General features: G+C 43.4%; 1 protein-coding gene across 1 annotated transcript; it reads right to left on the bottom strand.

The window, feature by feature from the left end:
* Positions 1-12,665: 12,665 nt before the first annotated feature.
* On the bottom strand, positions 12,666-54,443 carry LOC110506980 (leucine-rich repeat-containing protein 4C-like). The gene is made up of 2 exons (XM_036964253.1): positions 53,401-54,443; positions 12,666-15,352 (listed from the first exon to the last, which is right to left on the bottom strand). Exon 2 carries the CDS (start codon positions 15,323-15,325, stop codon positions 13,460-13,462), a length of 1,866 nt encoding a protein of 621 aa, XP_036820148.1. The 5' UTR covers positions 15,326-15,352; positions 53,401-54,443; the 3' UTR covers positions 12,666-13,459.
* Between the last annotated feature and the right edge of the window lie 17,646 nt (positions 54,444-72,089).

The raw sequence follows: 72,089 nt of genomic DNA, 5'->3' as shown, positions 1-72,089 counted from the left end.
GAGAGCCATTTTCATCATAGTGCTTGATGATTTTTGCGACTGGACTTGTGGCTGAAATGTTCCGGATTGACTGACCTTCATGTCTTAAAGTAATGATTTACTGTCTATCGTTTTTCTTTGCGTATTTGAGCTGTTCTTGCCATAATATAGACTTGGTCTTTTACCAAATAGGGCTATCTTCTGAAAACCAACCCTACCTTACAACAGATTTGCTCAAAAGCATTAAGAAGGAAAGAAATTCCCCAAAATGTAAAATAACTTTTAACAAGGCACACCTGTTAATTGAAATGCATTCCAGGTGACTACCTCACGAAGCTGGTTGAGATAATGCCAAGAGTGTGCAAAGCTGTCATCAAGGCATAGTGTGGCTACTTTGAAGAATCTCAAATATGAAATATATTTAGATTTGTTTATCTTTTTTTTGCTTAGTACATGATTCCATGTGTGTCATTTCAAAGTTTTGATGTCTTCACTATTATTCAACAATGTAGAAAATAGTAAAAATAAAGAAAAACCCTTGAATAAGTAGGTGTGTCCCAACTTTGTTGGACATTTAAGCTTTCTAATGGGTATGACATCATCCTTGTGGGCATGGCAGGTAATGACAGTCAAAATAACATAATTGTGGGCGAGGCATAATGGTAAGTCAAAATGACAAAGCCTTCCCGAGGAAAACAATGTTAAAGTTCCCGAACAGTGAAAATCATGGTTTTCATCAAATTGGATAATATTTGAATGACATCAGTTCAAAGTAGGGTGACCCAAGCAAGAAAAGTGACTGTAGCTGGTTAATTGATCAAGTTTTCAGGTCACATTTCAGGTGAAGTTGTTTTATCAATTGGGGAGAACATTCAATGGGTCTTGCCAGGAAGCTAATCCATGAAGACAGATGCTGTACCTTCATTGACAGTGGCTCTTGCAAGCGCTGACCATAATATCAGAATTGGATGAGTCTGACACGGTAGCCAACATTTTGTGGGAATCGGGGAGAGGGGGGCCTAACGTTACATAATGTGGCTGCGTTGTCTTGTGAATGGTACATTTTCTGTAACACACCTGATAGTCACTATATGGTTGTTCTTCCATCACTAAGCCCCCTACGTTGAGTCTGAGACCTGCCAGAGCACAGCTAGCACGGAGGAATGTTATCCACAAAAGGAGTTGCTGTGTTTATTGTATTTGTAATTTACCTCTGAAAAGTCTATTCCACCATTCCATTGTGTTTGTGCTTTTGTCTTACAGTAGATGTAGCTTGTGTCATTGGGGCTCATCATGATGATTATTATCATTTCACATTCCATCCCCTTTCATCTTTCCACTATCATCAAGCAGTAATCATAGACATTTTAGAAAATTCAACATCTACTGTCTGCACAGCTTCCCAGGCAACTACCACAGCAGGAATGCTGTGATACAAAATCAACTTTCACAAGACAAAGAAGAGGGGATATGCTGTGAAGCCTGTGAAGACAGATTCAACATATGGTATGTCATTGTTATTCACTTCAAATCTGCGTCAATTGAGCATTTCAGGCTCACTAACTATTGAAATACAAAAAAGCACAGGACCAAATAGTGCATATTTAAAATGGAGTACTTCAAAAACACCAGAAAACACACTGTAGAATGTGTAGATCACTACATCAACGGATTGGTACTGTCATAACTCAGAACAGGAAATTACAGGAAATTAAATACACATTTCCCTTTTCAAAAAAACATTATAGGCTACTCAGACAGGATCTCCTCTTCAACGAAGGCACCCTTGATCCAGCGCCCTATGACAGGAAGCAATGTGATCTGTCCATCCCAGGACCCCTGTCTGCCCAGTGAGAGAGGCCTGGTCTGTCCATCACAGGACCCCTGTCTGCCCAGTGAGAGAGGCCTGGTCTGTCCATCCCAGGACCCCTGTCTGCCCAGTGAGAGAGGCCTGGTCTGTCCATCACAGGACCCCTGTCTGCCCAGTGAGAGAGGCCTGGTCTGTCCATCCCAGGACCCCTGTCTGCCCAGTGTGAGAGGCCTGATCTGTTCATCCTAGGACTCCTGTCTGCCCAGTGTGAGAGGCCTGATCTGTTCATCCTAGGACTCCAGTCTGCCCAGTGAGAGAGGCCTGATCTGTCCATCCCAGGACCCCTGTCTGCCCAGTGAGAGAGGCCTGATCTGTCCCTCCCAGGGCCCCTGTCTGCCCAGTGAGAGAGGCCTGGTCTGTCCATCCCAGGACCCCTGTCTGCCCAGTGAGAGAGGCCTGATCTGTCCATCACAGGACCCCTGTCTGCCCAGCGAGAGAGGCCCGGTCTGTTCATCCCAGGGCCCCTGTCTGCCCAGTGAGAGAGGCCTGGTCTGTCCATCCCAGGACCCCTGTCTGCCCAGTTAGAGAGGCCTGATCTGTCCATCCCAGGACCCCTGTCTGCCCAGTAAGAGAGGCCTGATCTGTCCATCCCAGGACCCCTGTCTGCCCAGTGAGAGAGGTCTGATCTGTTCATCACAGGACGCCGGTCTGCCCAGTGAGAGAGGCCTGATCTGTCCATCCCAGGACCCCTGTCTGCCCAGTGAGAGTGGCCTGATCTGTTCATCCCAGGACCCCTGTCTGCCCAGTGTGAGAGGTCTGATCTGTTCATCACAGGACGCCGGTCTGCCCAGTGAGAGAGGCCTGATCTGTACATCCCAGGACCCCTGTCTGCCCAGTGTGAGAGACTTGATCTGTTCATCCCAGGACCCCTGTCTGCCAAGTGAGAGAGGCCTGATCTGTCCATCACAGGACCCCTGTCTGCCCAGTGAGAGAGGCCTGATCTGTCCATCCCAGGACCCCTGTCTGCCCAGTGAGAGAGGCCTGGTCTGTCCATCCCAGGACCCCTGTCTGCCCAGTGAGAGAGGCCTGGTCTGTCCATCCCAGGACCCTGTCTGCCCAGTGAGAGAGGCCTGATCTGTCCATCCAGGACCTCTGTCTGCCCAGTGAGAGAGGCCTGGTCTGTCCATCTCAGGACCCCTGTCTGCCCAGTGAGAGAGGCCTGATCTGTCCATCCCAGGACCCCTGTCTGCCCAGTGAGAGAGGCCTGATCTGTCCCTCCCAGCACCCCTGTCTGCCCAGTGAGAGAGACCTGATCTGTTCATCCCACAGGACCCCTGTCTGCCCAGTGAGAGAGGCCTGATCTGTTCATCCTAGGACTCCTGTCTGCCCAGTGAGAGAGGCCTGGCAACGAGGCCATAGCTGGATTTGTCTCCCACTTCAATCTTGGGGGTGACTGAAGCCAAGTGGGTGACTGAAGCTAAGAGGGTGACTGAAGCCAAGTGGGTGACTGAAACCAAGTGGGTGACTGAAGCTAAGAGGGTGACTGAAGCCAAGTGGGTGACTGAAACCAAGTGGGTGACTGAAGCCAAGTGGGTGGCTGAAGCCAAGTGGGTGGCTGAAACCAAGTAGGTGACTGAAACCAAGTGTGTGACCGAAGCCAAGTGGGTGACTGAAACCAAATGTGTGACCGAAGCCAAGTGGGTGACTGAAACCAAGTGTGTGACTAAAACCAAGTGTGTGACTGAAACCTGCTTGATTGAAGTCGGGGTACATAGGTCCACCTCCTCTCTTGCTGTGGGATGGACAAAAATGACAAAATAAAATGACAAAATATCCTAAAGATCAGTATATCAAAAACAAAACACAAAATAATTATATTTTAAAAATGTATTTAATTCAAATAAAAAAATATTTAAAAAAGGAAGTATTTCTGTAATATTAAATGACAGAAATACATTTGCTAGTAAGTGGTCCATACAGCCACCACATTCTCAGTAACGGTTGCAGAAACGTCTGACTTGCTGTGACTGGGACATGTTGTTGTTTATCTACCTTAGTTGAATGCACTGACTACAGGTCACTTTGGATAAGAGTGTCTGCTAAAATGGAAATGCACACGAAAGCATTCAAAAGTTTGGGTTCACTTAGAATTGTCCTTGTTGTCAAAAGAAAAGCTAATTTTGTTGGTCCATTAAATACAGTGTAGACATTGTTACTGTTGTAAATGACTATTGTTGCTGGAAACGGCTGTTTTTTTATGGAATGTCTACATAGGTGTACAGAGGCCCATTATCAGCAACCATCACTCCTGTGTTCCAATGGCACGTTGTGTTAGCTAATCCAAGTTTATCATTTTAAAAGGCTAATTGATCATTAGAAAACCCTTTTGCAATTATATTAGCACAGCTGAAAACTGTTGTTCTGATTAAAGAAGCAATAAAACTGGCCTTCTTTAGACTGGTTGAGAATCTGGAGCATCAGTATTTGCGGGTGCATTTACAGGCTCAAAATGGACAGAAACAAAGACCTTTCTTCTAAAACTCATCAGTCTATTCTTGTTCTGAGAAACGAAGGCTATTCCATGCGAGAAATTGTCAAGAAACTGAAGATCTCGTACAACGCTGTGTACTACTCCCTTCACAGAACAGCGCAAACTGGCTCTAACCAGAGTAGAAAGAGGAGTGGGAGGCCCCGGTGCAAACTGAGCAAGAGGACAAGTACATTAGAGTGTCTAGTTTGAGAAATAGACGCCTCACAGGTCCTAAAATGATAAACACAATGTGCCATTGGAACACAGGACTGATGGTTGCTGATAATGTGCCATTGGAACACAGGACTGATGGTTGCTGATAATGTGCCATTGGAACACAGGACTGATGGTTGCTGATAATGGGCCATTGGAACACAGGAGTGATGGTTGCTGATAATGGGCCATTGGAACACAGGAGTGATGGTTGCTGATAATGGGCCATTGGAACACAGGAGTGATGGTTGCTGATAATGGGCCATTGAAACACAGGACTGATGGTTGCTGATAATGGGCCATTGGAACACAGGAGTGATGGTTGCTGATAATGGGCCATTGGAACACAGGACTGATGGTTGCTGATAATGGGCCATTGGAACACAGGACTGATGGTTGCTGATAATGGGCCATTGGAACACAGGACTGATGGTTGCTGATAATGTGCCATTGGAACACAGGACTGATGGTTGCTGATAATGGGCCATTGGAACACAGGAGTGATGGTTGCTGATAATGGGCCATTGGAACACAGGACTGATGGTTGCTGATAATGGGCCATTGGAACACAGGACTGATGGTTGCTGATAATGGGCCATTGGAACACAGGACTGATGGTTGCTGATAATGGGCCATTGGAACACAGGAGTGATGGTTGCTGATAATGGGCCATTGGAACACAGGACTGATGGTTGCTGATAATGTGCCATTGGAACACAGGAGTGATGGTTGCTGATAATGTGCCATTGGAACACAGGACTGATGGTTGCTGATAATGGGCCATTGGAACACAGGAGTGATGGTTGCTGATAATGGGCCATTGGAACACAGGACTGATGGTTGCTGATAATGGGCCATTGGAACACAGGAGTGATGGTTGCTGATAATGGGCCATTGGAACACAGGACTGATGGTTGCTGATAATGTGCCATTGGAACACAGGAGTGATGGTTGCTGATAATGGGCCATTGGAACACAGGACTGATGGTTGCTGATAATGGGCCATTGGAACACAGGAGTGATGGTTGCTGATAATGGGCCATTGGAACACAGGAGTGATGGTTGCTGATAATGGGCCATTGGAACACAGGACTGATGGTTGCTGATAATGGGCCATTGGAACACAGGAGTGATGGTTGCTGATAATGGGCCATTGGAACACAGGACTGATGGTTGCTGATAATGTGCCATTGGAACACAGGACTGATGGTTGCTGATAATGGGCCATTGGAACACAGGAGTGATGGTTGCTGATAATGGGCCATTGGAACACAGGACTGATGGTTGCTGATAATGGGCCATTGGAACACAGGACTGATGGTTGCTGATAATGGGCCATTGGAACACAGGACTGATGGTTGCTGATAATGGGCCATTGGAACACAGGACTGATGGTTGCTGATAATGGGCCATTGGAACACAGGAGTGATGGTTGCTGATAATGGGCCATTGGAACACAGGACTGATGGTTGCTGATAATGGGCCATTGGAACACAGGAGTGATGGTTGCTGATAATGGGCCATTGGAACACAGGACTAATGGTTGCTGATAATGGGCCATTGGAACACAGGACTAATGGTTGCTGATAATGGGCCATTGGAACACAGGAATGATGGATGCTGATAATGGGCCATTGGAACACAGGACTAATGGTTGCTGATAATGGGCCATTGGAACACAGGACTGATGGTTGCTGATAATGGGCCATTGGAACACAGGACTAATGGTTGCTGATAATGGGCCATTGGAACACAGGACTGATGGTTGCTGATAATGGGCCATTGGAACACAGGACTAATGGTTGCTGATAATGGGCCATTGGAACACAGGACTGATGGTTGCTGATAATGGGCCATTGGAACACAGGACTGATGGTTGCTGATAATGGGCCATTGGAACACAGGAGTGATGGTTGCTGATAATGGGCCATTGGAACACAGGACTGATGGTTGCTGATAATGGGCCATTGGAACACAGGACTGATGGTTGTTGATAATGGGCCATTGGAACACAGGACTGATGGTTGCTGATAATGGGCCATTGGAACACAGGACTGATGGTTGCTGATAATGGGCCATTGGAACACAGGACTAATGGTTGCTGATAATGGGCCTTTGTATGCCTATGTAGATATTCCATTAAAAATCAGCCGTTTCTTAACAATGTCTACACTGTATTTCTGATCAATTTGATGTCATTTTAATGGACAAAGAATTTGCTTTTCTTTTTAAAAAACATGGACATTTCTAATCGACCCCAAACTTTTGAACCGTAGTGTATGTAAAAATGAATATACTTAAATTAACTACAAAGCACACTGGGTGTTATTGTTGGCCTTGTTTGGGGCGGAGCGTATTAGAACAATACTCAGCATGCTTTGCAATTGTTTTTACATATACAGTCGTGGCCAAAAGTTTGGAGAATGACACAAATATACATTTTCACAAAGTTTGCTGCTTCAGTGTCTTTAGATATTTTTGTCAGATGTTACTATGGAATACTGAAGTATAATTACAAGCATTTCATAAGTGTCAAAGGCTTTTATTGATAATTACATGAAGTTGATGCAAAGAGTCAATATTTGCAGTGTTGACCCTTCTTTTTCAAGACCTCTGCAATCAGTCCTGGTATGCTGTCAATTAACTTCTGGGCCACATCCTGACTGATGGCAGCCCCATTCTTGCATAATCAATACTTGGAGTTTGTCAGAATTTGTGGGTTTTTGTACCATTCTTTACTCATGGCTGTGTTCTTAGGCAAAATTGTGAGTGAGCCCACTCCCTTGGCTGAGAAGAAACCCCACACATGAATGGTCTCAGGATGCTTTACTGTTGGCATGACACAGGACTGATGGTAGCGCTCACCTTGTCTTCTCCGGACAAGCTTTTTTCCGGATGTCCCAAACAATCAGAAAGGGGATTCATCAGAGAAAATTACTTTACCCCAGTCCTCAGCAGTCCAATCCCTGTACCTTTTGCAGAAAATCAGTCTGTCCCTGATGTTTTTCCTGGAGAGAAGTGGCTTCTTTGCTGTCCTTCTTGACACCAGGCCATCCTCCAAAGGTCTTTGCCTCACTGTGCATGCAGATGCACTCACACCTGCCTGCTGCCATTCCTGAGAAAACTCTGTACTGGTGGTGCACCGATCCCACAGCTGAATCAACTTTAGGAGACGGTCCTGGCGCTTGCTGGACTTTCTTGGGCGCCCTGAAGCCTTCTTCACAACAATTGAACCGCTCTCCTTGAAGTTCTTGATGATCCGATACATGGTTGATTTAGGTGCAATCTTACTGGCAGTAATATCCTTGCCTGTGAAACCCTTTTTGTGCAAAGCAATGATGACGGCACGTGTTTCCTTGCAGGTAACCATGGTTGACTGAGGAAGAACAAAGTTTCCAAGCACCACCCTCCTTTTGAAGTTTCCAGTCTGTTATTCAAACTCAATCAGCATGACAGAGTTGTCTCCAGCCTTGTCCTTGTCAACACTCACACCTGTGTTAACGAGAGAATCACTGACATGATGTCAGCTGGTCCTTTTGTAGCAGGGCTGAAATGCAGTGGAAATGTTTTTTGGGGATTCAGTTCATTTGCATAGGCAAAGAGGGACTTTGAAATGAATTGCAATTCATCTGATCACTCTTCATAACATTCTGGAGTATATGTAAATTGCCATCATACAAACTGAGGCAGCAGACTTGGTGAAAATGTAATATTTGTGTCATTCTAACAACTTTTGGCCACGACTGTATAATTACGTTCTCTGTAGTTGGTTGTGTTTCCTAGACTAAGTAATTCACTTTTACATGATATGACATCACGTTTTTACTTTGTATTGTTTTTTTCAGCATTCGGACGGGAGGTGAGTGTTACAAATGGTACATATCAGTGTGTCCTGCACACCGGATGGTGGCCGGGTGCCTATATTAGGCTTATGGCTCTAATATATTTGGGGGGTAAATTGATGTCTCACCATTATTTCTCACCTTCATTTCTCATGACTGTTCATGTCGATCAATATTCTGGCTATGCTGGTATATTGTAAATGATCAAATAAATGTGTGATCAATACATACAGTTGTGAACATGTTGTCATTGCTAATGCAGAGGCACCAGGTCCAGTACATTCTGTCATTGTCTAAGCTTCTAAGGTGACTCAAGTTTTACTCAGTCTTGTGCAGAAGTGTATCAGTCAACTGTATTGTGTAATTAGTTACACAACGACAGAAAATACAGTTGTGTTGTTGTTGTTTTCTCTGACATCCAACAGTCCATGATCAGCTCTGTTGACCATGAGAGCATTTAGCAGAGGAAATAGGTTGAGGCGTACCTTTTTCAGCTTGGAATGACATGGCCCATTGTCTAACTTGTCATCAATGACATGTGGTCCATTGTTTACCTTGTTACCTGGCAACGACCACACGGGTGTTTTAAAATAGCTGTCAGTCAAGGCAAGCTCATGAATGTAAGCTCCCCGCCCACTCAACCTGTTCTTTCAGGTTTTCTAATAGCTGGAGAGGAGATAAAAGGTACAATTTCTTCAGTTCGAAGCATTTTAAATGCCTAAAATTATTATGGTGGATGTTTTGGTCATTCAAAGGCTATTTTAACTTGGGAAATAAGATGACTGTGCAGGACCTTTTAAGGTTTTGAACAAGACTAAGAAAGGATATTCAGTGTCTTATCACCAAATGTGTTTCCCAGTGTTTTCCCGGAAAGCACATTTTCAGAAAGTATCCCACTTTACCAATACTCACCCTAATCAAAGCGGCTGTACATCAGACCTATAGTAATACTGTGTGATGCATAAATAGAACACAGTGGAGAAGTATTCTATAGTGTGGCAGAGTGAAGACATAGTCAGCCAATTACAGGAGAATGTGCCTCTCAGATGGAGAAGAATTAGCCAATGGAGGGAGTGAAAGCGTCTATATTTGGCAACACTGTCAAAAGAGCACTTCCTCTTTCTATTAATACGATCTGTATCCTTCCTGTGACCTCATAAAACAAGCTCCTCCGGTGCGAGGAATTATTCTTTCCAATTCATTTTTCTCTAATTAAATTCTGCATCAGCACGCTCCCACTATAAATCGACCAAATTCAAGGAGCTGCAAATTAAAAATTAGTGTTTGTGTGTGTGTGTGTGTGTGTGTGTGTGTGTGTGTGTGTGTGTGTGTGTGTGTGTGTGTGTGTGTGTGTGTGTGTGTGTGTGTGTGTGTGTGTTTGTGTGTGAATGTGTGTGTGTGTGTGTGTGAGAGAGAGGGAGGGAGAGTGAAGAGAGAAAGATAGAAAGAGAGAGAGAAGCTGATTTGCCTGTGTCAAGGCATATCATGGGTGTGTGTGTGTGTGTGTGTGTGTGTGTGTGTGTGTGTGTGGGTGTGTGTGACACATATTCAGCCCCTCTTGAAGGACAATGGAAGTTCAATAGAAAATGTTTGTCTTTCTGCATCACAGCCTTTAGCCGGGTGGTTTAACAATACACAACACGTACCCCGATGAAAGCTGTACTGCTGTGTTGATTTCTGACAATACAGAATCATTTCCCATCGAAGCGGCTGAATACCTCCCACAGTACAGTTTCCAGTCTGTTCCTAAATTCATGCACCTTGGTGGGAATGTGAGGTAGCAACAGTATACACTTTCCTTTACAGGTGCAGAATGGGATGAAAAGCACTGCACAAGATACTGGGAAAACAGCCATGTTTTATTGGTGTTTGGGTATGAACTACAATCTCTGGTATCAATAAATGTACGCTGTATTCCTTGAGAGGTATGGGAAGGAGGCTAACGGAGATATCCGTTTGACTCCTCAGTCTCTCACATTCTCTCTCTTTTACATTTGAATCCATAAGCACATGTAAAATTTTGATGTGAAAATCTTTTTTTTGTTTTTTTTTGCATGTTATTTTGAAAATACGTCTCGTATAAATGTACCACTTGAGGAGCATTGTCTCAGAAAATGAGAGAAGGGACAAAACCCCCAATACAGTAACCTCCCATAGATGGACAGTTGGCAGAACAACACACAGTAAACCAATCACCAGCTCCACATAGAAATGAATCTCTCACAGCCTTATTGGCTGTAGACTATACTGTCAAAGGTCAAGCATTCAGCCACCTAAAGCATTGAAAAGGAATTGAAAGCATTGAAAATGAATCACTAGAAGGGGAAAGAATGGTCAACCTTGGCTATAGATGATATGAACATCCCCTGCATGTGAGACTGGACTGGACCAGAACAGTGTCCATGTGCTGTTTGACGACCCCAAGCAACACGTTATATACAGACATCACCAGTGAATAGATCAGAATGGACTTGTCAGAGATACATGTTTTATGGATATGGATGCTTAAGTGCTGAATGAATGCTTCTGTATGTGCAATTTCTTTATGATGAACAACTGGCGTAATGCTCAGTACATACTAAACAACAGGCTCACATACCCATAACTCAAATGCCTATGACTTTCACACTGAGCACTAATGTCTGTATTGAGTCAATTCAGTCTATTTGGGATGCCAGTTGGAGATACTAACACAATAGTGATCTATGCCGTTTAGCAGACACTTTTACCCAGAGGGACTTGTTTACATTTTAGATATGGGTGGCACCAGCGAGAATCAAACTTAGAACCTTGGTGTGTTGCGAGCGCCATGCTCTAGTGCCTGAGCCACAGCACCACCTGATCATGAAAAGGTCATGTTTACCCATTCAGTTGTCGGGAGCATAATATGGAGTGTGAGACTTTCTTTATCTTCGTATTGTCATAAGCATGACACAAGCTGTCGTGGCCGCTTACTGTATGTCAGCTAATGACAGCTGGCTGTGCCCTGCTATGATGCAAAACCAAGTGTGTCCCCTAAGTAGCCACTCTGGTAAAGTGCTGCCTGTCGTACCAAACATTCCCTCCGTCAAACACAGTTGTGTTAACTTAGTGGATACAACTGCAGCATAACTCCCTGCCCCTGTAATTCACCCAGGCACTTTAGCCTGCAATCTAACAGTGGATTTTGGGGGGAATTCTATTGTAAAGTTAAGCGGCAGTTGTTAGCTCCGGGACAACAGCCCTGGCATATCTGCTCCTCCTCACGCTCCGCACAAGGTCCGTGTTTCCATGGCGACTGTCCGTCGGCTATTTCTGCGCTCCTCATTCCTTATCTGTTCTTCACTGCTATTGCGTCACATCTTCAATATCTGCCCCCACGGCCATCGTGGGCCAAAACCCCTCCCTCCTTTCCTCATTCCCTCCCTTCCTCCCTCCTTCACTCAACTACCAAATGAAATGCGCCGTGTAAACAGAGTAGAGAAAAGACAAGGCGGTGTTGTGATAAATGGACGATGAGAGTGGTGCCACCAAAAGGCCTTGGGTTGTGTTTTTTCCCTGACAAACATGGCCGAGAAGATCAGAGTAGGAGCCTCTCAGAAATCAGAAGACTAGCTCCTCCATTAGCTGCTGTGTAAAGGGATACGGGTTGGAGTTTTCAAGCTGCTTGCTGGATCAACTTCTCCTCTAGCTCATCTAGAAGCCTACCAATGGACTGCTGATGCAGTTCAATGAGCAATTACACCTCCCTGTTTACTACAGACTGACAGTACAGACGGTTAGCCTCCTGTGTTGGCCGACCAGGGTCACACTGAATTACATGCGAGCTTTATCTGCGCTAACAGACGGGCTATCAGCCCACGAGCGTCTGTGACCCTAGGGTGATACCAAGGTAACGCGACAGTGCTGCTGATCTAGATCATTAACACATTACTGTAGGGCCGTGGAGCCTCCCCTTCACTCTCCCACATCTTCTGCTGCACTGCCATTCCCCCCATGTCTAAAGAGAGACAAATGAGATATGTCGAGAGGAGAGACGAATGTGCCAGAGAAAGAGAGAGAGAGGAGAAGAGAGAGGAGAATGTAAGAGAGGAAGGAGAAAGGGGGAGGGAGAGTAGGATGAGAGGTGAAGGAGAGGGGTTGGAAGAATGAGAGCGAGAGAGAGAGAGAGAGAGAGAGGTGAGAAAAGAGAGAGGGGGGGTAGGAGGGGGAGAGTGATAGAGTGTAGATAGAGTGAAAGAGATACAGCGTGAGAGGAGGGAGAGAGAGAAGAGAGCGAGAGTGTGATGGGAGGGAGGGAGGGAGGGAGGGAGGGAGGGAGGGAGGGAGGGAGGAAGACCTTCATCTTAATTTAAGTGAAGGATGTATAGTTGTTGATTAGGAGCCGGGAAAATGCATGTTCAGTCATTTGGCCGTCTGGTTCCCGAGGCATGTTGGCCTCACTGCTCATTTCATTAACCGCCAAGTCATGGGGACATCTGTATCTCATCTAATTTGAGTGACAGGAAGGGTACAGTGTAATACGACGATCCTCCCTCTTCATCAGTTTTATGTAATGTAGCTGTGATAATATTCGAGGGCTGTGAATATATCCAAAGGAATAAGGAAACACCAGGGCATCTGGGATATTATAATGACCTTCAAACATTTTGATAAAAATTCTCAAACAAGGCAGTATTATATTTTCATCTGAAATGGCCCTATCGTCAAATGGAAGCTGTGTTAATCTATTCTGTTGCTGCACTCTTATTTGGAAACGGTCCGAACATGGTTTGAATGTAGAGAATTCATTTGAGTAGATGAGTTTGCAGTGAACCATTCTTCCCCCAACATCACACAGAGGTGAAATAAAAATTGGAGCTAAAAAGCTCATTCAGATTTGTTTTTTCTTGATTTAGCCACTAGACATATATTTTTTAAATAAATAATTTCTGTTTTGTAAAGACACTTTTTCAAATAGAACACCCATTTTGAAAGATGTTGATCCATTTGATCGTTAACATCATCAGTCAAGTGTGTCAAGTCATTCCCACACTAATCCTTACCATTCTGTCCATGATACTTCCTGTATGAGATAGCTGATATCGGATTCCTAATGAATCTCAATCAAATTTGGGTCTCTTGCACATTGTCTTTTGAGCTGGCTTGAATCAGTAAAGGTTCCTGTGTGTGGGAGTGGTGGTAGGTGCTCCTGTAAGTATTGTAATGGTTGTAATGCTCCAATTGGGGCAGGTGTAAGTGGGTCTCCATTGCAGCGACACCGGCGAGCTCCTCCTCCACTGTGATGACCTCCATGGAGGAGGCGGGGCCATCAGGGTCCTGCTGGTGGTTCTGCTTCCTCATCTTGTAGAAAATGACCAGCAAGACGGCGGCCATGAGCGTGATGGCCACAAAGCAGCCGATGATGATCTTGGTGGTCTTCATCACCTCCTCCAAGCCGCGGTCCCCCTCCCCGTCCAGGTCCAGAACAGAGACGGTGTAGGTCCGCTCTGTGGTCCTGGTCTGGACTGGAGGCCCCCTGGTGGTCGAAGATGATACCCAGCCAATCGGTGGAAGAGCAGGAGTCTGGCTGTCGTCGACTGTCTCTGTGGTCTCCACGGTGACTGTGGTGAAGTAGGTGACGCCGCTGTTCTCCACCGAGGTGACGTTGAGCACGGCAGAGGCAGAGATGTTGCCCGCCGTGTTGCTCACCATGCAGGTGTAAGTCCCCGTGTCCTGCATGGTGACGGTGGTGAAGTTCAACGTCCCGTCGTTGAGGACGGCCAGGCGCACCTTGTACGCCCCGTGGGTCACCAGAGACCCGTTGGGGGTGAGCCAGCTGACCGAGGTCAACGAGCTCGTTCTGCACTTGAGCTCAGCCGCCATGCCCTCTGTGACGTTGCGGTCCGCCGGCGGCTCCACGATGACAGGCACATCGCACTGGAAGTAGCTGTGCTCTAGCTCGCCGATGTAGCGACCCCTGTAGTTGGCTGGGGTGTGGCAGCGGGCACAGCAGCTGGTGTTGGCAGGCACTGTCTCCTTCAGCCACCAGCTAAGCCACAGGATGTCACAGTTACAGTTCCAGGGGTTATGGTGCAGATGGACTCTCTCCAGGCGGTGCAGGGGGGTGAACAAGTCATGGGGCAGCAGGGTGAGGTTGTTGTGGGCCAGGTTGAGCTCCACCAGGGACTGGAGGTCGTCAAAGGAGTTCCTCTCGATGGTCTGGATCTGAGCGTGCATCATCCACAACTTCTGCAAGTTCGCCAGCCCTGCGAAAGAGCCAGGCCCTATGACAGAGATTTGGTTCCCTGACATCTCTAGCTCCTCCAGCCTGACCAAGGGTAGGATGTTGGGGATCTCCTTGAGGTTGCACATGCCCAGGTTTAGGTAGCGCAGGTTGCTGAGGTCCTGGAAGGCTCCATCTGAGATGTAGGAGAGCCGCTTGAGCTCTCCAAGGTCCAGTCTTCGCAGCGAGGGGACCCGGTTGAAGGCGTACGACGGGATGCTCTCAATGGGGTTGTTCCTCAGCCACAGCTCCTTGAGCTTCGAGAGGTACTCGAAGGCCCCATTGGGGATGGTGGTGAGACGGTTGTCGAACAGCTCCAGGGTGTTGAGACTGGCCAGGCCGTTGAAGGCGCCAATCTCGATGTTGCGGATGTGGTTCTTGCTCAGCTGCAGGATTTCCAGGTGCCGTAGATGCTTGAAGCTGTCCACCTTGATCACCTGGATGAGGTTGTCCTGCAGGTTCAGGTAACGTGTGTTGGTTGAGATGCCGTCGGGGACATCGCGCAGGCTCCGGCGGGTACAGATCACCTTGCTGAACTGGTTGCTGCAGGAGCAGACAGAGGGGCAGGTCTGGGCACGCACCAGGCCGGCCACCGCCAGGATCTGGAGGGCCAACAGTAGCACGAAGAGGGGATAGGACCGAGCCCCCCTCAGCCTAGGATCTCTCATTGTCTGGCGCTGGAGGGAGGAGATCATTGTGATCAGCATTCATAGTTCAGTGGCTGGTGGTCCTCTCTGAAATATTGTAAAGAGAAGAGAGAAAAGTACAACAGATTAGGCAGTGGAACAATATAAGACAAGCAAAGAAAACTAGATGCAGAACAGAAGGTAATTATGGGTAATGCCACTTCTTTTTATGTGTATAAAATCTATTGAAGGGACACCATACTGTCTGTGCTCAATGCACATGCCTGGGATAATGACCTACATGAGGAAGAGAGGTGGTGAAATGTAGTTGCCTTATCATTGGGGATGGATGGATGTTCACTCATCCTAGATAGTCATCATAAACACTGTCCATCTGTGGAGCATTAGAGATGTCAGGACTCCCCAGAACAGGACTCCCCATATGAACTTTACTCTCTCATCAATAAATAAATACAAATCGTTGTCATTTAGGTCCTAACCCGGGAAGTTAATTATTCATCTGTACATTTGGGGCGGCAGGGTAGCCTAGTGGTTAGAGCGTTGGACTAGTGACCGGGAGGTCGTAAGTTCAAACCCTGAGCTGACAAGGTACAAATCTGTCGTTCTGCCCCTGAACAAGGCAGTTAACCCACTGTTCCTAGGCCCTCATTGAAAATAAGAATTTGTTCTTAACTGACTTGCCTAGTTAAATAAAGGTTAAAAAAAATCTACAATAAAACCAGCCAGTCGATTTCTCTTGTTGTATACTTAATTTCATAAATTGATTTGTCACAAAGTGCTGTAACAAACTGGTCACAAAAAGGACTGTTTTTTCAGTCTCAAAACGTACAGTGCCTTGCGAAAGTATTCGCCCCCTTGAACTTTGCGACCTTTTGCCACATTTCAGGCTTCAAACATAAAGATATAAAACTGTATTTTTTTGTGAAGAATCAACAACAAGTGGGACACAATCATGAAGTGGAACGACATTTATTGGATATTTCAAACTTTTTTAACAAATCAAAAACTGAAAAATTGGGCATGCAAAATTATTCAGCCCCCTTAAGTTAATACTTTGTAGCGCCACCTTTTGCTGCGATTACAGCTGTAAGTCGCTTGGGGTATGTCTCTATCAGTTTTTCACATCGAGAGACTGACATTTTTTCCCATTCCTCCTTGCAAAACAGCTCGAGCTCAGTGAGGTTGGATGGAGAGCATTTGTGAACAGCAGTTTTCAGTTCTTTCCACATATTCTCGATTGGATTCAGGTCTGGACTTTGACTTGGCCATTCTAACACCTGGATATGTTTATTTTTGAACCATTCCATTGTAGATTTTGCTTTATGTTTTGGATCATTGTCTTGTTGGAAGACAAATCTCCGTCCCAGTCTCAGGTCTTTTGCAGACTCCATCAGGTTTTCTTCCAGAATGGTCCTGTATTTGGCTCCATCCATCACCCATCAATTTTAACCATCTTCCCTGTCCCTGCTGAAGAAAAGCAGGCCCAAACCATGATGCTGCCACCACCATGTTTGACAGTGGGGATGATGTGTTCAGGGTGATGAGCTGTGTTGCTTTTACGCCAAACATAACGTTTTGCATTGTTGCCAAAAAGTTCAATTTTGGTTTCATCTGACCAGAGCACCTTCTTCCACATGTTTGGTGTGTCTCCCAGGTGGCTTGTGGCAAACTTTAAACAACACTTTTTATGGATATCTTTAAGAAATGGCTTTCTTCTTGCCAGTCTTCCATAAAGGCCAGATTTGTGCAATATACGACTGATTGTTGTCCTATGGACAGAGTCTCCCACCTCAGCTGTAGATCTCTGCAGTTCATCCGGAGTGATCATGGGCCTCTTGGCTGCATCTCTGATCAGTCTTCTCCTTGTATGAGCTGAAAGTTTAGAGGGACGGCCAGGTCTTGGTAGATTTGCAGTGGTCTGATACTCCTTCCATTTCAATATTATCGCTTGCACAGTGCTCCTTGGGATGTTTAAAGCTTGGGAAATCTGTTTGTATCCAAATCCGGCTTTAAACTTCTTCACAACAGTATCTCGGACCTGCCTGGTGTGTTCCTTGTTCTTCATGATGCTCTCTGTGCTTTTAACGGACCTCTGAGACTATCAGAGTGCAGGTGCATTCACACGGAGACTTGATTACACACAGGTGGATTGTATTTATCATCATTAGTCATTTAGGTCAACATTGGATCATTCAGAGATCCTCACTGAACTTCTGGAGAGAGTTTGCTGCACTGAAAGTAAAGGGGCTGAATCATTTTGCACGCCCAATTTTTCAGTTTTTGATTTGTTAAAAAAGTTTGAAATATCCAATAAATGTCGTTCCACTTCATGATTGTGTCCCACTTGTTGTTGATTCTTCACAAAAAAATACAGTTTTATATCTTTATGTTTGAAGCCTGAAATGTGGCAAAAGGTCGCAAAGTTCAAGGGGGCCGAATACTTTCGCAAGGCACTGTAGATGAATTTCACTTCTCACAATAAGTGTTTTTAGAGGAGGACGTGTCTACCAGCTTAGAAATAAGTCAACAACAGAGATGGTACTGGTGTTGAAACAATGTCTAATATTACTCTGATAGAACAACAAACGGTGCATTCAGAAAGTATTCAGACCCCTTTCCTTTTTGCACATTTTGTTACGTTACAGCCTTATTCTAAAATGGATTATATTACATTTTTTCCTCCTCAATCTAAACACAACACCCTAAACAACAATGCAAAAACAGGTTTTAAGACATTTTTGCAAATAAAATAACAGAAATTCCTTGTAAGTATTCACATAAATATTCATATATAATGTAAGTATTCATACATAATATAAGTATTCATATATAATATAAGTATTCATATATAATATAAGTATTCATATATAATATAAGTATTCATATAAGTATTCATATATAATATAAGTATTCATATATAATATAAGTATTCATATATAATATAAGTATTCAAACTCTTAACTATGAGACTCAAAATCGAGCTCGGGTGCATCCTGTTTCCATTGATCATCCCTAAGATGTTTTTATAACTTGATTGGAGTCCATCTGTGCGAAATTGAATTGATTGGACATGATTTGCAAAGGCACACATGTCTGTCTATATAAGGTCCCATAGTTGGCAGTGCACGTCAGAGCAAGAACTAAGCCATGAGGTCGAAGGAATTGTCCATAGAGCTTCGAGACAGGATTGTGTCGAGACACAGATCTGTAGAAGGGTACCAAAATATTTTTGCAGCATTGAAGGTCCCAAATAACACAGTGGCCTCCATCATTCAGAAATGGAAGAAGTTTGGAACCACCAAGACTCTTCCTAGAAGAGTCTGGCCGCCTGGCCAAACTGAGCAATTGTGGAAGAGGGGCCTTAGTCAGGGAGGTGACCAAAAACCCAACTCTCACTCTGATCATTTATGAATGATGGAGGCCACTGTATTATTTGGAACCTTCAATGCTGCAAAAACATTTTGGTACCCTTCTACAGATCTGTGCCTCGACACGATCCTGTCTCGAAGCTCTAGGGACAATTCCTTCGACCTCATGGCTTAGTTCTGAGAAACAAGATGATCTGGTCTGATGAAACCAAGATTGTACTCTTTGCCCTGAATCCCAAGCCTCACATCTGGAAGAAACCTGGCACCATCCCTACGGTGAAGCACGGTGCTGGCAGCATCATGCTGTGGGAATATTTTTCAGAGGCAGGGACTGGGAGAGTATTCAGGATCGAGGCAAAGATGAACGGAGCAAAGTACATAGAGACCCTTGAAGAAAACCTGATCCAGAGCACTCAGGACCTCAGACATGGGCGAAGGTTCGAGATAACGACCCTAAGCACACAGTCAAGACAATGCAGGAGTGGCTTAGGGACGAGTCTCTGAATGTCCTTGAGTGGCCCAGCCAGAGCCCGAACGTGAACCCGATCAAACATCTCTGGAGAGACCTGAAAAAAGCTGTTCAGCAACACTCCCCATCCAACCTGACAGAGCATGAGAGGATCTGCAGAGAATGGGAGAAGCTCCCCAAATACAGGTGTGTCAAGCTTGTAGCGTCATACCCAAGAAGTATCAAGGTTGTAATCGCTGCCAAAGGTGCTTCAACAACATACTGCGTACAGGGTCTGAATACTTATGTAAATTTAACATTTCGGTTTTCTTTATAAATTAAATTAGCAAAAATGTCTAAACTGTTTTTGCTATGTCATTATGGGTATTGTGTTTAGATTGATGAGGAAAAAAAATATTTTATCCATTTTAAGATAAGTCTGTAAGGTAACAAAATGTGGAAAAAGTCAAGGGGTCTGAATAGTTTCCGAATGCACTGTTTTTCACCATAAGAAACTATGTCTAATATTCTCCTGATATAACAGCATCATTTACCATGAGAGAGTAAAATGTGTAATATAATAGATAGAGATGTAGAGTGAAATATATTAGCACATACCAAACATGTTTCTACTCACAATACACGAGCGATGCTCGTTATGTCAAATATAAAAGTGAACAAGGTTTTTCAAGGCCCTTTAACGTTCTCATCTCTCCTCAGCTTCTCTAACTCAAGTCATATCAGCAATCGTCTCTTTCAGAGGGACCCGGAGGCATAGAAAACGACTCTGTTTTGACAGGTGTTTTCTAAACGGTGAAAATTGTGAAGCGATGTGGAAATGCGTTTTCCAGCGTGGCCGAGTGGGTGATTTAATCAGTGGGAAATGAATCTCTAAATATGCCCCTGTGAAAGTGGTTAGCACCAGCAGAGATGCCACTCCAGAGCGGTGTGAGAAGCCCGCCAAGAGACACTTCCACTGGGGGCGTCAGACGGAATCAGGCCACGGCCTAGCAGGGGTTCGTTTTGTCAAGCCGGCATTACGCTACAACCACCATGCATAGCAGCCTCGTCGTTTTAAATGGCTGATTGCAGGGAAGGAGGCCTATGGAAAAACACAAATAGTGACAAAAGCATTGACGCAGAATCGTTTCTGTTGGGTAACAATGTCGGTTGTTATGTTGATGCTGTGGTGTTTGGTTAACTGCATGTCAGACGGAATCAGGCAGGGGTTCGTTTTGTCAAGCCGGCATTACGCCACAACCACTCTGCATAGCAGCCTCGTCGCTTTAAATGGCTGATTGCAGGGAGGAAAGCCTATGAAAAAACATGATTGGTGACAAAAGCATTGACTCAGAATCGTTTCTGTTGGGTAATAATATACAGGTAAGTGCCAAAATAAAATGTCGATGTGTGCTTGGGGTTATTGTCTTGCTGGAAGATCCACTTGCGGCCAAGTTTCAGCCTCCTGGCAGAGGCAACCAGGTTGTTGGCTAAAATGTCCTGGTACTTGGTAAATTTCTGTATGGATCTCATGTTATGCATGAGGGTATTGTCATGCTGAAACAGGAAAGGGCCTTGCCCAAACTGTAGCCACAAAGTTGGAAGCACAGAATAGTCTAAAAAGTCATTGTATGCTGTAGCGTTAAGACCTCCCTTCACTGGAACTGAGGAGCCTGATCCATGAAAAACAGCTCCAGACCATTATTCATCCTCCACCAAACTTTACAGTTGGCACTATGCATTGGGGCAGGTAGTGTTCTTCTGGCATCCGCCAAACACAGATTTGTCCATCGGACTGCTAGATGGTGAGGCGTGATTCATCACTCCAGAGAAGGCGTTTCCACTGCTCCAGCGAGCTTTATACCACTCCAGCCATGGATACCAATTTCATGAAGCTCCTGAGCAAAGTTCCCTCTAAAAGACACAGAAATATCAGCCCACAGAGAGAAGCACAAGATTGAACTACACTCTAGACATTCTAGAGTTGATTGACAAACATTTCTGTAGAAAACTAAACGATAAAGCCTTGTGTTCCAATATTTTTCATTTGTCTCGGGCTGAAGGTACAAACTCTGTCTTCCGGGGGGGGGCTCAGAGAGCAAATCAAGTGCACTATAGTCCTACCGCTGGCCAATCGGATGGCTCAGGTTACCATGTCTGCAGTAACGTAGCAGGCATAAAAGAAAGCTACAGCAAAGTTGATACTGTGAGATTCCAAAATGTTGAAAACCATGAGAGAGACTCAATGAGAACAGCAAAGAGATGCTGTTTTTATGACTGAGTTCATGTTTAAGTTCTTACTCAGCACTGTCAACACTTTGTATTCAACACTTTTATAAGCCATGAAATGCGAGATCTTCCTATTTCCACTCAGCGCTACAACAAACACTGCAGCAGTAATGAATGAGGAGGAAAGTCTATAGGCTTGCCTTCTTGTTATTTTTAGCAGTTTGGGTATTTTTTTACACCAAGGAATATTTCACTTTCTCTGTTCATAAGAGGAACAACATGAATTTGTACATGAGGCAGAAAGAATGCGGTGCGACTCCAGTTTCACCATCAGCTGAAACACGGTGTCTCTTTGTGGTCAGTGTCAGTGGAGGAAAGGGAAGGCAGAGGGATGTTGAGAGATGACCCTAAGTTGAGACTGACCCTCAGTCTGCTGCTCTTTCTCTCCACTGAGACTGACCCTCAGTCTGCTGCTCTTTCTCTCCACTGAGACTGACCCTCAGTCTGCTGCTCTTTCTCTCCACTGAGACGGACCCTCAGTCTGCTGCTCTCTCTCTCCACTGAGACTGACCCTCAGTCTGCTGCTCTTTCTCTCCACTGAGACTGACCATCAGATGCAGGCACCATCAGCCCAGTGAAATAAAAAATAAAAAGCAAATTATTTGAATGTATGATCACTCAGCTGTGCCTCCCAAGTAATACAACAAACAGATCTATTACCGGTGTGATCATATAGCCTTCAATATAATCCAAATATGTATATTTTTAAATGGCCATTTAATGCATTGGCAGGGCAATTCAAGCAAAGCTAATATGCGGTAATAATGTTTTGGGCCTATAGTTTACTGCACAAACCTCATTGCTGACCACTGTTCTAGAGCTTTCCCTGTTAACACTATCAACATTTCCCTTTACTGTGGCAATTGTGATCAAATCAACGCAATATTAGCCACTTTCAATGCAACATACCGAAACAAAACAAACTATGCAAGAGATTTTGTTGTAGGCAGAACGTATCGGAGTAGGATTCTATTACATTGACACGCACTACTCAGCCCGTACTCTTCACAGACCAGCGCGGCATAAACAATCAGACCCGCAGTAGGTCTATATGCAAATAGACCATTGCCATATATGAATCTGTGCCATTTACTTTGAACTGGACTGTGTTTACAGCATGAGCAGTCATGAGTAGATGCTCTTTTTTTCCCCGATCAACACGAGAGCTGAATGTAGCCACAACTGCACACTTCGTTGATATCCTTTGCTAGTTAGTGAGTTATTAGCCCAGTTATAGATCATTTGTAGTCAGCAATAGGGGAGTGATTGCTTCCTACAAGAGCACAACATGTATACATTTCTAGACGTATTTGAAAAGTGAGTCAGGTAAAGAGCTTTTTTTTTGTCTTAAAGGAGCAGTGTTGCATTTTGAGACAGGCTCGAATAAGCTAAGTGGCCAATAGGCAGAGGGTAGCATCATTTGTCTGATTCTCTCTAATAATGGTATGAGAATAACAATGTATTTTATTTTGTGAAGGAGTTTCTGGCATCGAACAGCAGAAGTTTAACTTATATCTTCATTGACATTTTATTTCAGTATTTGCACTGACTCTATGCACACTCACAGGGCCCTACACACTCACAGGGCCCTACACACTCACAGGGCCCTACACACTCACAGGGCCCTACACACTCACAGGGCCCTACACACTCACAGGGCTCTGCACACTCACAGGGCCCTGCACACTCACCATCAGCTGAAACTCGGTGTCTCTTTGTGGTCAGTGTCAGTGGAGGAAAGGGAAGGCAGAGGGATGTTGAGAGATGACCCTAAGTTGAGACTGACCCTCAGTCTGCTGCTCTTTCTCTCCACTGAGACTGACCCTCAGTGTGCTGCTCTTTCTCTCCATTGAGACTGACCATCAGTCTGCTGCTCTTTCTCTCCACTGAGACGGATCCTCAGTCTGCTGCTCTTTCTCTCCACTGAGACGGACCCTCAGTCTGCTGCTCTTTCTCTCCACTGAGACTGACCATCAGTCTGCTGCTCTTTCTCTCCACTACACACTCACACACATACTGTCACTCCAACACACACACAAACACTTACTCCATCATTTTCTCACTCACACATAATATGCACATACATTTACACTGACTCTACACACACCCACTCACATACAAGCTGCTGCTACTGAAGGACAAGTTGATAAACAGGTTCATGTCAAGCCTTGCGGGTCTCATGGAACGTAGGTCTACATTGAACACAACACATTGGCTGCTACTGAAGGCTGAACGATAGAACAGCTATTTCCATGATAAAACTTTATGGGATTCATTTTCTCAATTGTTTTTGATGTTAGGCCATTCTGGTAGGCCTACATTATGATCAAGTATCCACAGTAGCCCACATGGCTACATGGCTACATGGCTACATGGCTACATGGCTACTGTAACATAAAGCGGGGACAGCCTCCGTGTTCACAGTAAATGCTAGCTAGAAGTTTGCACTCAGCAGACCTGAAATTTGCTCAGTGCTGGAAAGAATCAGAGGGAACATTGCTCCCGACAAACAGTTATTGTGCTGAAGTTGCTTCCAGAGATAGTTTGGAAATCAGTAGTAAGTGTTGCAACCCAGGACAGACGGCGGTCCCGTTCTGTGAGCTTGTGTGGCCTACCACTTCACAGCTGAGCCGTTGTTGCTCCTAGACATTTCCACTTCATATTAACAGCACTTACAGTTGACCAGGGTAGTTCAAGCAGGGCAGAAATTTGAACTGACTTATTGGAAAGGTGGCATCCTATGACTGTGTCACGTTGAAAGTCACTGAGCTCTTCAGCACAGGCCATTCAACTTCACATTTTTTTGTCTATGGAGATTGCATGGCTGTGTGCTCGATTTTATACACTGTCAGCAACAGGTGTAGTTGAATCCACATACTTTTGGCCATGTAGTGTAGCTCAGTATTTGTATAATTTATTTCATACTGTCAATATTTATCATCTTTATCCAAGGGATCCAATCATTTTGGAATCCAATGTATATTTTCGTGCATGAAAACAAATCTCTCACACTCACTATGATAGGTTTTTACAATTTTTCTAATAATGAATTGAAAAACACTGAACATTTAGCTAGGAACAGGTGTTTTTTTAATGCTTGTCAGGTCGGGAAGTAAGGTGATCTATTTTAAGATGCTGAAAGTGCATGGTCTAATAGAGAGGTGCTCTCTTCATTTGATCACTGTGTTGTCACAGATCATTTTCCTGGGCAACAGGAAATGCAAATTCCAGATTTAAAAAGGGCTTCTAAAGTTTGTAATTTCCACTTTAAAGTATCAGACTTCATCTATCCTAACTAAAAATGTATCAACCTTTTTCAAAAATATCCCTGAATTATAATCCACATTACAACTTCTATTTCCTGTTGATGCAGGATTATTTTCCTGCTGTGAGAAACTGGTTAAATTGAGACAGTACATCTGTGTACGTCTACAAGCACTTGTGTGCTTGATTTCAATTACAGACCGACATACAGTATTTGTTTGGCATAGCAAGCAAGGTCAAAAGTTCAGCAATGTAATCAATGTGAAACCAAAACATTACTGAGGGACCATACAGTACATGATCTCAGACTGTAGACCAGGGATCAGCTAGATTCAGCCCGAGGGCCATCAGTACATGCTCTCAGACTGTAGACCAGGGATCAACTAGATTCAGCTCGAGGGCCGTCAGCACATGATCTCAGACCGTAGACCAGGGATCAACTAGATTCAGCCCGAGGGCCGTCAGTACATGATCTCAGACCGTAGACCAGGGATCAACTAGATTCAGCCAGAGGGCCGTCAGTACATGATCTCAGACTGTAGACCAGGGATCAACTAGATTCAGCCAGAGGGCCGTCAGTACATGATCTCAGACCGTAGACCAGGGATCAACTAGATTCAGCCCGAGGGCCGTCAGTACATGATCTCAGACCGTAGACCAGGGATCAACTAGATTCAGCCCGAGGGCCGTCAGTACATGATCTCAGACCGTAGACCAGGGATCAACTAGATTCAGCCAGAGGGCCGTCAGTACATGATCTCAGACTGTAGACCAGGGATCAACTAGATTCAGCCCGAGGGCCGTCAGTACATGATCTCAGACTGTAGACCAGGGATCAACTAGATTCAGTTAGCGAACCCTGCTGTAGACAAGTAGCGGAATGTACTCATGATCATGACATGTATACAAGATATCTATTTTAAGATGCTGTGATCACAAGAGCATAAAAAAGGAGCAATCAGCTCTCATATGCGTGAATAATACAATGTGATTGTCTGATTGAGACTGATATGACGCATGAAACAAGATAAGCAATGTGCCACATTAGCGACCGTACACAATGCCAACAATGATTGAAATAATGACGTGTTTTGCGTAATCACGTGTTTTGAACCTTCATTTGAGGCTTTTTCATCAAACTGTCCCCTTTTTGGTTTATGTCAGATAGTGCAACACAATCCTCAGACAATGGATTTCATTTTTGGTGTAATTCTCATTCTGGATTAGGCTTAAAATACAGGATAACATATTTCTAAAATCAACACAAGACACTAGACAGATTGGGTAACACACAGGTCTCTAGATGGATTGGGTAGAACACAGGACTCTAGATGGATTGGGTAGAACACAGGTCTCTAGGTGGATTGGGTAGAACACAGGACTCTAGATGGATTGGGTTAAACACAGGTCTCTAGATGGATTGGGTAGAACACAGGACTCTAGATGGATTGGGTAGAACACAGGACTCTAGATGGATTGGGTAAAACACAGGTCTCTAGGTGGATTGGGTAAAACACAGGTCTCTAGATGGATTGGGTAAAACACAGGACTCTAGATGGATTGGGTAAAACACAGGTCTCTAGATGGATTGGGTAGAACACAGGACTCTAGATGGATTGGGTAGAACACAGGACTCTAGATGGATTGGGTAGAACACAGGACTCTAGATGGATTGGGTAAAACACAGGACTCTGGATGGATTGGGTAGAACACAGGACTCTAGATGGATTGGGTAGAACACAGGACACTAGATAGATTGGGTAGAACACAGGACTCTAGATGGATTGGGTAGAACACAGGACTCTAGATGGATTGGGTAGAACACAGGACACTAGATGGATTGGGTAGAACACAACACCCTAGATGAGGGAGATCTGATTATGTATGTGTGGTGGGAGTCTGTGAAAATATCACTGTGTCTGTCACTCAGAAAAGCTTACAGTTATCGCCTGACTTTTCAGTACCACCAACTAACTTCAGTAGAATCTACATCCAAATTAGCCTCATTTATACCAACATGAAGGCAGATAAGTTTCATGTATCATAGTGTGTATACACTGAGTGTACAGAACATTAGTTGGCCCCCTTCTGCCCTCAGAACAGCCTCAATTCATCAGGGCATGGACTCTACCAAGCGTTCCACAGGGATGCTGGCCCATGTTGACTCTTTCTACGGTTGTGTCAAGTTGGCTGGATGTCCTTTGGGTGATTGACTATTCTTGATACACACAGGAAACTGTTGAGCGTGAAAAGCCCAGCTGCGTTGCAGTTCTTGACACTAACCGGTGCACCTGGCACCTACTACCATACCCCGTTCAAAGGCACTTAAATATTTTGTCTTGACCTTTCACCCTCTGAATGGCACACACAAACAATCCATGGCTCAATTGTCTCAAGGCTTAAAAATCCTTCTTTAATCCATCTCCTCCCCTTCACCTACACTGATTGAAGTGGATTTAACAAGTGACATCAATAAGAGCTTTCACCTGTCTGTCATGGAAAAAACAGGTGTTCCTAATGATTTGTCCACTCAGTGTATAATATGGTCTAATTTTCATTCAGGTGTAAGTACACTACATACACAGTCCTCTTGTCTCGATGTTAATGATAGACATACATGCTTTATCAGACAATCCCTGTTTCTACCATGTAGCAAGACCCGGTCTGCTAATACAAAAGCTAATGTGCCAAATCAATCATGTTTTGCATTTCGTTTCACAAGGAATGAATGAAGGAGAAGCTCAAATGGGCTCAGACATGGAGGGAAGTGTGGGATGTGTCATGGTAACTGGACCGGTGAGTGAGTAGTATTCAGAGTGATGCAGTGCTCTTATGTCACGCAGTGTTGTGATAGGGGCCTCGGGGTTACTGTGTTCTCCGCACTACAATACCCATTTTGGTCCTGTTTTATTCTCTCTGACCCACCAGTCTCCTAAATATAGACATCGGTAAGAGGGTGGATCGGTGCTTTAAACTTGCAATGTCAAAATACATTTGAACGTCTGGAATATTCACTAAAGAGAACTACGTGAGCATCTGTTAGGGACATTTTTTAGATTAAAATACCGTACGCGTTCCCCTTGCAGTCTAAAACATTACAGATTAAAATTACAAATAATGTACCTTTCTGTGCTTCTCAATGCTTCATAGAACTAGGTTAAGAGTGCTGTTTGTGGATGCTTGTCGATTCACATCATAAAGGACATCATTTTCACATGTTGTATATTATAGAACTAGGTTAAGCGTTTTTGTTTGCTGTTGCTTCCAGTGGTGTTGGATCCACATCATAAAAGCACCTATTTTTTCCAATTGTAGAAGAACAGATAAGGTTGGGGCCTGAGGCTAGGGTTGACATCCTGGATCTCTGTCACAAGGGACCCTCTAGCGAAGATAGCAACCAAGAACGTTGCAGCCGATTGCAACTTAATGGGTTAACTAAGAGTGTGGGTTCTCTAAACGCGTAAGAGGATAAACTGGATTGGATTACCGTGTAATCTGTTTCAAGATTGACATTTTATAGAATATTCCTTAAAACACCCTACAAACCATTTTTTAAAATCAATATCACAGTGAGTAACGTAATCTTTGTGGGGGGTTTAGTGTGTGAAACCTGTTCTATAAGAAGTGGGAAACACATTATCTGGGCTATGTCGGAGTAGCACTCTCTCAGTCAGGGACAGACATGGGTATCAGGACAAGAGGATAATAGAAAACACTTCTCTGGGGTTCAGGGGGAGGCTGGTGGGAGGAGCTATAGGAGGATGGGCTCATTGTAATAGCTGGAATGGAATGGAAGTCAAACGTGGTTTCCATATGTTTGATGTGTCTGATACCGTTCCATTGATTCCATTCCAGCCATTACAATGAGCCTGTCCTCCATATTGCTCCTCCCACCAGCCTCCTCTGCTGAAGTTATGGCATGGTTGCCAAGGACGTCTGTGAAATGAAGTGACCCCCAAAAAATATGGTTCAACACATGTAGGAGCCATACTATAACGCTGAACAAGAGAGTGTCTCAATCAAGCTGGATGTTTACAGCACAACAACAACAGCAAATTAGCATATTGGAGGATCATTCACTTTATAACACATTTTATGATTAATCATAAACAAACTACAGTATATCCAATCTTCAACTTGATGTTCACCAACAAAAACACAGGGTTCACACCCAGCAACTCTCCAGGACCAGAGTGTAGACCAGTGTGCTAGTTAAATCACCCAGCAACTGTCCAGGACCAGAGTGTAGACCAGTGTACTAGTTAAATCACCCAGCAACTCTCCAGGACCAGAGTGTAGACCAGTGTGCCAGTTAAATCACCCAGCAACTCTCCAGGATCAGAGTGTAGACCAGTGTGCTAGTTAAATCACCCAGCAACTCTCCAGGATCAGAGTGTAGACCAGTGTGCTAGTTAAATCACCCAGCAACTCTCCAGGATCAGAGTGTAGACCAGTGTGCTAGTTAAATCACCCAGCAACCCTCCAGGATCAGAGTGTAGACCAGTGTGCTAGTTAAATCGCCCAGCAACTCTCTAGGATCAGAGTGTAGACCAGTGTGCTAGTTAAATCACCAAGCAACTCTCCAGGACGGAGTGTAGACCAGTGTGCTAGTTAAATCGCCCAGCAACTCTCCAGGATCAGAGTGTAGACCAGTGTGCTAGTTAAATCACCCAGCAACTCTCCAGGATCAGAGTGTAGACCAGTGTGCTAGTTAAATCACCCAGCAACTCTCCAGGATCAGAGTGTAGACCAGTGTGCTAGTTAAATCACCCAGCAACTCTCCAGGACCGGAGTGTAGACCAGTGTGCTAGTTAAATCACCCAGCAACTCTCCAGGATCAGAGTGTAGACCAGTGTGCTAGTTAAATCACCCAGCAACTCTCCAGGATCAGAGTGTAGACCAGTGTGCTAGTTAAATCACCAAGCAACTCTCCAGGACCAGAGTGTAGACCAGTGTGCTAGTTAAATCACCAAGCAACTCTCCAGGACGGAGTGTAGACCAATGTGCTAGTTAAATCACCCAGCAACTCTCCAGGATCAGAGTGTAGACCAGTGTACTAGTTAAATCACCCAGCAACTCTCCAGGATCAGAGTGTAGACCAGTGTGCTAGTTAAATCACCAAGCAACTCTCCAGGACCAGAGTGTAGACCAGTGTGCTAGTTAAATCACCAAGCAACTCTCCAGGACGGAGTGTAGACCAGTGTGCTAGTTAAATCACCCAGCAACTCTCCAGGACCGAGTGTAGACCAGTGTGCTAGTTAAATCACCCAGCAACTCTCCAGGACCGGAGTGTAGACCAGTGTGCTAGTTAAATCACCCAGCAACTCTCCAGGATCAGAGTGTAGACCAGTGTGCTAGTTAAATCACCCAGCAACTCTCCAGGATCAGAGTGTAGACCAGTGTGCTAGTTAAATCACCAAGCAACTCTCCAGGACCAGAGTGTAGACCAGTGTGCTAGTTAAATCACCAAGCAACTCTCCAGGACGGAGTGTAGACCAGTGTGCTAGTTAAATCACCCAGCAACTCTCCAGGATCAGAGTGTAGACCAGTGTACTAGTTAAATCACCCAGCAACTCTCCAGGATCAGAGTGTAGACCAGTGTGCTAGTTAAATCACCAAGCAACTCTCCAGGACCAGAGTGTAGACCAGTGTGCTAGTTAAATCACCAAGCAACTCTCCAGGACGGAGTGTAGACCAGTGTGCTAGTTAAATCACCCAGCAACTCTCCAGGATCAGAGTGTAGACCAGTGTGCTAGTTAAATCACCCAGCAACCCTCCAGGATCAGAGTGTAGACCAGTGTGCTAGTTAAATCACCCAGCAACTCTCCAGGACGGAGTGTAGACCAGTGTGCTAGTTAAATCAATGTGAACACTGTGCTTGGGTCACCGTGTCCTGTAAATGTATATACTGTAGTATGTAGAAGCTGGAAGTGGAAGCCTACGTATTGTTGTCCATTAGTTTACTCCTATTAGGGGAGGGGTAGTATGGTTAGGGGTAAATTATAAAGAAGGAAAATATATTTAATGAGTTTATTACAATTAGGGGAGGGGTAGTATGGTTAGGGGTAAATTATAAAGATGGAACATATAGTCTAAAAAAATAAATATGAATAAGAAATACATCAAATAAAGGCTTGCATCACTGTTAGACAGTTATTAACCTCAGGCAGAAACACAAAAAACTTGCTTGCATGCTACCGTTTTAGTCCAGTGACCTGTTCAGGAGGAAGGATCTGCAAAGCATTTATAACTGAACAAGATGAATGTGAAATCTTTGCCACACATGTCGTGCTGAAGCTCAGCAGACTGAAGCGTTTGCACATTTGAACATTAGCTATTTTTTCTGTATTCAAGTGATCATTCTGAGGAAAGGAAAATGCTGAAAAACCTATGAAAAATGTACTGTAAGACTCTCATTCTTTTCCAGACAGTAAGTGAAGCATTGTCATTCCCTCAGTAAGATGAGAGTCATTTTGATCTGTTTGTTCTTTTGTGAACCGGGTTAATAAGGCTCCTTATCATGAACTAGGCTCACCCTCAGCAGTGAGATCCATCGTTGGTCACATGGTAAACATCATCAGTTTATTACTGGATGGTAATGTACGGATTGATTCTCTGACCAGACCTGGCATGTACCCATCCTAAAGCAGACTAAACCAATCCCAGATGGCATAAGCATATTAGCTTTGGAAATTAAAACGAAGGGCAATCAAACCAGAATCTGTAATCACGTTGAAATAGAGGACGGCAACGAGGGCAAAATCCAACAGCCGTCATTTGATATAGGTCACAGCAGAAACTCAGACAACGGGTAAAACCCTGTAAAGGTCACAACGAAGCGAGCTCAACTTCCCACTGTAGCCTTCACTAGGAGTTTCCCTTTAAGTTCATCCCAGCCAGACCTCATCAATGGCAAGATAACGTCTGGGAAGTGGCACGTTCACAGCCACACTGCATTAGCTCATGTTGTGCGCGTGTTGCTGCATAAAGGAGACTCCCACTGTATGCTGGTGTTGTACTGTGATACAGGCTGATGTTTCTTTATTAGGATCCCCATTAGCTGCTTCTCACGCAGCAGCTACTCTTCCTGGGGTCCAATCAAAACATGAAACATGACATAACACAGAACATGAATAGACAAGAACAAGGACAGAGATATACGGGCACTACGGTGTTTGGTTTATTGTTCCGTGTGGAAGTCGGTTCTTTCTGTGTTCTAGTGTTGAATAAGACTGAGATAAAGGGGGACTCACAGCTCACAGTGATAATTCAATCTGGCCACATATGACCTAATGCCGCTGCTCCATTAGGATAATTGCAGGGATAAATAATCTGCTGAGATCTCTCTGTGTTTGGGGGGCTGTCTCTGTCCCTGTGGGGGCATGTGTGTGTGTGTGTGTGTGTGTGTGTATGTGTGTGTGTGTGTGTGTGTGTGTGTGTGTGTGTGTGTGTGTGTGTGTGTGTGTGTGTGTGTGTGTGTGTGTGTGTGTGTGTGTGTGTGTGTGTGTGTGTGTGTGAGTGTAGTGGGATCAGACAGTACGCCCTGGGTGGCGGGGAGGGGCGGGCTGGGCTGGCTGTTTCTGTGTCTGAATGTTGGAGAAGCGTTAGTATTCTAGTCACAGGTCAGAGCAACACAGATCTACTCCCACCACATGACTGCTACTGAACAGATCACACTTGAAACCAAGAGTAGGGCATGATAAAGCACTGCATGAATCATCTGTGTATCTAAGGATGCAACCTATTAGCATTTTAGGCTAAACGATTCATTAGCTCCTGGTATTTTACTATAGAATAGTAAAGTGTGTGTAAATGACATCGAATGACCAGATAAATACCTTGTGGTGGAACACAATGGTTAGAATAGAGTCTTACATAATGCAGTCTCATCTGGCTATAAAACATATATATACATTCAGCAAGGTGACATCCTCATAAACAACAGGTCAACCTTCCACTTCCAGACAGCAACATCAGCAATATGCAAATCTTCTAGGACTGACATGATTGGCTATTCCCACACCCACTCTGGGATGAGCCAATGATGATGACGGCAGATTGTTTATGATGACCTCTTGCTAAGTGTATCTTCGGGAAGACAATATGAAGGACTTTTACATATCCGACACATCATCACTGTGAAGGATTTACAAATGCTTTATGCAAACTTTCTGACCTGCAATTGGTTTGAAGACCAACACATCTGCCAAGACAGAAATTGGTTTGAAGACCAACACATCTGCCAAGACAGAAATTGGTTTGAAGACCAACACATCTGCCAAGACAGAAATTGGTTTGAAGACCAACACATCTGCCAAGACAGAAATTGGTTTGAAGACCAACACATCTGCCAAGACAGAAATTGGTTTGAAGACCAACACATCTGCCAAGACAGAAAGCTTGAGGACGTCAGAGAGGAGGGACTTGTTAACATTTAAAAGACTGGTAATGAAAAGCACCTTTAATTCATCGATTAAACAATTGAGAATCTGACTTCACCACAATAAACCCACGTTTCCCAAGCACCATGTCGGCCGGTCGGTTCGTCAGTCAGTCAGCGGGTCGGCCAGTCGGTTCGTCAGTCAGTCAGAGGGTCGGCCGGTCGGTTCGTCAGTCAGTCAGCGGGTCGGCCAGTCGGTTCGTCAGTCAGTCAGAGGGTCGGCCAGTCGGTTCGTCAGTCAGTCAGAGGGTCGGCCAGTCGGTTCGTCAGTCAGTCAGAGGGTCGGCCAGTCGGTTCGTCAGTCAGAGGGTCGGCCAGTCAGTCAGTCAGTCAGAGGGTCGGCCAGTCGGTTCGTCAGTCAGTCAGAGGGTCGGCCAGTCGGTTCATCAGTCAGTCAGAGGGTCGGCCAGTCGGTTCGTCAGTCAGTCAGAGGGTCGGCCAGTCGGTTCGTCAGTCAGTCAGAGGGTCGGCCAGTCGGTTCATCAGTCAGTCAGAGGGTCGGCCAGTCGGTTCGTCAGTCAGTCAGAGGGTCGGCCAGTCGGTTCGTCAGTCAGTCAGAGGGTCGGCCAGTCGGTTCGTCAGTCAGTCAGAGGGTCGGCCAGTCGGTTCGTCAGTCAGAGGGTCGGCCAGTCAGTCAGTCAGTCAGAGGGTCGGCCAGTCGGTTCGTCAGTCAGTCAGAGGGTCGGCCAGTCGGTTCATCAGTCAGTCAGAGGGTCGGCCAGTCGGTTCGTCAGTCAGTCAGAGGGTCGGCCAGTCGGTTCGTCAGTCAGTCAGAGGGTCGGCCAGTCGGTTCATCAGTCAGTCAGAGGGTCGGCCAGTCGGTTCGTCAGTCAGTCAGAGGGTCGGCCAGTCGGTTCGTCAGTCAGTCAGAGGGTCGGCCAGTCGGTTCGTCAGTCAGTCAGAGGGTCGGCCAGTCGGTTCGTCAGTCAGTCAGAGGGTCGGCCAGTCAGTCAGTCAGTCAGAGGGTCGGCCAGTCGGTTCATCAGTCAGTCAGAGGGTCGGCCAGTCGGTTCGTCAGTTAGTCGGTCAGTCAGTCAGTTAGAGGGTCGGCCAGTCGGTTCGTCAGTCAGTCGGTCAGTTAGTCAGTCAGAGGGTCGGCCAGTCAGTCAGTCAGTCAGAGGGTCGGCCAGTCGGTTTGTCAGTCAGTCTGTCAGTCAATCAGTCAGAGGGTCGACCAGTCGATTCGTCAGTCAGAGGGTCGGCCAGTCGGTTCGTCAGTCAGTCGGTCAGTCAATAAGTCAGAGGTTCGGTTAGTCAGTCAATCAGTCAGAGGGTGTTGAAGGAGATTCTAAATTAAAGTCAAACAGCACAATGCTAGCGCCTCGGCGGCCATCTTGGCAGGATACCACTGACTACAGCATGTAAAATGCACATTTTGAGAGAGGGATTAGTTCACTAGGGTGTATCCTGTCTTCTGCCCTGTCACAGCTGTTTGGCTATGCATTCAGACCATCGGTGTGCAGGGAGATGAAAAGGACAGGAGCATTCTGTCTCTGTGCTGTGACGAACCAACATTAGACTGCAGGATAATGAAAACAGATGCTATTTGCTGTAGGATTTTCTTGCTAATGCCTGATACAGTGTGTCTGCCATTACACATCGGATCCTTACCAAGCATACCGGGGAGGTTGAGTCCATTCATACAATATCTGAGAGAAAACATATCCACCTACATAGCATTATCACATCAAATGTATAGCCCCTGTTGTTTGCCCCATGTGGACACTGAATATCAGATTGGAGTGGAGATATCAAAACCACCCCTTGGTACTGTAGTCAACCAGAGAGGAATAACTCATCACAACAGCTTGTTACCAAATGGCACATAGTACTTGTTACAATGATTCCCTGAGAAACCGAAAAGTAATTATGAGGTGATTAAAAAATCCTTGCTGAACTTAGTGCACCATGTTCCAATGCATAAATTACCAGTCAGCACCGCGGCTACGACGTTGTTAGCTATAAACTATAGCTCAGCACATCTCCACTCCACCCCAGACACGAGCCTCATCGTCTTCCAGCACACCTCAACCTACGACCTACAGTCACTTTCAGCAAAGAAATTCAATTCACCTCAAGCAGACAACTATAATTATCTTCACTATTATGAAGGGTGAACAGAGGATTAAAGAATCAGTAAAAAAAAAAAAATAAACCATCAAATATATTTGGGCTGAATGAATAAAGAATTAGGAACGTCTCAGCGGTGTGAATTTGTGGTTTTCTATTCTCCTTTCTTCATAGTAATCTGCTTTGATATTTCTGCCGGAAACACATGAAGCTCAGTGGGGGGGGGGGGGGGGGGGGGGGGGTCTTAAAGCAAGAAGATTGAGGTCTGGAAGTCCAGGGGGACCGGGAGAGAGATTAAACCTCTTTGAGGGTGACACCATGTGTGTTGTGTGTGTCTGCGCTTCAAAGCATGTGTCTCTGTGTGTGTGTGTGTGTGTGTGTGTGTGTGTGTGTGTGTGTGTGTGTGTGTGTGTGCACAAAACCCTTCTCATAGAAACGTTGTCATCTCTGCAGTGGTGAAGGATTACATATGTTGTCTTTTGACATGCCATCTATCTACACAATACTGATGGACCTCATGCTGCGTCTATGCTGCTGCCCGCCCAGCCAGCAGTCATACATTACTGTTCAATACAAACAAGGTACAGAGATAGAGAAGGGGGACTGGAACTATCTCTTCAACACACTAGATAATGCCTTACAGAGGGAAACCTAATCAACTGAGAGCGAGGGAGAATGAGCGAGAGAGACAGAGAGAGAGGAGGAGAGATGGAGAGAAAAAGAAAGGTTCAGTGCATTAGCAGTCGGAGCACTTAGCGTGTGGAATACCATTCATTATTCATTAGCTAATTCACCATGTATAGTAATTAAAAACACAGCTCGGTCCAAAATGGAAAGTGCTATTATAGGTAACAATGGATTTTTCCCACATCATTCTAAAGAGATTGCTGTTTCAATCAGTGCAATCAAGCCTCAGACTTTGTGATTAATTTAGCATATAGCAGCACTTCCAGATGAATACTCATAAATGTGAACACTTGTAAATGGAAGGATTGACAATTTTGTGTGAAAATGTAAAAAGAAAAAATCAACCATAGTAAGAGATCTCCGTGGTGTTGAATCAATTCTCTTTTTTGAATCTTCACCCAATTCACATATCTGTACTGTAACATCACATTGGGGCATTTGTTTTCCTTTACGAGAAGGACAAGAGGTAGAGTGAGAGCAGAGAAAAAAGCAATGTGGAGTTATGGCTGCTGGACAGGAGCTCTCTCTCTCTCTCTCTCTCTCTCTCTCTCTGCGTCTGTCTCTCTCCCTCCCTCTCTCCCTCTCTCTCTCTTTCTCTTTGCCTGGGTGCAAAATGTAGGCACTCATCCCCTGAATACAGATGGCATTACACAAGCAATCTTGTAAAGAGCTGAGATGCACTGACGTGCTGGTGGCTGGAACGGCCAGAGAGCCAGAGTCCAGCTCCAATGCCTTGCCATGCCAAGCCCCTACAGTGCCATCAGAAACTATTCATACCACTTGACTTATTCTACATTTTGTTGTTGTTACAGCCTGAATTCAACATGGGTTACATTGATTTTTCTCTGTCACCCATCTACACACAATACCCCATAAAAACATGTTTTTACAAATGTTTGCACATTTATTGAAAATGAAATACATAAATGTAATTTACATAATTATTCACACCCCTTTGCTATGACACCAAATTGAGCTCAGGTGCATCCAATTTATTTTGATTATCCTTGAGATGTCACCACAACTTGATTGAAGTCCACCTGTGATAAATTCAATTGTTTAGACATGATTTAGAAATAAACACACCTGTCTATATATGGTCCCACTATAAGAAATCACAGCTGACAGTGCATGTCAGAGCGGAAGCTATACCATCTCCGAAATAGAATTGTGATGATAGGCAGATATCTGGGGAAGGGTGTAATTTCTCGAGTGTTGAACGTTTCCAAGAGCACAGTGGTCTCAATCATTGGGAATTTTTTTTTTTTTTTTGGGGGGGGGGGGATACCCAGAATCTGCCTAGAGCTGGCAGTCCTACCAAACTGAGCAACCTGGCAAGAAAGACGTTGGTCAGGAAAGTGACCAAGAACCCAATGACCACTCTGACAGAACTACGAAGCTCCTTGGCTGAGATGGGAGATCCTGCCAGAAGGACAACAGTCTCTATAGCACTTCACCAATCAGGGTTTTATGGGAGAGTGGCCAGACGGAAGACACTTCTGAGAAAAAGGCACATTACAGGATGCCTGGAATTTACAAAAAGGCCCGTGAAGGACTCAGAGCATAAGACAAAATAATGTGGTGTGATGAGACCAAAAATGAACTATTTGGCCAGAATGCAAAGCACTATGTCTGGAAAAGACAGGCACAGCACATCACCCATCTAACACCATCCCTACTGTGAAGCATGGTGGTGGCAGCATCGTGAAATGTTGATGCTTTTCAGTGGCATGGACTGGTAAGGATAGAGGGAACAATGAATGGTGCCACACATAGGCAAACCCTTGATGAGAACCTGCTTCAGAGTGCAACTGGCCTTAGACTGGGGAGAGGATTTACGTTCCAACAGGACAATGGCATACAGCCAAAGCAACGCTGGAATGGCTTCAGATCAAGAATGTGGAAGTCCTTGAGTGGCCCAGCCAAATCCCAGACTTCAATCCTATTGAAAATCTGTGGAAAGACTTCAAGATTGCTGTTCACTGCCTCTCCCCATCTAACTGAACAGAGCTTGATAAAATCCCCAAATCCAGATGTGCAAAGCTGATCCAGACATTCCCAAGACGACTCAAAGCTGATCCAGACATCCCCAAGATGACTCAAATCTGATACAGACATACCCTAGATGACTCAAAGCTGATCCAGACATCCCCAAGACAACTCAAAGCTGATCCAGACATTCCCAAGATGGCTCAAAGCTGATGCAGACATCCCCAAGATGACTCAAAGCTGATCCAGACATACCCTAGATGACTCAAAGCTGATCCAGACATCCCCAAGACGACTCAAAGCTGATCCAGACATACCCTAGACGACTCAAAGCTGATCCAGACATCCCCAAGATGACTCAAAGCTGATACAGACATACCCTAGACGACTCAAAGCTGATACAGGCATACCCTAGACAACTCAAAGCTGATCCAAACATCCCCTAGACGACTCAAAGCTGATCCAGACATCCCCAAGACGACTCAAAGCTGATACAGACATACCCTAGACGACTCAAAGCTGATACAGACATACCCTAGACGACTCAAAGCTGATACATCCCCAAGACAACTCAAAGCTGATACATCCCCAAGACAACTCAAAGCTGATACATCCCCAAGACAACTCAAAGCTGATACATCCCCAAGACGACTCAAAGCTGATACAGACATACCCTAGACGACTCAAAGCTGATACAGACATACCCTAGACGACTCAAAGCTGATACATCCCCAAGACAACTCAAAGCTGATACATCCCCAAGACAACTCAAACCTGATACAGACAAAACCAAGACAACTCAAAGCTGATACAGACAAAACCAAGACGACTCAAAGCTGTAATAGCCACCAAAGGTGATTCTACTAAGTATTGACTCAGGGGTGTGAATACTTATGTCAATTAGATTTCTGTATATATTTTTCAATACATTTACTAAGATTTCTAAAAACATGTTTTCACTTATGGTGAAATTATGGTGTATTGTTTGAAGATAGGTGAGATTTTTTTTAAATTTCATACATTTTTCAATTCAGGCTGTACAACAAAATGTGGAATACGGCAATGGGTGTGTAATGGTTTCTGAAGGCTCTGTAAGCTGGAGCGCCCCAGCAGCCAAGCCCCCCTGGCCTATGAAGTGTGAAATGAGCCTTTGTTTATGTAACACCTTAGTTTTCAGCGTCCACATGACTTATGTACTTCTATGCGTCTTATATGCTATTTGCAGAGGTTATAGGTGCCTTATTCGGCATTGCAGCTTAAGCTTGTTGCATTGCAAGAATTAAGTATTAGCTACAGTCATATTTGACAAGCGCTCAACAATGCCTGATTTGCAACTTATTAGAATTTCATTAGCAGATTCCTATGTCTCACAGCGACAAACCCTACAATAAAATGTGTGTAAAATTATTCTCTCCTCTGACATCGTCCACAAGTGTTATCTTTATAAGATACAGTCATCTTTTCTCCTGCGCACGTCCCTCGTGGCCCTCGTAGCTGCTCGTCCCCTTGTCCGGCACTGACGGGCTCCATGTTGCAGAAAAGGCCTGTCTCCTTGATCCTGGGTCATGAACACAGCCTCATCTGAAGAGGGACCTTTAAACACAGCTCTGTTTAATTAGACACCCTTATGTTCTCCATCCCAGGCTAACAGGGTTGTATTCATTTGGCACCGAATGGAAGAAAACGGAATGAAACAGGAGGCGAATACCAGAGGCAGTCCAATGAGAGATGCTTGTGTTTGTTCTCTGTTGTAAAACGTTTTGCTACGTGTTCCCTAATGAATAAGACTCAGATAATATGGCCCCACAAAGACACCCTCCATTTCATTTTCTCTGATAAATCCCCATAAATGAGAAAGTGACTGCATTGCTGCAGGAAACATAGTAACTGGATCAATGATACAAGAAAACAACATTTTCATCAATTTATTATGGCAGAAAAAAAGAATCAAAGTAGTGTTTTTGAATCCCGGTGCATTTGGAGCAGCCTCCTCTTGTTCTTCACACATCTAATTTGCTCATGCATATTACAACATGCACCATTTGGCTCATGAATATGATATCGCCGGGACTGGGAGTCCCCGTAATCAACAATTAAGTCAACGTCTGCTAGTGGATTTCTAGATATGAGGCCCGGTTCTCTCTCTCTCTCTCTCCTGTGTATTAGTCTGATCACAACCATTGTTGTTGACTTGCTATTGCTATGGTAGAGCCAATATGTATGTATACATGCATTGTAATCCGTGCCTTTTCATGTCTACTTTTCATTGCATTCATGTTCATTTGTCATCTAATGATAATAATGACCTTTCATGACCAGACAAGGGAATGAGTCTCCCAAACCTACTGTGCTAGATCAGTGTTGACCAATCCATGTCTCCCATACCTACCGTGCTAGATCAGTGTTGACCAATCCATGTCTCCCATACCTACCGTGCTAGATCAGTATTGACCAATCCATGTCTCCCATACCTACTATGCTAGATCAGTATTGACCAATCCATGTCTCCCATACCTACCGTGCTAGATCAGTATTAACCAATCCATGTCTCCCATACCTACTGTGCTAGATCAGTATTGACCAATCCATGTCTCCCATACCTACCGTGCTAGATCAGTATTGACCAATCCATGTCTCCCATACCTACTATGCTAGATCAGTATTGACCAATCCATGTCTCCCATACCTACTATGCTAGATCAGTATTGACCAATCCATGTCTCCCATACCTACCGTGCTAGATCAGTGTTGACCAATCCATGTCTCCCATACCTACTGTGCTAGATCAGGCTTGACCAATCCATGTCTCCCATACTTACTGTGCTAGATAAGTCTTGACCAATCCATGTCTCCCATACCTACTGTGCTAGATCAGTGTTGACCAATCCATGTCTCCCATACCTACTGTGCTAGATCAGTCTTGACCAATCCATGTCTCCCATACCTACCGTGCTAGATCAGTCTTGACCAATCCATGTGTCCCAAACCTACCGTGCTAGATCAGTCTTGACCAATCCATGTCTCTCAAACCTACCGTGCTAGATTAGTATTGACCAATCCACTCCTCAGGAGTATTGATCAATCCACTCCTTGTTAAATCCCAGCACTAGCACACCTTATCTAGCTAATCAAGGGCTCGAAGAATGAGTTGACCAGTTGAATCAGGTGTGTTAGTGCTGATAGAACACACCTGATCTAGCTAATCAAGGGCTTGAAGAATGAGTTGACCAGTTGAATCAGGTGTGTTAGTGCTGATAGAACACACCTTATCTAGCTAATCAAGGGCTTGAAGAATGAGTTGACCAGTTGAATCAGGTGTGTTAGTGCTGATAGAACACACCTGATCTAGCTAATCAAGGGCTTGAAGAATGAGTTGACCAGTTGAATCAGGTGTGTTAGCGCTGATAGAACACACCTGATCTAGCTAATCAAGGGCTTGAAGAATGAGTTGACCAGTTGAATCAGGTGTGTTAGTGCTGATAGAACACACCTGATCTAGCTAATCAAGGGCTTGAAGAATGAGTTGACCAGTTGAATCAGGTGTGTTAGCGCTGATAGAACACACCTTATCTAGCTAATCAAGGGCTTGAAGAATGAGTTGACCAGTTGAATCAGGTGTGTTAGCGCTGATAGAACACACCTTATCTAGCTAATCAAGGGCTTGAAGAATGAGTTGACCAGTTGAATCAGGTGTGTTAGCGCTGATAGAACACACCTTATCTAGCTAATCAAGGGCTTGAAGAATGAGTTGACCAGTTGAATCAGGTGTGTTAGCGCTGATAGAACACACCTTATCTAGCTAATCAAGGGCTTGAAGAATGAGTTGACCAGTTGAATCAGGGGTGTTAGCGCTGATAGAACACACACTCTCATTTACTCCATGTGTAACTCTGTGTCGTTGTATGTGTCGAACTGCTTTGCTTTATCTTGGCCAGGTCGTAATTGTAAATGAGAACTTGTTCTCAACTAGCCTACCTGGTTAAATAAAGGTGAAATAAAATAAAATAAATAAATAAACATGTGACAGCTCAAGGTAGCCTACCTGGTAAATTAATTTTCAAACACTATTTTCAAACACTACATGAATTCCATCTGTCACAATCATGGGAATAGGATTCTATGCTTTAGTGACAACCCCCATAAAAACTGATTTCTAAACCCTTCGCAAGGTTGGAATTTAAAATCTAAATTAGCTGAAGATCTAATTAAGAAATGTGTACCAAAATACTATGCACTCCTCATCCAGGCCTCGTACACAGGCTCGATGTGCACTCACTGGACTCTAACCACACACACCACACTGACACACATTGACACACACACACACATACTACACTGACACACACACACAGCTGTTACTCTCTGTTCATTATCTATGCGTAGTCACTTTACCCCTACCTACATGTATAGTACATATTACCTCAATTCCCTCGACTACTTTGTACCCCCCGCACATTGACTCAGTCCCGTTACCCCCTGTATATAGTCTCGTTACTGTTATTTTATTGTGTTACTATTTTTCCTTTAGTTTATTTAGCAGATTTGTCTGACTTTTTTGGGAGGAAATTGTTGGTTAAGGGCTTGTCCATCAGCATTTCACAGTAAGGTCTCTGCTGTATTCGGAGAATGTGTCAAATAAACCTCTGTTTGATTGGAGGATGCTCTCCACCCAACCCCTGCCCTGAAGCCGAACGATGGCAGAACTCCAACCTGCCATGTGTACCGTGGCATGGCTATTCTAGAGCAACAGAGTGGAGGGCTAAGTATGTCCTAAAGGAATACCTGGCCAAACAAAATACTACGCAAACACACCAGCATGTATATGATTGCAGGACTATTCAATCAAAAGTGACATTGGGAAGTTTTCTGGTAAGACTAACATTTTGCCCACTGCACTAAAGCTTGGTTTCAAATAACATGGTAAATGTTGTATTAAAAGATTACATTTATCCGACCGTGAATTATTTTACAATGTAAGATTAGCACACAAGATATAACAGCAATAGGAAATATAAGGCAAGACTGCTGCAGTTTCTAACCATCCTACGCTGAACAGAACCATACGACTGATGAGGTAACCTTCCAAGGACAAGACTGCTGCAGTTTCTAACCAACCTACGCTGAACAGAACCATACGACTGATGAGGTAACCTTCCAAGGACAAGACTGCTGCAGTTTCTAACCAACCTACGCTGAACAGAACCATATGACGGATGAGGTAACCTTCCAAGGGCAAGACTGCTGCAGTTTCTAACCAACCTACGCTGAACAGAACCATATGACGGATGAGGTAACCTTCCAAGGACAAGACTGCTGCAGTTTCTAACCAACCTACGCTGAACAGAACCAAACAACTTACTGTACAGAGTGAAGATCCAGTCTATGAGATAGACATCTGGGGTGAGGTTGGAGCTCTGGAAGTGGTTAAATAGTCTTGGGAGGTTCTCTTCAAAGAACACCTCGAATGCAGCAAAGTTTTTCAGCATCATGATGAGGTAACCTTGCAAGGACAAGACTAGCTCAAGCAGCATACAGTAGCCCCATTTCCTTAGTCAGAAGATGCAAAGCATGTCAGTGAGACCTGTCAGATTGGTCTGTTCAGAGGACAAACATGAATTGAGTTAGTAATTCACTCCACATTTGATTGGTCACTATAGACCACAAATGACTGACTCCATTTCCTCATGATGAATGACTGTGAGGGAATATCTGCATGTTCACTGGAGTGGAGTTATCACGACCATCTCTTTAAGAGTTAGGTAAACAGACAATAAAACGAGAGAGAGAAAAGGAGATGGAGCGAGTAGAGTAGAGGTAAAAGAAAGCAGGGTGGGATTTGTGAAATAAAAGGAGTGAGTGAACGAAGATCAGCTTCCTCCATCCACATGACAATCTATCATCGCTTAAGTTATTACTAAGAATTTCTAAAGGGTTTTCCTGGTAAGAAGGAGTGTGCTCAAAGGCTTCCTACGGATATTACCAGATGAGATATGCAGACGCTTCGTGGCAAAGCCCTTTGGAGCTCTTTAGCATTAGCAGTTTTTAAGCAGAGGCCTGTATTTTATCAGAGGCATCTTCTACTGAAATAGCTGTATTTTATCAGAGGCATCTTCTACTGAAATAGCTGTATTTTATCAGAGGCATCTTCTACTGAAATAGCTGTATTTTATCAGAGGCACCTTCTACTGAAATAGCTGGATTTTATCAGAGGCATCTTCTACTGAAATAGCTGTATTTTATCAGAGGCATCTTATACTGAAATAGCTGTATTTTATCAGAGGCGTCTTCTACTGAAATAGCTGTATTTTATCAGAGGCACCTTATACTGAAATAGCTGTATTTTATCAGAGGCATCTTATACTGAAATAGCTGTATTTTATCAGAGGCGTCTTCTACTAAAATAGCTGTATTTTATCTGAGGCATCTTCTACTGAAATAGCTGTATTTTATCAGAGGCATCTACTACTAAAATAGCTGTATTTTATCAGAGGCATCTACTACTAAAATAGCTGTATTTTATCAGAGGCACCTTCTACTAAAATAGCTGTATTTTATCAGAGGCACCTTCTACTGAAATACCTGTATTTTATCAGAGGCACCTTCTACTGAAATAGCTGTATTTTATCTGGAGCACTGTTGGATTCTGTCATGTGTAGGAGTGTGATTAGGTAGGCAGAAAGGTGCCAACCAGGGCTTGTTGGTGGGTGGTTGGTTTACACTGTAGCTACGCTCTATTGGTCAAAGCTCTGCCATACAGAGGAAGATTCTATACCTGCAGTGACTCAGTGAATGGGTGCGTTTCAGATGCACACATTCTGCGCAGGTCTGCGCAGGTCATCAGACGTTTGCAGTAATTAGAGAAATGTTTGAAGTATCAGGAAGCACATCAATATGATATGATGATCTTCTAAACTCCTCAGGCCTGCATACTGTAGACTCTGTGTTTTTGGAACGAACTCATTAGATGAGCCCTTGAGATTCCATCCACGGAATCAGTGAGAGAGAGGAGGAAGTTTAGTGTTTCTCTGACCTAGACTTTCCCAGAGTCTCAAAAATAAACAGCAATGGTTGGAGGCGTGGGGCAGTTCTGACGCAAAACGCGCTTGCATTCTATATCCTGGTTCATATACTACGTTCCTGTGAAAAGTCTCATTTTATATCCTGGTTCATATACTACCTTCCTGTGAAAAGTCTCATTCTATATCCTGGTTCATATACTACGTTCCTGTGATTCTATATCCTGGTTCATATACTACGTTCCTGTGAAAAGTCTCATTCTATATCCTGGTTCATATACTACGTTCCTGTGAAAAGTCTCATTCTATATCCTGGTTCATATACTACGTTCCTGTGAAAAGTCTCATTCTATATCCTGGTTCATATACTACGTTCCTATGAAAAACCTCATTCTATATCCTGGTTCATATACTACGTTCCTGGGAAAAGTCTCATTCTATATCCTGGTTCATATACTACGTTCCTATGAAAAGTCTCATTCTATATCCTGGTTCATATACTACGTTCCTATGAAAAGTCTCATTCTATATCCTGGTTCATATACTACGTTCCTATGAAAAGTCTCATTCTATATCCTGGTTCATATACTACGTTCCTATGAAAAGTCTCATTCTATATCCTGGTTCATATTCTACGTTCCTGTGAAAAGTCTTAACACATTATGACAAACAATCTACCTGCTGGTTCTACGTAAAGTGTTACCATAGTATTTTCCGGTCCTTGTCAACAACCCTCTGAACTGTGTCCCTCTCTGGGATAAGAAGCCATCTGTAAATTTTAAACCACATTAGACAGAAAGCCAACATCACAGACAACGGGACAGGCCTGGCTTCTTCACATTTCGCATGCTAACTTTGATTTAAATGTCAGGATTGCAGAGTGACAGGCTGCGGAACAGGCTGAATAATCCTCTTTCAGGAGCACGGAACCATGACGATCCTGACTGCCACAGTGGCTGGAATACTGAGAAGAGTTCCATCGGTCTGGCCAGGCTGATACGTTGGTCGAACTCATTCACAAGCAGTCAACTTCATCGAGATATGGCTAGCTGTCTCCAGACCTGACACAAACATATGTTTCATCAGGGGGGAGGGTGGTTCAGTAACCATCCACCAAGACTGGATGGGCAGGAAGATAGGGGCTAAATCAGGGTCAGTGCTCTGTGATGTTGGGGAAGCCCCACTTCAGAAGGACAGAACAGCTGCTTAGGGTTTGAGCAGGAGACACAAGGTGAGGGAGATCGTTGTTTACTAGAAAGGAGGGACACAGACAAACAGACACACACAGATACACAGACACTCATAAACATGCACAGACAGACACTCACGCACACACATACTGTGGAATTTGTCTCCCTGTGGAATTTCTCTTCAGTAGATCCCTCAACTGAAACACTATTGAACATCAATCCTGTACAGTATGAGTACAACAGGAAAGATAATGATCTGAACAAATGGATCAGCATGTTTGCCGTTGACAACAGTCCAAGACAGTCAGAAATGAACATTCCTGAACATTTTATTTCCTTGGCTTGCAGTCGTATAACACTCAATGGAAGCAGGCAGCAGCTGCCTACTGGAAGCAGAGCTGGGAGACATTTAAGTGATGCATGTCAATTGCTAGCCTGGTTACACCACTGAACACTGCAGCATTCCAGTGTGGTTTAAACAGGCTAGTCAATATAGTCACCAAAGGTTTATCTAAGTCAAAGGGGTTTAAATCCGAGCCTGGAAGTCCGGTTGTCTTATCTACCTGATAATTAATTGCACTCACCTAGTGTCCTGGTGTCCCAGGTCTAAATCTGTTCCTGATTAGAGGGGAACAATGAAAATCAACAGTGATTGTTTTCACATTAAAGGACCCTAACAGTGGCTGTCTGACAGCAAGGCTCATATACTGTAACCATCCATGGCTATATCAACATATGCACCATTTTATAAGATGAATATACATTATTAATTGAGAAAGATTGTCAATATTATGCCTGGTCAAATTGTAGGGGGCAGATAAGATACCTTGTATTCCGGACATGCACTGGATGGACACTGTAAGTGGGCTGATTGTTGCAGGATTGACACGCTCAAAAAATGTATCATCTTTTAATGGAGCAAGATGGAACCGAAGGCACTTTCTCTACTGGGTCGTTCCACTAAATGAGTGCCCTTTGCATCCCTTTGATATTTTAAGTAGAAATTGTGCACCAATATTGGATTTGAAAAGCCTGTTATATTCAATTAAATGCCCTTTAATAAACACCACATGGAGAATTTAATACATTTGACTTTTTTTTTATATGAATAAAGACTTGGTAATGTGGCAAAATTCAGCAATTTTGAAATGTCCCTCCATGCACCCTCTGTAACCTCCAGTAAAGACTGTAACCTACTGAACCATAACATCTCTCCAGGTTTTCACCATCGTTGTAAAGCCTAGTTATTTTGTTGCTTTGATAAAGTCCTTTCCCCAAGATGATTATTTACAGTGACCTCCAATAGTATTGGGACCGTGACATGTTGTTGTTGTTGTTTTGTCTCTGTAGTCCAGCACTTTGGATTTGAAGTGATACCATGACTACGAGGTTAAAGTGCAGACTGTCAGCTTTCATTTGAGGGTATTTTCATCCATATCAGGGGAACCGTTGTGAAATTACAGTACTTTATGTACATAGTTCCCCCATTTTAGAGGACTAAAAGTATTGGGACAAATTCACATATGTTTATTTAAGTAGGCAAAAATGTTGAATTTGTTCCCATATTCCTAGCATGCATTGACTACATCCAGCTTGTGACTCCACAAACTTGTTGGATGTATTTGCTGTTAGTTTTGGTTGTGTTTCAGAAGATGTTGTGCCCAATAGAAATGAATGTTTAATAATGTATTGTGTCATTTTGGAGTCACTTTTATTGTAAATAAGAATATAACATGTTTCTAAACACTTCTACATGAATGTGGATGCTACTATGATTACGGATAGTCCTGAATGAATCGTGAATAATGATGAGTGAGAAAGTTAGAGGCACAAATATCATGCCTCCAAGACATGCTATCCTCTCACCATTACAATAACAAGGGGAGGTTAGCATTTTTTATCATACCCCCAAGACATGCTAATCTCTCAGCATTACAATTACAGGGGAGGTTAGCATTTTTTTATCATACCCCCAAGACATGCCAATCTCTCAGTATTACAATTACAGGGGAGGTTAGCATTTTAAATCATACCCCCAAGACATGCTAACCTCTCACCATTACAATTACAGGGGAGGTTAGCATTTTAAATCATACCCCCAAGACATGCTAACCTCTCAGCATTACAATTACAGGGGAGGTTAGCTTTTCTTATCATAGCCCCAAGACATGCTAATCTCTCACCATTACAATAACTGGGGAAGTTAGCATATATTGTATCATATTGTATCATCCAAAGTGGTGGAGTACAAAGCCAAAACAACAACAAATGTGTCACTGTCCCAATAGTTTTGGAGCTCACTGTATTTCATGTGATTAGTGATTCATTTTAGGGTAAAAAAACAACAATCCGGCCCTCGTTTTAAGGTCAACCCTGTTCTGTAAACTGAACTCTCGTTTTAATATGGTGAAACTATTTATTTTTAAATATTTTTTTTCAAGATAAATATTGAACATCTAATAGTGTAAAACCTGGTGAGCACCATTTTCTGGTGGAAAACTGAATGGGTCGAGCATAACACAGTAACACTATTACTCGTAGACAACATTTTTTAATTTTTTTTTTTACAAGCTTCCATTCATCCTGTCACAAGGGGATTTATGGCTGATTAAAGATGAAATCGTCAACTCTGTTACGGTCAACCCTGTTACTTTATTTGGCACTTAATAGGCACTTAATATAGTCATTTTTATTTAACCTCTTGAGATAGGGAAACTAGTTTTTTAACATAAAAAATTGATACTTTTTTCAATTTTCACCTAAAATGACATACCCAACTCTAACTGCCTGTAGCTCAGGCCCTGAAGCAAGAATATGCATATTCTTGGTACCATTTGAAAGGAAACACTTTGAAGTTTGTGGAAATGGGAAAGGAATGTAGGAGAATATAACACATTAGATCTGGTAAAAGATAATACAAAGAAAAAAACCAAACGTTCTTTTGTATTTTTTGTTGTACCATCATCTTTGAAATTCAAGAGAAAGGCCATAATGTATTATTCCAGCCCAGCTGCAATTTAGATTTTGGCCACTAGATGGCAGCAGTCTATGTGCAACTTGTTAGACTGATCCGAGGGACCAATTTTAACTCTGTTCAAAATGTTGTATAAAGACTGCCCAAATGTGCCTAGTTTGTTTATTAATAATTCTTCATGTTGAAAATGATGCGCTCTCCTCAAACAATAACATGGTATTATTTCACTGTAATACTACTGTAAATTGGACAGTGCAGTTAGATTAACAAGAATTTAAGCTTTCTGCCAATATCATATATGTCTACGTCCTAGGAAATGTTCTTGTTACTTACAACCTCATGCTAATCCCATTAGCCTACGTTAGCTCAACCGTCCTGTGGAAGGGATACCGATCCCGAAGAAGTTAACGACAGAATGAATGACATTTTTTACGACAGAATGTTAAAATGAGGTGAAAACAAAACTAAATAAATAATCTTAAAGGCATGGACCACAGTAGAAGTATGAGACAGTATATTGACTACAGTAGAAGTATGAGACAGTATATTGACTACAGTAGAAGTATGAGACAGTATATTGACTACAGTAGAAGTATGAGACAGTATATTGACTACAGTAGAAGTATGAGGCAGTATATTGACTACAGTAGAAGTATGAGGCAGTATATTGACTACAGTAGAAGTATGAGACAGTATATTGACCACAGTAGAAGTATGAGACAGTATATTGACTATAGTAGAAGTATGAGGCAGTATATTGACTACAGTAGAAGTATGAGACAGTATATTGACTACAGTAGAAGTATGAGACAGTATATTGACTACAGTAGAAGTATGAGACAGTATATTGACTACAGTAGAAGTATGAGACAGTATATTGACTACAGTAGAAGTATGAGACAGTATATCGACTATAGTAGAAGTATGAGACAGTATATTGACTACAGTATAAGTATGAGACAGAATATTGACTACAGTAGAAGTATGAGACAGTATATCGACTATAGTATAAGTATGAGACAGTATATTGACTACAGTATAAGTATGAGACAGTATACTGACTACAGTAGAAGTATGAGGCAGTATATTGACTATAGTAGAAGCATGAGGCAATGCATCAACTATAGTAGAAGCATGAGGCAATGCATCGACTACAGTAAAAGTAAGAGGCAATGTATCAACTACAGTAAAAGTATGAGGCAGTGTATGTACTACAGTAGAAGTAAGAGTCAATATATCAACAACTTTAGAATATGAGGCAGTGTATCAACTACAGTAGAGGTATGAGGCAGTGTATGGACTACAGTAGAAGTATGAGGTAGTGTATTGATGACAGTAGAAGTATGAGGCAGTGAATCAACTACAGTAGAAGTATGAGGTAGTGTATGGACTACAGTATCAGTATGAGGCAGTGTATTGACTATTGTAGAATATGAGGCAGTGTATCAACTACAGTCAAAGTATGAGGCAGTGTATCAACTACAGTAGAATATGAGGCAGTGTACTGATGACAGTAGAAGTATGAGGTAGTGATGGACTACAGTATAAGAATGAAATAGTGTATTGACTACAGTAGAATATGAGGCAGTGTATCAACTACAGTAGAAGTATGAGGTAGTATATCAACTACAGTAGAATATGAGGCAGTGTATGGACTACAGTAGAAGTAAGAGGCAGTGTATCAACTACAGTAGAAGTATAAGGGCAGGGGATGGACTACATTCGAAGTATGAGGCAGTGTATCGACTACATTCAAAGTATGAGGCAGTATATCGACTACATTCGAAGTATGAGGCACTGTATCAACTACATTTGAAGTATGAGGCAGTGTATCGACTACATTCAAAGTATGAGGCAGTATATCGACTACATTCGAAGTATGAGGCAGTGTATCAACTACATTCGAAGTATGAGGCAGTGTATCGACTACATTCGAAGTATGAGGCAGTGGAGGCCCATGTGTCTACTTCCTCTTAGTTCAACTCCTCAGTATGAATGAGACATAGCATGGTCATATTGTAATTAGTGCATATATTTTTCTAAACAGCATGCAGTATTGTTAGTACAATACTGTAAAAACACCTTCAGTAAACTGTAGGTAATAATTCAATTCTGACACAGCCCCCCCCCCCCCCCCCCCCCCCCCCAGTGTGAATTTAGGCTGCCCGGGGTGAATTTAGCCCCCCCAGTGTGAATGTAGCCCCCCATGTAATCTACAGTATTATCACTGAACAATGCTGACCAAGATCTTCACAAGCCTCACACTGGAGGACACTGATAGCCCAATGTTAATGAATGACCTTTAAAAGAAAGTTCATCCTCTCAATAACAAATGACTGGGGAAGATTGGCACCACATTATTAGATGGTATCAATCTTTCTGACTCATTTAGGATTGAGGCGTGGACATTTCTCTAAATGAATATCATGTGATCTAGACCACAGAAGGTGTGGAATACCAACTCAGATCGACCCGAGAACGCTTTTGAGAAATGAGAACATCGCACAACATTTATATGAACTTCTATGTCATCCCAAACCAAACTCTTGGCAACTCATTCAAGCCAGACCTTGATACTTCATATATTTGAAGATGCTTTAGGCCAGAAGTCAGTGAGAAACTCAGACTGTGATTTAAGTCGATAAATCAAGGCATTAGACTGTGAAATGTAACATTGTATTGATTCCATGCTCACAGGACCCAACAGACGTGTCACTTCACACCATGAGTGCAATCTGCTTCCATGATTTGCACTGCTAAACATATTCAGTGCTATGGAATAGTAACAGTCAGTTTCAGGTTGAGGTAATTCAAGAAGAAGACCAAACAGCTTCCATCATAGTGATTAGTTAAACAGGACTAATTTAAAGTGGTATATTACGCATATAGCAGACATGCCATTATTGAAAGAAATATAAATGGGATTTAAGGTAATGTGTGCCTTTGGCAAAACATGACAGGGGTTTCCTATTACCAGCATGAGACTAAAAGTAAATATCATTCTTCTTGAGCTGCTGGTCTTTTGGCAAATGGTGAATATGCAACAACACGTGAATAGATAATATACTTCATGCATATTTGAATGAATGTTCTGAAGAAACAATGTTTACAGTGAGAAACCATTGAAATTAAAGTCCATACCAATTGAAACATTCATGTTTTCTCAATGCACAGTTGCCTTAAAACCTGCTAATGACATACATGGCATACAGGTTAATGGTTATTTATAATGGAGAAACTTACATGAACACAGTATTACTATCTAAAGAAATGTGCTTTCATGTTCTGGGGAATATGCTTTCATGCTCGGGTAAATCTATATAGGAGGCCTAACAAGGTATCGCCCTCCAGTATCCTAACGCGGGTAGTATTTTCAGCACCACCTTCCAATGGACAGCTCACATCAACACGTAACTCACCCAAGCGTGACGCCCCGTTGAGGCACCGCAGCTATAATATAACACCCACTATTTAGAATCTGAATCAGCACCAAATTACATAACTCCTGGTTAGACATCATACTCCTTCTGGTCAACAGTGCTCGGGAATCCGATTGGGGGAAATCAACACTAATGCACCTCCATCACATTCCATTAGCAGCTGTGCCACCGGAAGACCACTGGGGTTGAGACACAAGCAGTCTCATGTGGGCTGACACTCCGCTCGAGTCAATTGCTTTGAACGTCATAAATATCACGGTGGATTTAACATGCACGGATACAGAGTTGGTGGTTATAAGCTAATTGGGTGGCCGAGTCAGTTGAGAAATATTACTCAAAACATCCAAAATCTAAGAAACCCTATTGTAGAACTCACCTGAAGAATTTGGTGGGTCAATCTGGTGGCCCCCGTGCTGCAAATGTGTCATTACTAAGCGGCATGACGAACCACACCTGAGCTGAATATGAATGACCATATGACGTATTCTAGCAACATTGGTATAATGGCTATACAGGGATTTACAGAATCCCGAATCTACCTAAACACACTGTCTCACCAAACGGTTTAGGCCATACCCCATCATTAAATAAATAAAGCCTATTATTACGTATATATTTATCTAACCACTTACTATGTCTCTTTCGGACTCTCTCTCTCTCTCTCTCTCTCTCTCTCTCTTAAACACACATGCACATATACACACACGCAAGCGCGCGCGCGCGAGAGAGAGCTTCACATGGTTTAATTATGTCTTTAAATAATGTGAATTAACATCAACTATTGCACATGTAGCCTAAAGCGACATTATAGCGACGTTAGTCTATAGCGGAAAACGGTGTCGTGTTGAACACCCGAATGACCACTCTGTCGTGAAGAGCAGCCGAGATGGATAAGAAAGATTAAAGTGCCTAACTTAATGTAGATAGAAGAGGTGAATAAATCAAATAAAAGATACTTACGCATTTTCTCGAAGATATGGGGTTGTGCTCAAAATGAAGCAAAAAAAAAAATCAAACACACCAGGGCCAAGGTATCCGATTGGATTGGCTGCAAGACCGATGCACAATTCTCACCCATGTGAAAGGATTCGAGGCAACCACACGTAGTCTACATCGACAGCAGCAGAATCAAAAACGTAAGAAAACGAACCTCGAACGCAATAAAAAAAAAAAATACAAATGATGAAAAAGAGGTGCATGAAATTGGGATGAATCCACCATTCCTGTGGTCACAGTGGAGAAAACCCGCGGGGTGCCGGTAGCTTTTGACTTTGTATTCCGATGGGGGGAAATGCTGCCGAGTTTGTGAGAGAGCGATAAGTCTGTGGCTATTTCTTCATATAGCCCTTTCCTGTGGAACTGAACGTGGTGCCCTATATAGGATTTCTCAGTGAAATTATTCTTGAGCGCACACAGTTAATGCCATACACCGAGATTGAAATGGACTATCCACATTTCGATTGATGTTCATCCCTTATTGGTGCAGTTCTCTGATAGCCTACTGGAGGATTTGCAGAGGTATAATGTCAGTTACCATAAAGGGTCACATGTCCAGGCAATATTCCCGAACATGATCGATGTAGCAAGCGTAGAATCAAAAAAATATAGAAGTATATGCACGGATGCAGTCGAGGTGTGTACATACATGTCTCAAAAGGACGCAGCCATTCTTATTCGAATGTTCTGATCCAGATTCGTCAAACAACCACCCAATGCATCCATAGCCAATCCATCAACTTGATTCCCTGGGAAATAACGCAGAGCCTAATACGCAAACCAATGGCATATGAGCGCGCGGAATGTAGCCTATATGCGCTCGGTATTTACTAAATATCCACCAGAAGCTGGTTTTCGATGCAGTCCGGTAGACCACCTATTTTACATAAGCGTAACTATTGATAACATTTTTTTTTGCGTTGTCAGGGGGATTTGTGGGATCCGTGTAATATCAGCACCATCAATATTCCGTGTGTACCATATCCACCGGGGAGCCACTGTGTTCTAATCGCTCTTGCGCTTGCTGCAGTCCATGGCTCAAATAGGGAGGGAGCACATGGAATTCATTAGACTGCATGGTCCGAGCTCAGCGATGTAAAAAATACCACTGCCGTGTGTGTGGTAGGCAATAGACTGCAACCTCTCTAGTATTCGCCTACAATCCATCGTCTCATTCTACCGACCTTCCATTTGGGTTACATCTCTCTGAACTCATTAATTATTGACTGATCAATAGCATTAACACATAAAGGCCAGGGGGAATGGTGTGTGTGTGTGTGGTGTGTGTGTGTGTGTGTGTGTGTGTGTGTGTGTGTGTGTGTGTGTGTGTGTGTGTGTGTGTGTGTGTGTGTGTTTACTTGATGAGGCAGGGTTGCCACCTACAGGCGTTTGCCCCTCTCAATTCAAATATTGACAATAATCAGCCATTTCACAGGGTGTCCTGCCTAATCAAAATGATACACTTCAGTAGTCTTTAAATCACCTGCATCTGCACCTTTTACATTATAGGTAGTTGCATTTTCAGTGACTTACAAGGATGTCTGAGCATGTAACAGGACGTCCGATTCCGGTGTGACCTCAGTCAAGTGGCACTTTGTGAGAAGCTTCATAGAAATGAGACGGCAATGACTGTAGGCTGTTTGGCTGAATGTATTGTGCAGAGTTGAATGGATCGAGTAGAGGCCAGAGCCATACTTACAACACATGTATTGCTCTGGTCTAGGCCACATGCAATTGAACATATAAAACAGCTCTACATTGTTACTAGAAACCATTTGGTGCTCATCGTTGCAGTGAAAATGTATCATCGTAACCTGACACAAACACATAGAGAAACAGGCGCAGGCGCGGGCACACGCACACGCGTTCAGGCGATTCAGCACCGACTGAAAAGGACAGCGACGGAATCTGAATTTTGAAATTCAGCACCGCAAGACTGTGGACAGGGACTGAGCCTAGAAGCCTGATGTTATGTATGCTTGTGCTTTGCTTTTAGTGTTTTGTGTAATTTATGTCTATATAGGTATGTATAGTGTACTAATTGTTTATTGATGTGTTGATGCAGGGCTCGTCTGCGAAAGAGATCGTGATCTCAGCGTGGTTAGATGAAAATACAGGAAAGGGCTGGCAATCTTATAGAAGGCCTAGTTATGGGAGTAACAGCAACACAGAGGGAAAGTCTTAAAGCACCCAGTGTATTGTTATGTTTTCTTCTTAGCCTTACTGATCAATGTCATTTTTTCAAAGAGTCCACACAACCGGTTTAAATGGTTAGATTCAGTTGTGGCGTACAAGGAAAAGCTGAAAACTAGCACACCAACCAACACTATTTAATTTCACCGAGCATTGTATTTCATTAGATTACACTACGCGTCATAAATATACTGTAAATTGGATTCATCAACACGTGCCGGGAGAGAAGTGTTTAGAACAATGTTAAGGTGGTAATAATTGTATATACTTTCCTTTAATGTAAAACGTTTTTTTTTTTTAATAAAGGAAGTCACATTAATGACGTAATGGTCACATAACCATGAAAGATTAGAACACTTTCATCTTCAGACACGGCGGATTCATTTTGATATATTTTCTGTAATCAGCATTTTATACTGGCTTTGATGAAACATGAATTTAAATTCGGAGAGATGTCTTTGAGAGCCGAAAATAAATCTAAAACTATATCAGTGGAATGGTTGAAGGGAGGGATGGATGACATGTGACGTTGTAAAAGTGATTAGCGGCAGCAAGTATTCTTCTGAATACATCTAAGTACTGTAGTAGAACACTGTAATACAAACTACAAGCTACTTCCATGTCAACTGTTTTGCTCCGAATACTTCCATTGATTTAGTTACTTGGTCAAATTAAACATCATAGAAATTCCACCTGACATGACAGCCAACATTAACTATTTGGCTCCTACTTTAAACCAAAAAAACTTTTAATAAGGTTTTAATTAATGAGGCTTTACGGGTCTTGGCAAAATCCATGCTAGGGTGCCAAAGAACCCACTTTAATGGATCTTCTATGTACTTTATCAAGTGGCAGTGACTGCTTCTAAAGTATTTATAAATAATCTGTGTAGTGCTTATGAAGACTTTATGAACGCTCTATAAAGATGTAATACGTTTTTCGTTAGTTTGGGACCCGAATGGGAATGTGTTCTAGGTCACATCGTGGCATCAAGCACCTAACCTTTTTATTTGGGAGAATTGCTTCGTCAGTTCATCCTTAACTGTGGTTCATGCGACGCTAATGACAAGCCTGTTGCATCATGACCATGTTAAAAGGTCATGAACAGTCAAAATCAGGTTTTTCAAGAAATTGATGATATTTTGATGAAAACAGATCGAAGTATGATGACTAAAGTATGAAAAATGACTGTTGCTTCTACATTGATAAAGTTTGATCATAAAGTTACTGGTCCCCTCCCCCATGTCAAACACTTGGATTCGTTATTAAGGGGACAAGGTGACATCACCTTAACGCTCATTTTAATACACCAATGGTAACGTGATTCTCTTACCTAATTTAAATAAGTACTGCCTTGTAACCAATATCGGAGAAGGCATGCCTGCAGAGGGGCGTGGTATATATGGATAGATAGCAACTCTACTGGTTCCCAAATTTTACTGTAGAGCGTCAGCAAATATAATTCAAAGTTTACCCGATTCATCTATGGCAAATATATTTATATGTCACCCCTTTCCTCTGCGTCTGGTGTTAGCATGTTGCTGGCTAGCTAGGTCTTCAGCCAGCATGAAACAAAAGGAAGCGATGGGTCATTCAAAACACAGACGCAGTTGTCAAGTCAACACATCAGTCAGTGGTGCTGTGAACCGCATCACAAGAGACATGCCAAATGGGAGATTAATAAAAAATTTAAAAAATGGATATCATTGATGCAATTTCAATGTTGTTTGAGTTGCTTTGTGTTTCACCAAATTAGCTTGAGATTATTTAACTGTAACACTGCTCACTGCATCCAAGTTGCTTGAAATAGGCGTTTCAAAAGAGCTGTCAGTCAAGGCGAACTCATGAATATAAGCTCCCCACCCACTCAGCCTGTCTTTTCAAACTTCCTGGAAGGTAGCCAAATGTAATTTTCAGAACCTTTAAATACCTGAAGCAGTAAACTGCCAAATAAATTGAAGGACACGGAGGAAAGCGACAAGTTACAGTGTTAACAAATCCCTGAGGAAAAATGCCTTCCGTTGGTTAATCTCCTTCAGTTTGGCCCACAGCCCCTGCACTGTCACACTGCATTTGATGTTGGCCAATGCATTGTCTGTTTCTTCCTCATTCATCTCTTTCTATATCTGCCTATAGGGAGTTTGGGATCAGCTGTCTTGAAAAAACAAGTCTCACAGCTTTCTGGGACAAACTTCAAGAGCCAGAAAAAAAAAACTTCCAAGGATTTTCCATAGCTACTGTACCAAGGCTGTCCTTCAATTATTAAGATGGCTACCCCCAATGCACTTGTTCTCCCAGCCTTGATTGAATATTAAGTGGCCACCCCCAACATAAGAGATCCATAAGATGAGGCCCATGCAGAGACTAAAGGCTGAGTCGGCATCAACTCCTCTCCCTGAGTCCCAGCAGAAGACGAACCCAAGCCTTTCAACGCAACTGCAGAGTATGCCTGTCACATCTGGGCTAAATTCTCTTAGGAGGGAGGAGCGATGCGGCGCTATTACCATGTCCCAGGTAATGTGGAGAGTGTCTGCGCCTCCATGTCCCCGAAGTAGGGCGATGCCTATTTCTGTCTGAGTTTGTGGTGGTTTTAAACTATTTAGTGGTTTGAAAGGATGCAAAACCCAGAAAGATAACATAAAAAACTCTTAAGTGTAGTCTATGAGTCTACAGGACAAAGCAGTTGAATCCACTGACCAGTAGTGTATAACGTAGAGCTGTCAAGAGTTCATCTGTCACGCTCTGACCTTAGAGAGCCTTTAAATGTCTCTATTTGGTTTAGTCAAGGTGTGATTTGGGGTGGGCATTCTATTTTTTGTTATCTATGATTTTGTATTTCTATGTTTTGGCCGGGTATGGTTCTCAATCAGGGACAGCTGTCTATCGTTGTCTCTGATTGGGAACCATACTTAGGTAGCCCTTTTTCTCTCCTTTCTTTGTGGTAAGTTGGCTTTTGTTTAGGGCACATAGCCTTTAGCTTCACGGTTTGTTTGTAGTGTTTATTGTTTTTGTCGGCGTCATCTTAAATAAAGAATATGTACCCTCACCACCACTGCACCTTGGTCCTCCTCCTTCAACAGCCGTGACATCATCAGTCAATTCAAATTCACTTTTTGTTATTTTAGAGCACAATTTTTTTCTTTATCGTGATTCGTCACATTGTCTGAAAGCATTCAGAATACACTGAAAACATCCAAAATACAGTACATACTCATTACAGGTAAAAACAACATTATCAAAACATCCAAAATACAGTACATACTCATTACAGGTAAAAACAACATTATCAAAACATCCAAAATACAGTACATACTCATTACAGGTAAAAACAACATTATCAAAACATCCAAAATACAGTACATACTCATTACAGGCAAAAACAACATTATCAAAACATCCAAAATACAGTACATACTCATTACAGGCAAAAACAACATTATCAAAACATCCAAAATACAGTACATACTCATTACAGGTAAAAACAACATTATGAAAACAAGTTGACATTGAAGTTAAAGAAAGGGGGGCTTTATTCATTTACCTGATTTTGCGAACCGTTTCTTGATTTTGGACAAAATCAAGCCGTCAATATTCTTATAATGCTTTTTCTGTATAAAAACAAAATCTTAAAATTACAGCTCAATTCGAGCAAATTCTGAATTTGAGATTAGTCCCGATAATCAGAGCAAATCATGCAATTAATTCAAGATGTTTTAGTCGTTTTACAGCCTTAGTATAAAGGTAGAAACATAATAGCATATTTACCCTTTCATTTACTTTTATTTACCATTTCAGCTGTGGCCTTACTAGAGGATATATGTATATTTTTAAATCAAACATTACTTATTGGTAATTAAGTAGGAATTGAACTGACTTGATGGGTAGACACTTATTTACCTTCCTTTTTTCCTATTCCACTGAACACACCGATACTTCAGGGTGTGAGGCCCTTGTGCTATACAAAACTCACACATTGTATGTAAAACACCTTGTCATCATTGAGCACGTGTCATCCTTGAGCTTGCATCTTTCTTGAGCATACGTGTATGAGTAAATCAATTTTCTCATTTGCTTGTTATTCCTAAACAGAATCCTTATCATCATTTGCTTGTTATTTCTCAACAGAATCCTTATCATCATTTGCTTGTTATTCCTAAACCGAATCCTTATTATCATTTACTTGTTATTCCTCAACAGAATCCTTATTATCATTTACTTGTTATTCCTAAACAGAATCCTTATCATCATTTACTTGTCATTCTTAAACAGAATCCTTATCATCATTTACTTGTTATTCCTACACAGAATCCTTATCATTTACTTGTTATTCCTAAACATAATCCTTATCATTTACTTGTTATTCCTAAACAGAATCCTTATCATTTACTTGTTATTCCTACACAGAATCCTTATCATTTACTTGTTATTCCTAAACAGAATCCTTATCATCATTTACTTGTCATTCTTAAACAGAATCCTTATCATTATTTGCGCTAAGCTTCATGACATCTAGCCTGACTGCCACGTGACCACACAACAAGAAGACTTTGAGAGCTCGTGTCAGCCAGACTACATGACAGCCGCTGTAACTCACAAAGACACACCAGGCCCTCATTCAATGACCCAACATCCTGTGCTTTCTACATATTTTCCACTCAATCACTTCACTCTTCAACACACAGGCAATATCCAAACAACATGAAAATACTCTTTAAGATGAAGTATTCCAGCATCTGAATTATTTTACTCTTCTCTTGGTCTCTCTGGGATAGGCAAGGAGAAGTCAAACAATGTACATGAAGAATTATCCAAAACTCCCTCGGTCTCCATGCCAATATGGATACCTGGCGCGCCGTCAAATACAGTCCACCTCCCATCGACGGTGAACTTCGCTGTCCTACTGCGTTGTTTTTCCCGAATACATTATTTTGATTAATTGCACTGGATCCCCATTGGATTTGAATGACCTCCAAAAACTGTACTGAGTGCTGATCACATGACTTCCAGTACAGCCCCAGATTTCTACAAAGCATGGTAATGAGGCTCATTAGCATAAACATGAAGAGAGAGAAGAAGAAGAGAGGCTCTCCCTGTTGTACACTATGAGTTGTACTACTTCTGTGATTTGGGTTGGCATGTTTCGCCCACCTCTGGCTAAGTTCCTCCAGTTTCATTCCATTGCCATCCTACTTGAACTTGCTGCACGCAAAATCAAACGAGAGAGTGGTGAAGATGAGTGATCATGCTTCAGGGCCGTGATGACAGAGGAGGGAAGTTATAGGATGACCTCAGCGTTCCTGTCAGTTTAGTGGAGGATGACAGGTTATAGGATGACCTCAGCGTTCCTGTCAGTTTGGTGGAGGATGACAAGTAATAGGATGACCTCAGCGTTCCTGTCAGTTTGGTGGAAGATGACAGGTTATAGGATGGCCTCAGCGTTCCTGTCAGTTTGGTGGAGGATGACAAGTTATAGGATGACCTCAGCGTTCCTGTCAGTTTGGTGGAGGATGACAGGTTATAGGATGACCTCAGCGTTCCTGTCAGTTTGGTGGAGGATGGCAAGTTATAGGATGACCTCAGCGTTCCTGTCAGTTTGGTGGAGGATGACAGGTTATAGGATGACCTCAGCGTTCCTGTCAGTTTGGTGGAGGATGACAGGTTATAGGATGACCTCAGCGTTCCTGTCAGTTTGGTGGAGGATGACAGGTTATAGGATGACCTCAGCGTTCCTGTCAGTTTGGTGGAGGATGACAGGTTATAGGATGACCTCAGCGTTCCTGTCAGTTTGGTGGAAGATGTCAAAGAGAAGAAAAGCAGGTCTCCATTAGACCTGACACTTATCCCGACTGTCAGTCTGTCAGTGACGGTCACCCCAAGGCCTTCCTGAACACCGAATGGACTCGTCCTCTCTGTCAGTGACGGTCACCCCAAGGCCTTCCTGAACACGGAATGGACTCGTCCTCTCTGTCAGTGACGGTCACCCCAAGGCCTTCCTGAACACGGAATGGACTCGTCCTCTCTGTCAGTGACGGTCACCCCAAGGCCTTCCTGAACACGGAATGGACTCGTCCTCTCTGTCAGTGACGGTCACCCCAAGGCCTTCCTGAACACGGAATGGACTCGTCCTCTCTGTCAGTGACGGTCACCCCAAGGCCTTCCTGAACACGGAATGGACTCGTCCTCTCTGTCAGTGACGGTCACCCCAAGGCCTTCCTGAACACGGAATGGACTCGTCCTCTCTGTCAGTGACGGTCACCCCAAGGCATTCCTGAACACGGAATGGACTCATCCTCTCTGTCAGTGACGGTCACCCCAAGGCCTTCCTGAACACGGAATGGACTCGTCCTCTCTGTCAGTGACGGTCACCCCAAGGCCTTCCTGAACACGGAATGGACTCGTCCTCTCTGTCAGTGACGGTCACCCCAAGGCCTTCCTGAACACGGAATGGACTCGTTCTCTCTGTCAGTGACGGTCACCCCAAGGCCTTCCTGACCACGGAATGGACTCGTCCTCTCTGTCAGTGACGGTCACCCCAAGGCCTTCCTGAACACGGAATGGACTCGTCCTCTCTGTCAGTGACGGTCACCCCAAGGCCTTCCTGAACACGGAATGGACTCGTCCTCTCTGTCAGTGACGGTCACCCCAAGGCCTTCCTGAACACGGAATGGACTCGTCCTCTCTGTCAGTGACGGTCACCCCAAGGCCTTCCTGAACACGGAATGGACTCGTCCTCTCTGTCAGTGACGGTCACCCCAAGGCCTTCCTGAACACGGAATGGACTCGTCCTCTCTGTCAGTGACGGTCACCCCAAGGCCTTCCTGAACACGGAATGGACTCGTCCTCTCTGTCAATGACGGTCACCCCAAGGCCTTCCTGAACACGGAATGGACTCGTCCTCTCTGTCAGTGACGGTCACCCCAAGGCCTTCCTGAACACGGAATGGACTCGTCCTCTCTGTCAGTGACGGTCACCCCAAGGCCTTCCTGAACACGGAATGGACTCGTCCTCTCTGTCAGTGACGGTCACCCCAAGGCCTTCCTGAACACGGAATGGACTCGTTCTGTCTCTCAGGTTTCATCTAGCAACGATATCTTTTTCTTTGACCTCCCTTCAACACAGAGGAGTGGAAAACAAAGGTATGGAACAAAGAAAGGTCATCTCACTACTGAACTGAACTTTGACCTCCCTTCAACACAGAGGAGTGGAAAACAAAGGTATGGAACAAAGAAAGGTCATCTCACTACTGAACTGAACTTTGACCTCCCTTCAACACAGAGGAGAGGAAAACAAAGGGAGGGAACAAAGAAAGGTCATCTCAGTACTGAACTGAACTTTGACCTTTATTCAACACAGAGGAGAGGAAAACAAAGGGAGGGAACAAAGAAAGGTCATCTCACTACTGAACTGAACTTTGACCTTTATTCAACACAGAGGAGAGGAAAACAAAGGCAGGGAACAAAGAAAGGTCATCTCACTACTGAACTGAACTTTGACCTCCCTTCAACACAGAGGAGTGGAAAACAAAGGTAGGGAACAAAGAAAGGTCATCTCACTACTGAACTGAACTTTGACCTTTATTCAACACAGAGGAGTGGAAAACAAAGGGAGGGAACAAAGAAAGGTAATCTCACTACTGAACTGAACTTTGACCTTTATTCAACACAGAGGAGAGGAAAACAAAGGTAGGGAACAAAGAAAGGTCATCTCACTACTGAACTGAAATCAGCGTTTCACCTAGAAGGCCTACCTCAGTTGATAGCGTTTCTTCTTGTTGGTAGAGTGTTGATTCAGGCCTTGACTCTTACAGGTGGTTGAGGTCTGATACTCCACTAAGAGGACCTAACCAGAGATGGTGGATGAATATGGAGGTCTTGTATATATCATTGCACCGGACTGTTATACAGCTCTTTTTACATTGCTTTCTCCTCAGTCAGGGAAAAGGTGAAGTTTGTATTTTGAGTAAAGATTACCTGGAGACTTTGCTGATCAATACCAGCCCTCACAGCCAACACTATCTCTGAAGAGCGGAGTAAAGATTGATTGTTGTTAAGCACTTTACAGGATGGAAAGAGGATGAGGACAGATCATAAAACGCCCACGCGCCCACCAACCTGCCTGCCTCTGCTGCTCCCGAGACCAGCCAATCAATACGCGGATCAGCACAAAATCATGAAATCAACAAGAAGGCCGGCACTGAAGCACTAGAGGGATGTGAAGTCTTATAGTTGGTGTAGCACAAAAAGCACACTGAAACAGTTGGTGTTAATAACCAACACCGTTCACACAGTTGGCTTTCTCTCCGTGACTGTATTTTTAGATACAGTTTTAAGCATTTGACCTTGAATCTGGTCTTATTGATTCCAATAGATTCTTGCAGAGGAACACAACTGTTCACAAATACTCCAGGGAACAATGCAACTTGTGTTATAAAGCTGTAGTTTCAATACCTAGACTATCATCCATTCATTGCTGCCTATTTGCGGAGAGATCATATATTTGGCTTCATACCTCACATCTCCACCCATACCATTATCTTGTTATATGGACTGATGCCACTAATGCCCAAAATGGACGGATGCCACTCGCTTGGCTCTTATGTTAATGAAGTAAATTTGCAAGCTGGAAAGGTGGAGCTCATATTATTCAGTTAGCTGATGGATAAGACTCCCTGGCTAAATAGAAGTAGAAAATGAATTAAACTAAATTCATGCAAACGGTTTGGAGAGTCAAGGCTAGTGGGCTAATGTCAGGGCTAGTGCCAGGGCTAGTGGACTAATGTCAGGGCTAGTGGGCTAATGTCAGGGCTAGTGGGCTAATGTTAGGGCTAGTGCCAGGGCTAGTGGACTAATGTCAGGGCTAGTGGGCTAATGTCAGGGCTAGTGCCAGGGCTAGTGTCAGAGCTAGTGTCAGGGAAAGTGGGCTAATGTCAGGGAAAGTGGGCTAATGTCAGGGCTAGTGCCAGGGCTAGTGGACTAATGTCAGGGCTAGTGCCGGGGCTAGTGGACTAATGTCAGGGCTAGTGGACTAATGTCAGGGCTAGTGGGCTAATGTCAGGGCTAGTGCCAGGGCTAGTGGACTAATGTCAGGGCTAGTGGGCTAATTTCAGGGCTAGTGCCAGGGCTAGTGTCAGAGCTAGTGGCAGGGCTAGTGGGCTAATGCCAGGGTTAGTGGCAGGGCTAGTGGGCTAGTGTCAGGGCTAGTGGGCTAATGTCAGGGCTAGTGTCAGGGCTAGTGGGCTAATGTCAGTGCTAGTGTCAGGGCTAGTGGGCTAATGTCAGGGCTAGTGTCAGGGCTAGTGGGCTAATGTCAGGGCTAGTGGGCTAATGTCAGGGCTAGTGGGCTAGTGTCAGGGATAGTGGGCTAATGTCAGGGCTAGTGCCAGGGCTAGTGTCAGAGCTAGTGTCAGGGCTAGTGGGCTAGTGTCAGGCCTAGTGGGCTAATGTCAGGACTAGTGTCAGGGCTAGTGGGCTAATGTCAGGACTAGTGCCAGGGCTAGTGTCAGGGATAGTGGGCTAGTGTCAGGGCTAGTGGGCTAATGTCAGGGCTAGTGTCGGGGCTAGTGGGCTAATGTCAGGGCTAGTGTCAGGGCTAGTGGGCTAATGTCAGGGCTAGTGGGCTAGTGGGCTAATGGGCTAGTGGGCTAGTGTCAGGGCTAGTGGGCTAATGTCAGGGCTAGTGTCCGGGGCTGTGTCGACTGTGTCAAAGACTTTGTTAGAAAACCTCTGTTTGACACATGAAGATAAATTATAACTGCTGTTGCTGGGTTTGCTTACTGTAAAATGAATAGCTTACTGCAGATAGATCTGGCCACTTCAAAAACATGTTCATATTTGACTACATATAATAGCTGTTTTGGCTGCTTACAGCTACAATCCTTCTTTGGTGGAACCGCCGCACGTCCGTTTGGGATATTACAACAACAAATAAGTTACAGAGACAACAAACGGTTTCCCCCTCAGACATCACTGCACCCTCGATAGAACAGCAGAATATGTACCCATGCTTATCACGTTCCTCTCCTCCGTTTCTCCTCCGTTACATCATCAAAACCAAAACTCGAACAAAGGCGCCGGGGCGAACATGCTGCTGTTTCCTCGAATTCCATCTTTAAATTCAAATTATGAACCTGACAAAAAAAACTGTCTCACTCCAAGAAAATGCAGCAGTCCAGACCCACTTTTCACATTTTGGCTGTTGCACACTTCACAGTTTGGCTGTTGCACACTTCACAGTTTGGCTGTTGAACGCTTCACAGTTTGGCTGTTGCACACTTCACAGTTTGGCTGTTGAACGCTTCACAGTTTGGCTGTTGAACGCTTCACAGTTTGGCTGTTGAACGCTTCACAGTTTGGCTGTTGAACGCTTCACAGTTTGGCTGTTGAACGCTTCACAGTTTGGCTGTTGAACGCTTCACAGTTTGGCTGTTGCACACTTCACAGTTTGGCTGTTGAACACTTCACAGTTTGGCTGTTGATTCGCTTCACAGTTTGGCTGTTGCACACTTCACAGTTTGGCTGTTGATTCGCTTCACAATTTGGCTGTTGCACACTTCACAGTTTGGCTGTTGAACACTTCACAGTTTGGCTGTTGAACACTTCACAGTTTGGCTGTTGATTCGCTTCACAGTTTGGCTGTTGAACACTTCACAGTTTGGCTGTTGATTCGCTTCACAGTTTGGCTGTTGAACACTTCACAGTTTGGCTGTTACACGCTTCCAGGATTTTTTTAATGAAAGCTTCTGGGTGAATAATTGTAAACAATGATGACTCATTTCTCATTGAAGTGGCCTTTTAACACCACTAAATGACAACATTTCAAGCTACCTTCATTTTAAGTCAGAAGTCAATGAATAAAGATAGAGTTCAGAGTACTGGTTGATGGACAGTACTCTTCACAGTCATTACTCAGCTTGGAGTGATGGGAAACATGATCTGATGAAACTCTTAGCTGTTCACTATTAAAACATAGAGGAGTCCCACTTTAACTAACAAATGTCCGTAATACTTTAGTATTTACCTGGCAGGTACAACGGCAGTGGAATTACAGTGTAGAGACAGACAGTGTTGCACGGAAATCACAACTATTGCAGGGTCATTCCATTGATTTCAATCACTTTTTGACTGCACTCCTTTTGGTTTCCACCAAATGTTCAATATGTATTTGCCCGAGGTAGAAGTGATCAGAAAGTATATTTTTGGACATAAATGACAAAACATTTAGGAGATAGAGGTGCTCAATGTTGACCATTTTGCGTACTGTACCCCACCATGAGACATCCATGTCTTCATCACTAGAAAATATAAACGGTTGAGGTTGATATCATTTAAAACCTTACAAACAGGTTTGTCAAACAGTATTTCTTTTAAAGTTTAATGGAAATTGTCTTTTTTTAATTTTTTTACCTTTAACAAAAAAACATTTTTTTTAAACGCAGACTACATTTTTTCCTCCACATATGTTGTAGCTTTGACCCTATTTGACATCATTTGAGGTGTTTGTGTCGTGCCCACCATCGGTTGAAACACAGCATACTCTTGAATACAGGCTGGGTGTCATGTTGTGGCTGATAAATGTACTAAAACAGCTGTATAATTGAAATGTCAACTTTCAAATGGTGGGACGAAGATGGTTGGAGGTCCACACATCAGAGAATGTCGACTTGACTATGGTGGGACGTGGATGGTTGGAGGTCCACACATCAGAGAATGTCGACTTGACTATGGTGGGACGAAGATGGTTGGAGGTCCCCACATCAGAGAATGTCGACTTGACTATGGTGGGACGAAGATGGTTGGAGGTCCACACATCAGAGAATGTCGACTTGACTATGGTGGGACGAAGATGGTTGGAGGTCCACACATCAGAGAATGTTGACTAAGAATATCAATATCAATACCTTTCTAATATTGGTTTTACATTAGACTGTCAATCTTCCATTGGAAACCTATTGAAATCGGAACTGTAGATAATAGAATAGACATTCCTATTTAAGTTGACATTTGATGATGGGTGGACCGGCGGCCATCTTTGTAGTAGTAATTGAAAGTAAAAATGTCAATTCAATTTAAATGTCAATGATGTACCAGCTAAATTGAAGTGGTCTGAAGGGAGCATCAAGTTCCTTGGCGTCCACATCACTAAGGACATGGTCCACACGCACGCACGCACGCACGCACGCACGCACGCACGCACACACACACACACACACACACACACAGTTGTGAAGAAAGACACGAAAGCGCCTCTTTCCCCTTCAGGAGGCTGAAAAGATTTGTCATGGGTCATCAGATTTTCAAAAAGCTCTACAGCTGCACCTTCGAGAGCATTTTGTCTGGCTGCATCACCGCTTGGTATGGCAAATTCACCGCCCTCGACCGCAAAGCTCTACAGATGGTGGTGCGGACAGCCGAGTACATCACTGGGGCCGAGCTCCCTGCCATCCAGGACCTCTATATCGGGCGGGGTCAGAGGAAGGCCTGAAAAATTGCCAAGATTGCGACTCCAGCCACCCAAGCCATAGACTGTTCACTCTGCTACCATCCGACTAACAGATCCTGGAGCATCGGCTCCCAGACCAACAGGCTCCGAGACAGCTTCAAGCCCCAAGCCATAGACTGTTCACTCTGCTACCATCCGACTAACAGGTCCTGGAGCATCGGCTCCCAGACCAACAGGCTCCGAGACAGCTTCAAGCCCCAAGCCATAGACTGTTCACTCTGCTACCATCCGACTAACAGGTCCTGGAGCATCGGCTCCCAGACCAACAGGCTCCGAGACAGCTTCAAGCCCCAAGCCATAAGACTGCGAAATAGCCATAAGTCTGCTAAATTGTTCCTTAAACGATTGCGGACTATCTGCAGCTACCCCATCTTGCACTGACTCTATGAACACACATAAGACTATACACTGAGTGTACAAAACATTAGGAACACCTTCCCAATATTGAGTTGCACCCACCTTTTCGCTCAGAACAGCCTCAATTCGTCGAGACTTGGACTCTATTAGGGGTCAAATGGGATTCCACAGGGATGCTGGCCCATGTTGACTCCAATGCTTCCCACAGTTGTGTCACGTTGGCTGGATGTCCTTTGGGTAGTGGAACACAAGGGAAACTGTTGAGTGTGAAAAACCCAGCAGCGTTGCAGTTCTTGACACACTCAAACCAGTGCGCCTGGCACCTACTACCATACACCGTTCAAAGGCACTTACATCTGTTGTCTTTCCCAGTCACCCTCTGCATGGCACACATACACAATCCATGTCCCAATTGTCTCAAGGCCTAAAAATCCTTATTTTACCTGTCTCCTCCCCTTCATCTACACTGATTGAAGTGGATTTAACAAGTTACATCAATAAAGGATCATATATTTCACCTGGATTCACCTGGTCAGTCTATGTCTTGGAAAGAGCATGTTTTGTAAAATCAGTGTAGACACTATGCATACACAATCACCCACTCACACACACTAAACTTACACACACACAAGACAACAAACACACACACACCTTTACACTCATCATATGCTGCTGCTACTCTGTTCTTTAGTTTTCTCTTATTATTATCTATCCTGATGCCTGGTCACTTTACCCTGCCTTCATGTACATATTTACCTCAAATACCTTATTATTATCTATCCTGATGCCTAGTCACTTTACCCTGCCTTCATGTACATATCTACCTCAAATACCTTATTATTATCTATCCTGATGCCTAGTCACTTTACCCTGCCTTCATGTACATATCTACCTCAAATACCTTATTATTATCTATCCTGATGCCTAGTCACTTTACCCTGCCTTCATGTACATATCTACCTCAAATACCTTATTATTATCTATCCTGATGCCTGGTCACTTTACCCTGCCTTCATGTACATATCTACCTCAAATACCTTATTATTATCTATCCTGATGCCTAGTCACTTTACCCTGTCTTCATGTACATATCTACCTCAAATACTTATTATTATCTATCCTGATGCCTAGTCACTTTACCCTGCCTTCATGTACATATTTACCTCAAATACCTTATTATTATCTATCCTGATGCCTGGTCACTTTACCCTGCCTTCATGTACATATCTACCTCAAATACTTATTATTATCTATCCTGATGCCTAGTCACTTTACCCTGCCTTCATGTACATATCTACCTCAAATACCTTATTATTATTATCTATCCTGATGCCTAGTCACTTTACCCTGCCTTCATGTACATATTTACCTCAAATACCTAATTATTATCTATCCTGATGCCTAGTCAATTTACCCTGCCTTCATGTACATATTGATGGGGTCAAATTGGGGTCATGATAGGGGCTGCACCAAATGTGTGATGTATTATAATAATTGATTATGCTTATGTTGTATTAATAGAAGGGGAAGGGCTATAATACCCTCCCACACTACATTTATAGGGTCCTAGACTACTGATTAACAATATATACACATGATAAGGTTTAAAATTTTTCACAGTTCTTTTCTAGTCTCTGCCTCTTATAAAGAAACGGTCTGTGAGAAAAGCATCTCAAATATAAATACAGAACCCTGCAGGGGAGATAAAAGACTAGTCAGACATACCTCTATAAATCAACTTGGGGAGTGGACATTTACTGCTGAGCCCTTAGAAAATGCTGGAACTATTGTATCTCTCTTGCAAGTTTGTATAGCTGTGTATGCAGGGGCTCAGTCTGATGAGTAGAAGGTAATGACGTATGCAGTGACATCACAGGGCTGGACTTCGGGCTTAATAAAATAACTTGGGACTTTTCCTATTTGGCAGAACTCAGGTGAGACATCAGTTGTATGTGTGATGTTTGACCTTTGACTTCTGTCAACAGCTGTATTTTGATTAAAATTGTTGTGATTTATCAGTGCACATTTTGAGTGTTCCTAATTTGTTAAGTAAATAAAACAGAGCACAGAAAAATGGAACCAACAATATCTACCTCAAATACCTTATTATTATTATCTATCCTGCTACTTAGTCACTTTACCCTGCCTTCATGTACATATCTACCTCAAATACCTTATTATTATCTATCCTGATGCCTAGTCAGTTTACCCTGCCTTCATGTACATATTTACCTCAAATACCTTATTATTATCTATCCTGATGTCTAGTCAATTTACCCTGCCTTCATGTACATATCTACCTCAAATACCTTATTATTATCTATCCTGATGTCTAGTCAATTTACCCTGCCTTCATGTACATATCTACCTCAAATACCTTATTATTATCTATCCTGATGCCTAGTCACTTTACACTGTCTTCATGTACAGTACCAGTCAAAAGTTTGGACACATCTACACATCTAAAAGTTCATTTGTGGAATTTCTTTGCTTCTTAATGCGTTTGAGCCAATCAGTTGTGTTGTGACAAGGTAGGGGCCCAATTTGGTAAAAGACCAAGTCCATATTATGGCAAGAACAGCTCACCTTCCAACAGTCAAAAGTTTGGACACACCTACTCATTCTAGGGTTTTTCTTTATTTGTATTATTTTCTACATTGTAGAATAATATTGAAGACATCAAAACTATGAAATAACACATATGGAATCATGTACTAACCAAAAAAGTGATTACATTTTATATTTGAGATTCTTCAAAGTAGCCACCCTTTGCCTTGATGACAGCTTTACACACTCTTGGCATTCTCTCAACCAGCTTCATGAGGTAGTCACCTGGAAAGCATTTCAATTAACAGGTGTGTCTTCTTAAAAGTTAATTTGTGGAATTTCTTTACTTCCTTCTTTTCCTTCTTTCCTTGAGCCAATCAATTGTGTTGTGACAAGGTAGGGGTGGTATACAGAAGAAAGCCCGATTTGGTAAAAGACCAAGTCCATTTTATGGCAAGAAGAGCTTACCTGCCAACAGGACAATGACCCTAAGCACACAACCACTGCAACGCAGGAGTGGCTTTGGAACAAGTCTCTGAACGTCCTTGAGTGACCCAGCTAGAGCCCGGACTTGAACCCGATCGAACATCTCTGGAGAGACCTGAAAATAGCTGTGCAGGAATGCTCCCCATCCAACCTGACAGAGCTTGAGAGGATCTGCAGAGAAGAATGGGAAAAACTCCCCATTTACAGGTGTGCTAAGCTTGTAGCATCATACTGAAGAAGACACAAGGCTGTAATCGCTGCCACAGGTGCTTCAACAAAGTACTGAGTGAAGGGTCTGAACACTTATGTAAATGTGATATTTCCATTTCTAAAAACCTGTTTTTGCTTTGTCATTTAATCCATTTTATAATAAGGCTGTAATGTAACAAAATGTGGAAAAAGTCAAGAGGTCTGAATACTTTCCGAATGCACTGTACTTCCTGTATACAGCTCCACATTGATCTGGTACTGGTACTTCCTGTATTTAGCTGCACATTGATCTGGTACTGGTACACCTTATATATAGCTCCACATTGATCTGGTACTGGTACTCCCTGTATATAGCTCCACAT

This window comes from Oncorhynchus mykiss, chromosome 26, assembly GCF_013265735.2.
Source record: "Oncorhynchus mykiss isolate Arlee chromosome 26, USDA_OmykA_1.1, whole genome shotgun sequence".
Taxonomy (NCBI): Eukaryota; Metazoa; Chordata; class Actinopteri; order Salmoniformes; family Salmonidae; genus Oncorhynchus; species Oncorhynchus mykiss.
The sequence above is the reverse complement of the archived record's forward strand: the minus strand, read 5'-3'. Positions and strand labels throughout refer to the sequence as shown.

What these genes read in the sequence shown, in the direction of transcription:
- LOC110506980 (XM_036964253.1), bottom strand. Translation starts at nt 15,325, where the DNA reads ATGCTGATCACAATGATCTCCTCCCTCCAGCGCCAGACAATGAGAGAT.